The sequence below is a fragment of the Elgaria multicarinata genome, chromosome 13 (genome assembly GCF_023053635.1).
Source record: "Elgaria multicarinata webbii isolate HBS135686 ecotype San Diego chromosome 13, rElgMul1.1.pri, whole genome shotgun sequence".
NCBI classification, from domain to species: domain Eukaryota; kingdom Metazoa; phylum Chordata; class Lepidosauria; order Squamata; family Anguidae; genus Elgaria; species Elgaria multicarinata.
The window spans coordinates 32,634,108-32,688,972 of NC_086183.1; the positions used below are offsets into that span (position 1 = coordinate 32,634,108).

Below are 54,865 nucleotides of genomic sequence, written 5' to 3' on the forward strand. Positions count from 1 at the left end.
TCCTGGAGTTCCATAAGTAGCATACAGCAAAGGATTGTGCCAGCTTGCTTGCTTCTGGACTGCTTTTAATAGTGGCTCAGCTGGACCAACCAAGGGCGGAATTCACTGGAGCTACTAGAGATCATAGAATCATAGAATAGCAGAGTTGGAAGGGGCCTACAAGGCCATCAAGTCCAACCCCCTGCTCAATGCAGGAATCTACCCTAAAGCATCCCTGACAGATGCTTGTCCAGCTGCCTCTTGAAGGCCTCTAGGGTGGGAGAGCCCACAATCTCCCAAGGTCACTGGTTCCATTGTCGTACTGCTCTAACAGTCAGGAAGTTTTTCCTGATGTCCATCTGGAATCTGGCTTCCTGTCACTTGAGCCCATGATTCCGTGTCCTGCACTCTGGGAGGATCGAGAAGAGATCCTGGGCCTCCGCTGTGTGACAACCTTTTAAGTATTTGAAGAGTGATTTCACACACACACACACACACACACACACACACACCTTGACCCCTGAAACATGGGTGCTGATTATTATTTTTTACAAAATAAAATAAAATAAAATAAAGTTAACATGACATCTGTAACAGCTACAGACCACCAAAAGGGCAAATTTAGTTGGTATTGTATTTTAAATCTTAGAATGGTGATAGCTACTATTTGGTTATTATTTTTATTATTTTTATACTGTCGTTTTAAACTTGCAAACATTTATATTGCATTTTATCATCTTGTATTTTATGGTTTTAATGGTTGTGAACTGCCCAGAGAGCTTCAGCTATTGGGCAGTATAGATATATAATAGTTAATTAATATTACTTTTAAAATATATATTGTAGAAAACAGGTAAGAAGAGAGGGAATTGCTTACCTGAGCAAATTTGGCTTGATACTCTGGCATGAATAGGATTTTATTCATTGGATTGTTTCTCTCTAAGGCAGGGGAAATAAATAATCATAATCTGCTGGTTGAGAAGAGTGTCAGTTGGTTACCACACCTTAATCCTTAATCCTTCCCTTTTTCTGAGATGCAATTTTGGCAGTGAAAGAAGGGACACCTAAAGAAAAAGGAAGTAAGGAAGATAGTGCCTCTGAGCATATGCAAAAGAAACCTGTCCTTCAATGGTCCAAAAACCCAAACCAAAAACGAACTATTCCAGTGCTTTAAAACAAATTTAAACAAATTTTTTGATAAGATCAAATATTTCCATTAAAAAGTAAGGATTTTATTCCACGTGAATTACTCTAATTGTGGGTTTATTAAGTTGCAATGGCTTTAAAATTGTTTGTTCACTTCCTATTTTTTGTGGAAGGCAGAGAAAACAGAGTTGCAAGATAAGTTCTTCTTTTCTGTCTTTTCAACAAAGAGGAAGTAAAAGAAAATTGAAAAACCTGCACTTTAAATCTGTTTGGACCTTGTCCAACGCGCATAAAAAATATACACAGATATGTTTGGGGAACTTTTTATGACCCCCTGAAGTGGTAAAATATTCCATAACCAGAAATATGTCTATGGTGTCAGAAGAAAAAAAAGCCTGTTTTAAACTCAGATATTAGGAAAGCATCATGATTGTCAAGGTAAAACTTTAGGGAAAATGATGATGATGATCTAACATTTTTGATCTTCTGGGATAGTTGTCCAATTCCATATGAAATTTGTCTCCAGTGGGGTGTCAATTGAAGAGGGTAAAATTCCCTCTTCATCACAACAGTTCAAGCTACACTAGCTATAGTAGAGTGGCCAGATACAAAAGAGGGCAGGGCTTCTGCAGTTTTAACGGTTGTGATGAAGAGGGAATTTCACCCTCTTCAATTGACACCTGCTGAAATTCCCTTTGCTACATTACTGTTAAAGGTACAGGAGCCCTGTCCTCCTTTTCATAGGGTCACCCTACCTCCATCTTGTCTGGAGAGAGTCTCCGTTTGTTGGTCCTCACCCAGCCCATCGCCAAGGCCAAGCTCAGGTTCAGGATAGTCAGTGCTTCCTTCATTTGATGAAAAGGAGAGATAGAGCTGAAGGACATTCGTGTGCTCCTTACGCTCATGACACCTCAACCCATCCCTCCCAACAACCTGCCCCTGTGGTTTCACTGTGGGCATGTTGATGGGCTTCAGAGCCCCAGGGGCTGCAACCTTGCTGCTACTGCACGTCACCAAAATTCAGTGGCAGCAGCAAAATAGTCAGCAGTAATGCAAGGCAGCAGTGAACACACTTGAGGCTAGGAGGTGCATGCAGCCTGCGATTATTTTAGATACAGGGGGGAGGCAGTAGGTGTGATAGTCGGTGTCATGTAATGGACCCATTAACTTCTGTGGGTGGCTAATTATGAGCGTGCAATAAATCGCTCATGCAGAGAAGCTCAGTGACATTGTATTTATAATTAATGGTGATTTATTGTACAGTTGTCGTCAGGATAGTTAGATTTGTCATTTAGTTAATGTTGTTCTACGCTGAAAATCTTTAAGCTAGGTCAATAGCTTCATACAACTCTTGAGCGATTGAAAATCGGCCCCTCCTCACCCGGACAATAAAACGTTGAGCTATTATACCGCATGACAAGTTCTCCAAATAATACTAGTGTGTCTCAAGGCTGAAATGGTTGCTCTGAAAGCCTTGTAAATTTTACAGCTGCTCCCCGTGAATAATTTCACTGAAGTTTTACTGCTCTCGGGCGGGTGGGAATGCAGGTCACTGCTCATTATTACACTGGCAAAGGAGCATGGTAGAGGCAAAGCACGGGAGAACGTCTGGCTGATGTTGAAACCATGGAGTCAGCATTTTGCCACAGTCGCAAGATGCAGTATAGGAAGGTGACCCTCTGAAAAGGAGGACCGGGCTCTTGTATCCTTAACAGTTGTGATGAAGAGGGAATTTGAACAGGTCTCATTTGTAGGCAGGAGCCCTGCCCTCTTTTGTATCTGGGCACTCTAGTATAGCTCCTGCAGCTTTAACTGTTGCGATGAAGAGGGAATTTCACCAGGTGCTGCATGCATACAAATGACACCTTGCTGAAATTCCCTCTTCATCACAACTGTTAAAGATACAGGAGCCCGGTCCTTCTTTTCATAGGGTCGCCTTACAATATGGGAAGGGGTTGCAGACATTCAAATCAGGCTCTTCCAGGCGTTGTGATGGTCTTAGGTTGCACCTAGGACTAGCTGTAGGACTGCTTGGATGAAGAACACTAACAAAGACTGGTTGATCCCCCCATTCCTGGAAAGATAAGATCCGGCTGTTACTTGGGTGGAAATCCATTTCCTCTTCGCTATTTCCCCACTTATTGGTTTTATCCCTCCCAAATCCAGCCAGCTGAGCTTTCCCAGAAGCCCTTTCTCCTGGCCCTTTCCCAAAACCACCTTCACCCTTTGGTGATTTCCCAGGTTTTGTGCAGTTCCCTTCCCCCACTATGAAACCTCGAAATGCTTCTCCGAGGGCTTTAGCCACTGGCAGGAAGAACTTTAAATTAAATTAAGTCGGTGTTTTTGGCATTTTTATTTTATTTTTGGGAACCCGCCCCTTCTGCCTTAGCCCCGCCCATCACTGGAATATGGTTTCCAGGAAATTCTCCAAAACGTTCTGCACCCCTGGATGAAATAGACAGCATTTTATGCGAAGTACACGCAAATAAATCACACGCGCGATCTGGGGCTTGTTGGCTTAGAGGCGTTTCCAAGGTGTCTTTTGAGGAGCAGCAGAATTGCTCATGCTTCATTTTGAGAGGTTGAGACCTCACCGCATCCGTCTCCATTACTGGACTGAATCCACCACTGGAAGAAATATATATATATATATATATATTAAGGCAGCAAGTCCAGTTCTTGCTTCATGTTCTCTTAACCATTCCAACGGATCTCTCCAGCGCTGCTGGTTTATCTGTGAAGATTTTCCTTGGAAATGTTCATTGACAACCTGCTTCCTCTCGGCGTGTTCTCCTGCAGGCCTAACCAATTCTTCTCAGCGAAGATGGGTGCTGGGAATGCTGTGGAGGGGAAGGAGCCCTGCGGGGGCACAGATCCGAGGAAATACGTGCTGAAGTTCATCCATTCCCCAAGGCTCATGCCAAGGGCGTCCTTGATTTCACTTCTGTTGCTGTAGACCAGGGCCCGTCCGTCCAAATTGTGCTCCCGCAACCTCTCTGTGTAGCGCTGGGCGTTCTCCTCTTTCAAACCGAGTTTGACCATCTGCAAAAGAGAAAACAGCAAGACCCATCCCATCATGGCTCTCACCCAATGGAGAGCCAGCCACCTGTAGCCCCAGCGAGGCGGTGAACGGAGTATTTTTATGACCTCAGCATGACTCAGTCACTAATCCAGGGGCAGCGTCCAACAACGCCATTCCGTTAGGGCGAATGATGTTACGCTAGTGGCAACTAGATCCTCGACTACGCAGAAGAGGATAATCCAATGACAGTTGCGGCTGTGTGTAACCTGACGTGCAATCAGTTGGCATAACTTTTGTGCAACCCATTGGTCAGCCCTGCTGCACATTCCGCTCATGCAACCAGTTGTGCAACGGTCAATTTGGCAGTGATCCTGTCATAAAAGCCACCATAAGTGAACGCGGAAGATTCCATGCCAGGCCGAGAGCCCCGGACATTGAATCGAACGACAAACCAATAAAAAGCTCTGTTCACCTACATCTGGGGGTGTGGTGGGGCCATGGCCAACAGGCCACATGCAGCTCTTACCCCACTCCCACTATGCCACACACACACACACACACACACACACACACACACACACACAGCTACCATGCGACACAAAAAAAATTGGCTTAAAAATTGCTAAAAGGCTTAAAACAGCCAGTCTGGTGTAGTGGTTAGAGTGCTGGACTGGGACTCAAGAGATCTGGGTTCTAGTCCCCACTCGGCCATGAAGCTCACCGTGTGTCTTTGGCCCAGTCACTGACTCTCACCCTAACCTACGTCACAGGGTTGTTGTGAGGATACAATGGAGAGGAAGAGGGGCACTATATAAGCCGAGTTGAGTTCCTTGCAAGAGGAATAAAGATGCGGCATAAATGAAATAATAAATAAGTTCGTTCTGAGGTAAATTTGAACCTTGCAGTGCACCGTAGCAGTTTGCTGTCGAGGTTGGGCAGGAAAACGGCGCTGTTTTCTGTGGGCACCCCGCGGAGCGCAGCGCCCAACGGGGACTCGCGCGAGGAAAACGGTCCCCGGACTCCCTGCAGTTGCCCTGCTGTGGCGTTACACCCCACAAGTCAGTTCCCAAATGTATGTCTGCAGTGTGTAAGTCTGTGGTTTTTAGAATGCTGGCCTGAATGGGTAGAGTTAGAATGTCTTGGGAGCGGGGAAGAGTGATATATAAGGGAAGGACAGAGGGGATTGTGGGGGACTTTTAGGTACTCTTAGAGTCTTTAGTGCTCTCTGTGTTTAGGGTACTTAAGTTCTGGGAAATTGGAGGGTCAGTGTAGTGAGTGGTGTCTTTGGAGTGTGGTGTGCACGTAGTGGATGTATATTAATCAATACTGAGAATAAAGAAAGTTCAAGATTGACTGTGTGAGAAAAAGGAAAGCGCGAATGTGAAGGAGTGACTGGATTGTATGAAAGGTTTCAAAAAGGTTTTTAAATGTTGTTATTGGAAACAAAGCTTGTGTACTTTTGAAAATAAATTTTGATTGTTTTGTTTTCAAACTACCACAAAAATCCCACGTGTCTGTTTGGCATTTATCATCTAAAGTTTACTTATTTAACACCCACTCTGACAATCATTCACCTCAGCACATATAACTCACAGTGTTTTATTTTATATATAGTAAAATCCATTCTCCATTTTAAACCCCTTTCTCCACATAGTTTGGAGGAAGGTGGGTTTTTATCCCTCGCCTCAGGCGTATCAAGCGGTGGTGCTTGGCTTGAGCAGGGAGTAGCCTCGGCCGGGTCTGGTGTTCAGAGCCTGGGTCGCCCCATAAGAAGTGGTGGCGGACGTGAGGCCTGGTGTTCAGAGCCTGGGTCGTGGCAGCCCCCCCCCCCCGACCTTACCTCACTGCAGACCTCGTCCACTGACATTCCCAGCAGGAGGCTCTTGGAGAGGCCGTGGACCTTCTTGGGCCGCTTCAGCCGGCGGCTGCCCCGCAGCAGCTCCATGTGCCTCTTCAAGGAGGAGTCCAAGTTGACGGTGTAGGGCAGGAAGAAGTTGGCGTCCTCCACCTGGAACCGTTGAGAAAGGAAGCTGTGGAAGAGCTCGGGGTCCCCGTCCAGCTCCAACAGCTTCTCCAGCTGAGGCCTGATCATGTCGAGCTCCTCCGCGTACTTGTCGTACACCTCCCACAGGAACTGGTCGGGAGCGAGCCGGCACCCTCGGCACATGCCCAGGCGGCCCATCTGCTCGTCGTCCTCGATGCACTGCAGGATCCAGCTCAGCCGGCAAGGCCACTGGTTGGCCAGCAGCACCCAGGCCGTCACCTTCCGTGGGCAAAGTTTGCCTCGCGGGACCTCCGTCGCCATGAGCCTGACGGTGACGGCGATGGTGTTGATGACGCGTTTCATTTGCACCATGTTGCCCGTCATGTACTCCTTCATGCTGTCATCCAAGAGGAATTCAAAAGCCTCCTGGATCAGGTCTTTGGCCTTGAAGCCTTTCCCGCATCTTCTTCTCAACGGCTCTTCCTTCCTAGGACTTACGACGACCAACGGCACCTGGGAAACATCTCCAGCTCTGTCGAGTGTGCTCTGATCAGCAGAATTTGGGCAAAGGCACCGACTTGCCTGGTTCTCCTGCTGGGCACCCCCTCCCACCCTCTCCTCCTCTTCGAGACTTTTCTCCTGCTCCTCCTGGCAGTCTACGAGGCACCTTATCAGCTGCAGCTTGGTGTAACTGTCCATCTTGGGGACTGAAAAAGGAAGAGTGATGATACGGTTCAAGAATTCGTAGCCGTTGTTGGCCATGCCTTTCATGTACAGGGAGCTCTCCACGCAGTCCACGATTACGCTCGGGTCAGCCACGAGGATGGAGATGAAAGGTGCCTCATCGTCTGAGAGGAGGATGTTCATGGCATCCAGGACACCCACCACTTTGTCAGGACTACAGTGGTCCAAGCTGGTGATCTCCAACACCACCCGGAGTTTCCTCCGTTGGAAGATCTCCATGAACTGGAGAAACTTGGTGATGATCTTGACCTCCCTCTTCACGTTGCTCATGAAGCCCAGCTGGGCACTGAGGTCCGTCCGGTTCATCTGCCTCTCCAGCTGGGCCTTCTGGGTGACGACGACGTTCCGAGCCACCATGATGCCCATCCTGATGGCCGCTGCTGCAGTGATTCCGACGGCCGTCGCCCCGAGGCCCTCGACAATTGCAATGGCATCCCCAGAAGCGTTGCCGATGGGGATGCCGAAAAGAAAGATGAGGACAGCAACCCCAATGGCCGCCACAGTCACCAGAAGGGCAGCGGCCCACAAGGGCAGGCAGAGGTATTTCTTGCTGATCCATTCCTTACGGAGAGGGGCTTCAACAATGCCACATTTCCTGCCCACGGCTCGGTAGACGCTCATTGGGACAAGGCCGAAGTGGCTCTCAATGCCTTCGCACAGGGCAGTGATGAGGCCTGCCCAGAGCTGGTCGCTTCCAGCATATTCCCAGGCGCTGAAATGGATGAAGATGTGCTGCACGTTCTTTCTCTGCCTGTGTTGGGGCGTCAGGACAGGCCGGTAGAAGATCATGAGGAGGACGACAGAAACCAGGTCCCAACCGGAAGCCCCTCGCTGTTTCAAGCCGGTCTGCTGGAATTCCTGTTGGTCTTTTTTCCACGACTGGAGACGCATGTAGTCTGCGATGGAGAGGAGAAGAATTAGACCAGAGAATCTAGGCAGGGCCTGTCTTGATTTCTGTCTATTGTACAATGCTTGGCTCTCCTCCAACTTGTGTGGTGTAGTGGTTAGAGGGTTGGACTGGGAGTCGGGAGAGCAGGGTTCTAGTCCCCATTCGGCCATGAAGCTCACTGGGTGACTTTGGGCCAGTCACTGACTCTAAGCCTAGTCTACCTCACAGGGCTGTTGGGAGGATAAAATGGAGAGAAGGATCATGTCAGCCACCTTAAAGGAAAGGCAGGACATAAATGTTACAAATAAATCAATAATTTAAAAAAATGATTTTCTTTTGTAGACGTTTTAATAAAATATTATTAGACCAGGCTGTTAAATTGGATGTCAAGGTTCTGGGGCGGATCAAAAGAGGAGGACGTTTGTCCCGTTTCCCTCATCCTTCTCCAGGAAAAATAAATGAAGAGATGAGATAAAGGATGAAAATGCACCACACTGCTGATATCACAGTTCGAAAGTTGTGCGTTGGGGCCGTAAGAATATCAAAGGAGCAGACCAAAGGCTCATCTAATCCAGCGTCCTGTTTCGCATGTGGATTGATTGGGCGCCTCTGGGAATTATGGGAGCTGCAGTCAACACATCCAGAGGGTGCCAAGTTGGGCTAAGTCAAGTTGGGAGTCCTGTTTTGTGAAGGCCTCGTGTTTCATTTGCTTTCCTGTCTAGCGGCGCTCACGGGCAGGGCTGGCGCTGCCATAGAGGCCAGTTAGGCGGCCGCCTAGAGCGCCAAGGTAAGGGGGCCCCAAACAGCGCACCTGGAAGTCGCCCTCCCACTCCCAGAGCCACTCTGGCCGAGTGAGGGCAGCTTCTGGGTGCGCCGTTCCAAAGCCTTCCGCCCCCACACCCAGCGTCCCTGGCTTGGCTTCAACTGGGTGCCTGCCCAACAGCCGAAGCCAACCAGGGACACTGGGGGGCGGGGGCGGGCGGCTCCACGTTCTGACTTCCAGTGCACGCCGGACGTCAGAACATGGAGCCATCTGACCGCCCTCCCCCAGCTTCCCGGCTTGGCTTTGGCTGGGCGCTCCCAGCCGAAGCCAAGCCGGGATGCTGTGGGGGGCGGCAACGAATGGATGGAAATGGAGCAGCCCGCCCACCCCACCGCAGCGTCCCACCAAGCCAGGAGGACTTCGGGCGAGGGACAGGTAACCTGTCTCCGCCTACCTGGGGTGTGTGGGGATACGGTGGGGTGGGGGGTAGGGGTGAAAGCAGCTCACCTTGCCTAGGGCGCAAAAAAGCCTGGCACCGGCCCTGCTCACGGGTGAAGGGTTAGACTGGAGAAACCAAAGCCCAAATTCTTGATCAGTCATGAAGCTAATTAGGCAGCTTTGAGCAAATCATTATCCCTCAGCTCTGTCCACCTCACGGGGTGGCTGTGGTGCTAAAAGGCAGCTCCTTGGAGGAAGGGTGGCAGACGAAGGCGGGGAAGACAAAGGGTGTGGCAAATAAAGGAGCCCACATGTTGCAACCGTGAAACTCAAGTTCTGTGCCAAGGAAACGCAGAATAAATGGTGCAAATCGGTGAATTCACGTTTATTTTACATAAGCATTTCTGGAAATTTTTGCCGTCCCGGCCCATAGTTTCCAGGCTGCCAATTAGTTTCCGGGTGAAGTATAAAGTGTTGGTTATCACCTTTAAAGCCCTACATGCTTTGGGTCCAGGCTACCTGCGCGATCGCCTTCTCCCGTACAATCCGCCCCGCACACTCAGGTCCTCAGGGAAGGATTTCCTCCAGCCAGCAAAAACAAGGCTGACAACTATTACCCAGAGGACCTTTTCTTCTGCCGCTCCCACTTTGTGGAATGGTTTGCCGGGAGAGATTCGTCAACTTACCAGTCTTCCAGAATTTAAGAAAGCCATAAAGACTTTCTTTATGGGCATTCTGGGAGTTGTAGTCCAACACATCTGGAGCGCCCCAGGTTGAGGAAGGCTGCCTTAGATGGAGTGTGCATTGCGTGACGGACCACAGTCCTTCCACCAGCCATCACGATAAAGGAGGAGCGCTCACCTTGGATCCGGCGCAAGAGGAAGTTTTTGCAGTGTCCCCACGGTGCGTAAAACCCAACCGTCACGGGAGTGGAGACACAGTAAAGGGCCTTCGCTAAGGAAAAGCAGTAGGCGTCATCCTTGTTCTGGAATTCTGCAACAGGAATGGCATTGGCAGAAAGGAAAGAGAAATCTCACATCAGACCAGTTGGAGGCACGTAGCGCCGGAATGCCACAAGGTTTTCTCCATTTAGTTCAGGAGAGAATTTGCAAATATGCACTAGTATTCACACTGGTTACTTCTCTGTGGTACACATACTACCTACAATTCTTTAAGGAACTACATACCCCAGATTCCACCTCCTTACCTGCCCTGTGTTTTTTTTTCCTTATCCAGAATTCTGGACAGCTGCCATGCACTCTCTAGGACAATCTTTCCCAACCTGGCGCCCTCCAGATGTATTGGACTACATCTCCCATCATTCTCAGCCAGCACGGCCTTTTGGGAGGTGTGGTCCCAAAAGATGATGATGATGATGATGATGATGATGATAATGATGATTTACATTTATATACCACCCCACAGCCGAAGCTCTCTGGGCTGTTTACAAAAGTTAAAAGCCATGAATATTAAAAAGAAATATACAAAATTTAAAACCATAAAAAGCTGAAATACAAACAAAAACAGACAATATCCAAAAGATGAGATGTGTAGTTCAAGACATTTGGAGGGTGCCAGGTTTGAAGGGACTCCTCTAGGAAAACAGGGGCAGTGGAGATCAGAAAGGGGCACTCTAGCCGTACATCTATGATCAGGACTTAGAGTGGCCACCTATGTGCTTGGTTGTGTTTCTATGTGGACACAGAATAGTGTGCCTCTCTCCCTGGTACCATTATGATGGGCTTCTTCAACCAGGGGACGCCAGGAATTCCAACACAGGTGAGGCGAAGAAACCTTCCTCGTCTCCCTAGCAAGATAAAACTGTAAAGCAAACACAGGAAATTAGGCAGCTGTGTAACATGAGGATTGCACCCTTATCGGTGTCAGACAGCTAGCAATTGTTAGCATATGGATTGGTGCCTGCTTGGTAATATAAGGACCCGTGGACGTCCTTGTCTATGTAATCAGAGGTTACCTTCTTGGGCTGCAGCCCTAAGATAATAACCACTGAACCTTTACGGTACGTCCCCGTCTTCCTCAATCTGGTGCCCTCCAGATGTTTAGACTACAGCTCCCATCAGCTTCATTCCAGATGTTCACCATATTGGCTAGGGATTACAGGGGTGGTAGTACAGCATGGATCGGGGATGGCTGATGCACCCTCTAAAGCAGCCTTCCTCAACCTGGGGCGCTCCAGATGTGTTGGCCTGCTGACTGGGGCATTCTGGGAGTTGTAGTCCAACACATCTGGAGCGCCCCAGGTTGAGGAAGGCTGCTCTAAAGCAAAGTTATGCTGGTTACCTCTGGTCAAGGACAGCATGGTGGCTGCGAGCCACAAAGTAGTAACAGGTTGAAGATCCACAGATGCTGGTAACTGAGGAGAGAAAGAGAACAGGGATGTGCCCCAGGAAAAATCCTGAACATTCAGAGCTAGGAACATCCGTAGTAAAGTGCCAGACGCAAGGAGGATGGCTGGTTTGAAAACGTGTAGGAAGTTCAGGATCCAGCTGAGGCCTGCTTGATATTTAAAATATATATTTAAAAACCAATGGCATATAGGTTTAAGTCACAGGTGTTGAACCTTTTTCAGCCCAAGTCTGGATTCTTCTTTGGAGAAATTCTCCGGGGACGGGGTGGGCAGAATCCAGTGGTAGGAAGGGCAAAAGGCACGGAGCCAAAAGACCAGCTTATTTCAGCTACTACAGCTAGTAACTCAGCCTTAGCAGAAGGTGCATTTTGAGCAAGCCAAATACCAATGGAGAAGAAGAAAATGCTGCCGCTACTCTCAGCTGCCTGCCTCTCGGCCTCCCAGCACTGTGCAGCTTTAGTCAGAGAATTGTGGGATGATTTTATTAAAACACACACACACAAATTAGCTTGTGCGACCCCTGCAACACCCGTTCAGCAGAAGAAAAGGATGGGGGATCGTTCTCCGTGATTCCTCTTGCTTACAGCCAGGGAGCAGACCAGGGTTTCCTGAGGACCATTGTGATAGATACCGGAGCATTGGACAGGATCCCCTGCGGAGGAACCATTCTGAGTGGCTACCATTCCACCGGGGAGGGGGCTTCCAGGCAAGGTTTCTACAGTGCCAGAGCCCTGCCTCATCCATAGAATTTTGCAAGGGGGCTCAGACATCCTTGTCTTCCATTCAGAATCTTCCTGTGTTTCCCTGCAGCTCCTGTTATTTTCTTACTGTGAAAATTTTCTTACTGAGAAAAAGACAGTATAGCTGTACGATGCCTTTCAATCGTTAATGCCAGTCATTAGCAAGCTTCATCCCACGTACCTGCTTCCCTCAGATTATCCCCGTAGCGCTAAGCTTTCACGGTTGTTGTCGTTTTTCCTACCAGGCGACAGCAGTCCTTTGCATACCAGGAAGCGAGTTTAAGGGGGGAAATGTAAAAAAACATTAAAAAATCAACGGATGACCCAATTCAATTCAAATTTGGTATGCTTAAAGCGCTCCCTAATATCTATTACTGTGCCAATTTTGGTGTCTTTATCTTTAAAGCTTACACAGATGTAAGCATTTCTTTAAAATCCTGCTCCTGCGTCCCAGCGGTGGCTCAAAAGAGACGCTCAAAAAGTAGGGGCTAAATACAGCGAATCTTTTTGCTTTACTGCACAATTAAGGCAGGATGCATGGGAGTGCTTGACAATCAAAGCAGACTATAAGGTGGAAAACTTCTGAGTCCTTTGCATGCAATTGCTCTCTTTTTTTTTAATGGACCCCAGAACTGTTGTTTTTTAAATGGATACTCGTTTTTATACTGTTGTTTTTGTTTCTGATGGTTTTTAAATTTTGTGTACTTATTTATTTATTTTATTTATTTATTACATTTTTATACCGCCCAATAGCTGAAGCTCTCTGGGCGGTTCACTTTTTAATGTTTACTGTTTTAATTTTTGTGAACCGCCCCGAGAGCTTCAGCTGTGGAGCGGTATATAAATGTAATAAATAAATATTTCTCTGCTGTGGCACCCCGGCTGTGGAATGAGCTCCCTAAGGAGGTTCGCTTGGCACCTACATTCTATGCTTTTAGACGCCAGGTGAAGACCTTTTTATTCTCCCAGCATTTTAACAGTCTATAAATAAATTTTAACTTGGTGTTTTAAATTTGTAATTTTGCATTGCTGTTTTTATCCGGTTGAGCTTCTATATTGTATGTTATATTATGGTTTTATACTGTTGTTTTACACTTTGAATAGTTTTAATTTCTGTGAACCGCCCAGAGAGCTCCGGCTATTGGGCGGTATAGAAATGTAATAAATAAATAAATAAATTCACAGAGATTGCACAGTATAACGCTAGTGTGATAAACCTCATTGTGGCCGTCAAATATTATGTACGAATCAGTCCCTTGAGTTTGCTTTTTATTCCATCTTCTCTCACGTCCCTTTTCCTTTTTGTATCATTTCTAAAACACGGTTGCGTGCCCTTATTTTAACTCTGCAAACTTTCTCGAGCGCGTTGGCGGAAAGGTGACACAAAGCGTGGTTGGTGAGCGAGCAAATCAGTAACAGAGGGCTGCAAAGTTCGTAGCGCAAACATCAAACTTACACGGGCCAGGAGGCCCATTAGCGAAGCCTGCTCTTCCGCGTCGGCCACGATCACGCCGTTTGCTTCAGAAAGGCTCCAAGGTGACTCGAGTCTCATGTGAAATTATGAAATGAGAGCCGGAAGGAGGTGAACCCAAGAGCCCTGCTGGACAGCCCGAAATGTCCCTCAAGTTTAGCATTCGCTGGTACCTACCTGATGTCCCATGGCTGCAATGTGCACTTACTTGGGAGTAAGTCCCAATGATTTCTGATGCTTCTTGAGTAAAGAAGCATCAGATTGACCGAGAAATGAGCCCCACTGGATTCAATCAGCCTTACTTCCCAATAAATATTCCTCGGTGTGCTGGCCACCCTTATGCACCTTCAAACCATATGTTAACTTGACCATTTACCAATGGAGCGAGGCTGGTGGCTACGCAGCCGAAGAGGTAATTAATTACCAACGCGATTATCGACGGAAACGGCTTCAAAGTGCTTGGTTTAATGAATGACGCCTTCTCCCCCTCAAATCGGGAGTGACCTGGGTCATGCAAGGTCAGGCGGTCTACTTACGTGCAGAGAGGCATAGGTATGGCAGCAGGGCATTCCGGTTGGGGCACTCTCCCCGCTTACTCCAGCGTCAGCACGAACTTCGTCTTCTTCCTTCCCAGATAAGGCTCTCAATTCCCATTACGCCTTTATAGATTTAAGGTGGGGAATTCCTCAGGCCAGGCAGAGCGAGCAGGCCCGGTCTGCAACTTTTAAGGGACTTGGCAGTGTCGTGGGTGCTGCATAAAGCACAATCTCCCGTCCCATTGTTCAGACGTACAAGGAGGATCCGGACAATAACGTTGCAGAAATAGGGAATCAGGGCTGGAGCTTATGAAAAATCAGAGATTGAGGAACCGAACAGAGAATTCATCCTAGACCCCTTTACCCTGCAGGGTCCTATTGGTGCTACACAAAATAGCACCAAAAGTGGTGTAGTTTTTTTCTTTTATTTTAACTGTTCCATCTCCCCGACTTATCTTTTTCTGGAAAAAATAAGTGTGTGTGGGGGGGGGGTCTACTGGGGGCAGGAGGGACTAAGAAACCTTCCTGCCATTAACATCTTTAAGTTACGTTATCTTGGGGTCTAAACCCAATTTGGGGTGATTTCTCTCCCCACCCTGTCATCTAGAGAGACTTGGGGGAAGGACAAAAAGTGAAGCTTTTCTTACGTGAACTTCCTTAAGTTAACTTCTCTTCGAATCTATGCCTTACAATGCGATCAAAGTAAGCACAGGGCTTACTCCCAGGAAACTGTGTAGAGGGTTGCAGGCAGAGTCTTGAAGGCACCACAGGATTCTATCCCACTGACTACACAAATACGTTAAGTAAACAAAAATACATACACGATATGCAAGGCAATTTTATTTCCGCCGCTGTTATCAACAGGAGTGTTTTTACGGTGCTTAGAAACAAACGTTTTTATAGAACAGCCTTTGTCTCTCTTGCCTTGGTTGTGAAGGGAGGGGGCTTATCCCAACTTTCCTTCATCTATCACAGAGGCAGGCAACCTGGCGCCTTCCAGGTGTCCTGGAAAACTCTGATAATCATTGGCCATGTTGGCTGGGGCTGACGGGAGTTGTAGTCCAAACCATCCAGAGGAAACCGGGTGGCCTACCCTTGATCTACCAGACACAACAAGTTCTCAGATGTGGCATTTAAGGATGTGTCCCCACAAACAGTGATAAATAGTATCAAGTCCTTCGTCCCGGAACTGTTCAAACGGCCAGGGGTTACGTGCATTCACGAATAAATGAAGAGGGAGAGGGTTTTGCCCTTCTCTTTCAAGGATGGCATTCTACCCATGGGTATAAGCTGACATGGTTAATATTAAGCAGGAGGAAACGGACCTCAACCTGCCAAAGGATTCTGCGTAAAAGTGCAGATTGCTTGCTATCAGTGTGCCCGGCTGTTTGCACCACTGTTACAGAAGTGAGGCCCTCTGTATCGCCTCTACAAAACCATCCAAAGCTAAAACCAAACATTTGCGCAATGAAGGACTCCAAAAAAGGACATTCCCAGCACCCACGCAGAACAGCGGTTCCAAAATTGATCAGGGCGAGCCGCGTCAAAGGAGCTTTAAATCCATCAAAAAGACCTGCTCTTCGTTCGCTTCCGAAAAGAACGACGAATGAAGCAGAGTGACACAAAGAGAAATGGAAAAAATGGATCTCAACGTTGCTCTCCGGTGGCTGTGGTGGGTTTTGCAGCGAGCATTCAGTCTGTATGTGCCAGATACAGCCATGTTTACTCCGCTTTGCTGCGCTTATGTCCTAAAAGTCAGCAGCTAGGAGAAATGGTTCAGCCTATAGAACAGCCTTCCTCAACCTTGCGCGCTCCAGATGTGTTGGACTGCATCTCCCAGAATGCCCCAGAGCTGGCTGGGGCATTCTGGGAGTTGCAGTCCAACACATCTGGAGCGCCCCAGGTTGAGGAAGGCTGCTATAGAAGCTCTTCTTCTTTCGTTTTGACGAAGGCTCCCATCTGTTTGGTGTGGACGTCCCGGAGTTGCTCCAGTTGCCTTTCTCCGCGGCGGACGAGGTATTCGATCAGCATGACGTCCGTCCGGGGTATCTGGCCGTTCTTCCGGAACTCGGCCCGTATCTGAGGCAGGAAGCCCGGCTTATCCTTGCCGGCCCTTAAGAAGTTTCGGTACAAGCTGAGCACTTGCTTCTGGAGTTTGCTGTGGCGAGCCATGAAGCAAAGTTCTCCTCCCTCCCAGTCAACTAGGAAGGATCCGTGCAGCACAGCAGGAGCTGAGAAACCAGGAAAACATATGTCAGAATAAAGGCTGGGGGTAAAGTCCAAAGTTTTCACAAGCGAAAGAATCCACAGCCCAAATAAATCCGTTTTAATTGAATAATCAACTGCGCTTTAGTTGATTAACTGATGGATCGAGCAATTCACAATCTGCAGGTGTTTTTTTTTAAACAAGGATATATATATGCCACTGCAGAGGCCACCATGAGGGAGGAAGCAGCAGCCAGGCACCTCTCCACCGTGCCTGGGTCCAGCTCCAGCTGAGAGCCCCCTCCCTCCTGCTACCAACTGTCTCTGCAGAGGCCACCATGAGGGAGGAAGCAGCAGCCAGGCACCTCTCCACCGTGCCTGGGTCCAGCTCCAGCTGAGAGCCCCCCTCCCTCCTGCTACCAACTGTCTCTGCAGAGGCCATCAGTGAGGGAGGAAGCAGCAGCCAGGCACCTCTCCATTGTGCCTGGGTCCAGCTCCAGCTGAGAGCCCCCTCCCTCCTGCTACCAACTGTCTCTGCAGAGGCCACCATGAGGGAGGAAGCAGCAGCCAGGCATTTCTCCACCGTGCCTGGGTCCAGCTCCAGCTGAGAGCCCCCTCCCTCCTGCTACCAACTGTCTTTGCAGAGGCCACCAGCGAGGGAGGAAGCAGCAGCCAGGCATTTCTCCACCGTGCCTGGGTCCAGCTCCAGCTGAGAGCCCCCTCCCTCCTGCTGTCCCCTGTAACTGCTGAACTTTCCAACTAAGATTGTAGTGCCTGAATTTGCTTTCCTTTTCCCCCTCCTCCTCCTCCCTCCCAATCCCCTTTCCTTTTGTGTCATGTCTTTTAGATTGTAAGCCTGTGGGCAGGGACTGTCAAGAAATACTTTTGTAAGCCGCCGTGAGAGCCTTTTTTGGCTGAATGGCGGCATAAAAAAATACTTAAATAAATATATATATATATATATATATATATATATATATATCTTTGTAAATATTTGCTGCTTGGTTAATTGGGAGGGGGGACCTTTTTAGTCCATTAAAAGCTTTTAAGTTAACTAATCTAAGCAATAAAGTGATTATGGCTGCAATCCTACAGTCCCTGGGATAGCGTCATGTGGGCCATAAGATATATCAGCTCTCCCCCTCCAAGGTCAGAGACGGAGCTCCAATCTCAGAGGGGGATATCCAATCATGGGGGGGCAGGGGGACGGACAAACCCCTCCATAGAAAGATCTGCAGCTCTTACCTTCCCAACAGCGGGAAAGGTAAAAAGTGGCCTGATTGGGGGCATGATGTGGGCGGAGTCAGGCAGGGTCTGGATATGTAGTATCCAAAGCTCTCTACAATGCGCTCAAAGTGGGAGAGCTGGTCTAAATGTTTCAGGTTTAAAAAACCCCAAAACAAAACAGGAAGAAAGGAGCGGCAAGATTTACAGATCAATATTTGGGCCAAAACTACTGCTACTACTACTACTATTATTATTATTATTATTATTATTATTTATTGCATTTTTATACCGCCCAATAGCCGAAGCTCCCTGGGCGGTTCACAAAAACTAAAACAATTCAAAGTATAAAACAAACAGTATAAAAACATAATATAAAATACACATTAAAATGGATTAAAACATACCATACATGATTAAAACATCTTTAAAACATGCTGAAAACACTCTAAATTTTCACTGGATAGGCCTGCCGGAATAGATCAGTCTTTATTGCTTTTTTAAATTCTAAAAGACTGTTAAGTTGACGAGTCTCCTCTGGCAGGCCATTCCACAGTCTGGGAGCAGCAAAAGAAAAGGTCCTCTGGGTAACAGTTGTTAATCTAGTTTTTGCTAGCTGAAGTGGATTCTTCCCAGAGGACCTGAGTGTGCAGGGCGGATTGTACGGGAGAAGGCGATCCCGCAGGTAGCCTGGACCCAAACCATGTAGGGCTTTAAAGGTGATAACCAACACTTTGTACTTCGCCCGGAAACTAATCGGCAGCCAGTGAAGAGATTTTAAGACTGGTGTGATGTGGTCACCCCTAGGTGTACCAGTGACCATCCTGGCTGCCATATTTTGGACTAATTGAAGTTTCCGGACTAGGCACAAAGGTAGCCCTTTGTAGAGCGCATTGCAGAAGTCGAGCCTCGAAGTTACCAGTGTGTGCACTACTGTCTTTAGATCTTCCGACTCTAGGAAGGGGCACAGCTGGCGTATCAGCCGAAGCTGATAGTAGGCATCTTGGCCGTCGCATCTATCTGGGCAGTCATTTGGAGCGACGGATCCAGGAGCACCCCCTAGCTGCAAACACAGTCTTTCAGGGGGAGTGTAACCCCCATCCAGAACTGGTTGACACACTTCCAAACCCAGGTTGTGGCCTTTGACAGCGAGCACCTCCGTCTTGTCTGGATTCAGCTTCAGTTTGCTTTTCCTCATCCACCCCATTACCGCCTCCAAGCATTCATTCGTTTGCTTTCGAGCTAGACTTCCTCATTATTGTTATTTTTTCACCCTCAGTTCCCCGTCAATAAATGTAGGGGCTGCAGCCCAATCATAGGAGTTTTAGTCGTTCAATCATGCACTTCCCATATGAGATCGTCCCTGAATTCCATCACTAACAAGAGTAGTTGCCCGGGACACGACAACGGGGTCTTTTCAGTGGTGGCTCCCCCACCCCCGATCATGGAACTCTTCCCAAGGGAGGTTAGGTTGGCCTCTTCTTTGCTGTCTTTTAGGCAGGCAATAGAGGCCTGTCTGGTTTGCTGATCTTTCCGTGCATTTCCAACTTTCCTCTTGAGGACTCATTTCCTAGCTGCTTTTATTTTGACTTCTTTTAATGCTCCCTGGTTTTCACTATGAGATTTTAAATTATTATAAATCATCTGGCGGGCTTTATTAATACATTAATATTTGTATACATTAGTTAATCCGTTGCTTAAATTTACTTAAAGTTGCATATGGGTAAATACAATATTCCCGAAGTAAGAAGCGTGCATCCTTTGTTTTTAGATGATGTGCACAGATCTTGCAGCAGGAGACATTTCCTCCTGCATGTGAGAGACGGTGCTTGCTATGTGCAACTCTTACAAGGGCTTGCATGATTCTTATGATCTATTATTAATTTTATGTACCGCCTTATTTGATAAAAAGCCATCAAGGTGGCACTGCAACAATTTAAAACAATAAAAACACAACATGATTTTTTTTTAAAAAATTAAAAACTGTAAAACAAAACTACATAATTTAAAAGCCTAAATTAAAAAAAAAGAAGAAGATATGTCTTCACACCCCTTCTAAAAGTTGAGAGAGTGAGGGCCTATCACATTCTTAAAAACATTATTAAATGTATGCATATGTGTGTATACACACATACATACACACACACTACTGTCAAATTAGTTCGGGGGTGGGGGCAGGCAACTTCAGCCAATTGCTTTTAATCGGTTATTTATACTTAAGCAAATATTTCTGAGTCACCTTTCAGCCCAGGAGGGCACCCTAGGCGACTTGAAATTTGGAACAGCCTCCCCCAATCTGGTGGCCTCTAACTGTGCGGGACTGCAATTTCCATCATGGCCCATGGCTGGGAATGATGGGAATTGCAGTCCCACACATCTGATTCAGAACCTGAGTAATTGACTAAACTACAACTCCCATAACCCCCCCCACACCTTGGCCACTGGAGGTACACATCTGGAGGGCAGCAGTTTGTGCGAAAACTGGATTAAACCCTGCAGCCCTGGGAAAACGGGAAGCACAGTGTCCCTGGTCTACCTGACAGGGTCGTCGTGAGGCGATTGGAGAGAGGAAGCAGCAGCAGCCAGGCACCTCTCCATCCTGCCTGGGTCCAGCTCCAGCTGAGTGCCCCCCTCCCTCCTCCTACCAACTGTCACTGCTGAACTTTGCAACTAAGATTGTAGTGCCTGAATTTGCTTTCCTTTCCCCCCTCCTCCTCCTCCCTCCCAATCCCCTTTCCTTTTGTGTCATGTCTTTTAGATTGTAAGCCTGTGGGCAGGGACTGCCAAGAAATACTTTTGTAAGCCGCCGTGAGAGCCTTTTTTGGCTGAATGGCGGCATAAAAAATCCTCAAATAAATAAAAAAATTGTAAAAACAGCAGCAACCTCTCCAGTAAAGGAGAAGCGAGGCGTCTCTCAAGCAGCCTCTTCCACCACCACGCACAACCATATCTGCGCCCCAGATGTGTTGGACTGCAACTCCCATCAACGTCCATGCAGGCTGGGAATGATGGGACTTGCAGGAGGCCGGCAGCCTCCGTCGTTTCACCCCGAACCTCAGTGAGGCTGGCTGGTCGGGGTCTCCACACACGCGCCCCGGGGGGAACCCGAGAAGACCCCCACCCCGGGGCCTGGATCCCTGGCAGCTGATGTACGCCCCCGGGAGGGAGGAGCCGGGCAGGGGCTAGCGGACTCCTCTAGCCACCGGAGGGAGTTGGGCAAAGCCACGCTCACCCGCCTCCAGCAAGAACTCCGCGGCGGCGGCGGCAGAACGTTGAGACCCAGCCGTAGAACGTTGGGACACTGTCGCAACGTTCTACTCGCGCCGGATTGGCTCGCCCGACGCAAAGGGGCGTTCCCAGGAAGGTCCTGACGACCACGTGGGGCAGGAGCTTCAGGATCAGAAAGGAGCTTCCCCGCGTCCAACCCCGCCCCGGTTGCGGTCAAGGGAGGCTGTGCATTTGCCCCGCGCTTCCGACCCCGCGCCCCGACCTCCGGTGTCGAGCAGTGCTGGGGAAGAAAAAGGGCTCGTTTAGGCCGCCGCGCCTTGGCAGCAAGTCGGGTCTTGCACAACACCCAGCCTATGGCAAAAGTGATCCACCACCGGTGCATCTGTGCATGCACAGTCTGGCTTCTTCACTGCCAACGTAGCCAGTCTGGGCTGAGTAAAAACGATGGAATTCGCCACCCACAAGATGTACTGACGGCCAAAGGCGATTAGATCAAATTCAGAGAGGATACTGCTACCGAGGGACACTAGTCTGTGGCTGTATGCCAAAGGGGTGCAGAAACTCAGCGACGGCTGTGTGTGTAAATCCAGTCTAGCCCCAATGCAGCCCTGCAAGGTTCTCCAAATGCCCCCCCCCCCCGTTGTTCGGTGGCTTCCCAGCTGTTGTGCATTTCCCCCATTCTAAAAGTCTGAAATGCCTCTTCTAGGCCTTAAGTTATTGGCAGTAGGTGCCTTGTCTTCATCATCCCTCCCCCAGCCCTGCCCAGAGCTTCTCCAAAATGGGATCCGGGCCTTGGGCTCAAAGACATTCAAGACCTGTCCTATACGGTATCAGAGGCAGCATGGGAGGGTGCTGCTGCACTCACGTCTTCCTTGTGGGCTTTCTGTTGCGGCAATTTGGTTGACCTCCGTGAGAACAGAATGCTTGACTAGACAGGCCTTTGGTCTAATCAGCAGGGCTATGTTGTGGGCTCTCCCACGCTAGAGGCCTTCAAGAGGCAGCTGGACAACCATCTGTCAGGGATGCTAAGGTGGATTCCTGCATTGAGCAGAGGGTTGGACTCGATGGCCTCGTAGGCCCCTTCCAACTCTACGATTCCTTCATTAAAATGATCTTGATAGCAAAGCCTCTGCCCAAAGGCCTGGAGAGCAGCCACCATGGTAGGCAAAACTAGGCTAGATAGATCAATGGCCAATGAAAGGCAGCTTTTCTTAAACCAGCCAATTCTCAGGATCACCTGGAATTTAGGATGCGAAATAGAAGCTCACACACAAATACTCTTGTCTGGAATGTATTTCCACCCCACCTGCCCCCACAGAATTTAATTTGTAACTATTACATAGCATCAGTTAGCAGCACAAAAAAATGTCCACAATGAGGGAAAAAATGCACGGCCATAGAAATATTTTACATTTTTTTGTGTTTTGTTTTTAAAAGCCGGAAGGATCTCGTCCCAATCTGCTCTGAGGTCCTCCTTTCAACGCATTCTGCTTCTGAAACCAGCAGGCTGTACCGGGGGGGGGGGGGGGGGAAGGGGAGGTATCTTGCTGCCCCCTCCCCCAGCCCCAGCTCCCCTCCCCCAAAGGATTGCTACTATAATGCAAAGACACTCCAATATCCTCTATGTTATCAAACTGGCACAGAAGGGTGCGTATGTGAGAAAAATCAAAGGGATGTGGCATCTTCACTGAACAAGACAACCAGGGAAAAGAAAAACCAGCAACACAGGTCGAAGAACACACAGCAGCTTTCGGGTCTTCTTCTGGCTTGCCCAAGTAACCTCCGGCAGGGAACCAGAATGTAGCAGTGCACCGCAGAAACCGGGACAGTTGCACTAACGGAGACCATTGTGATCTTCTCCACTTCCTTCAGCCACCCCGCGTCTCTTTCGATCCCCATCACATTTCATCGTCCAGCCCATAGTCGTCTTCCGGAAAATCCCCCACCGTGACATACTGAGGCTTCACGAAGGCTCCATATTTGGGCTGGCACTCAAAGTACTGCTTTCCACTTACGCTGTCGAGGAAAAGGAGAACAGAACCAACGCCGTCAAACCAGAGCTGCCCTTTCCCAGGGAGCGCTTTGAAGAGAGGCCTGACTGGTTGAAGGGCGGTATGAAAACAACGCTGCCTCTTAGGATGAAGTAAGACGTGCACAGAACAGTGTGTAGACCAGCCTTTCTCAACCTGGGGCGCTCCAGATGTGTTGGACTACAACTCCCAGAATGCCCCAGCCAGCTCTGCTGGCTGGGGCATTCTGGGAGATGCAGTCCAACACATCTGGAGCGCCCCAGGTTGAGAAAGGCTGGTAGACTGTGGGGTGGTTTTTAATAAAGAAAACAAGAGTTCTGCATCCAGACAACCTGTACTCTGTGCCCTCTACAAATTACAGGAGTTTCCATGTTTTGCATAACGTTCTGCTTTGCATCGGTTATTTTTCCTTTTTATGATTTTGCATAAAGAAAACTTATCCTTGTTTTGCTTTGCAATTAGGAAGACGCGAAGAACTGGAAATAGTATTCAGCTGCCTCTCTAGATCTCAGCACAAAATAACTCTTCAAGAATATCTATACGATACTAAGGGCTAGAAACTTGCTTTGCTTTTTCAAATAAATGTTGATATTCTCAGGAAGCTGAATTCTGAAAATGCCACATTCTGCCCTCTCAGTCACTGCTCACTCACAGAACACTGGGCATACATATACGCTGACTCGCCTTGTTCCTCTCCACAGAAAAGCCATATACTTAACCCACCCTGAATATTCTGAATTGTGGAAATATAATGTATCAAAACGTTAGCAGTAATGCCACGAAGGAAGGTCTGGAGCAAACTCCACTGGGCTCATTTTCATCTTTCTGAGGCAGTACAGAGTGAATCTATGAACGCCATCAACCATTTTAGATCTTTAGTGACCTTACAATATTTCTATTCATAAACGATGGGGCTGCTTTTAGACATCGAACTGACCATTGCAGGTTGTATGCCACAAGTTCAGATGGTCTTACTTTGATGCGCCCTACTGTGAAGGCATGAGACTATCACAGCCACGGTGGGCCAGTTTAGTAGACCAAGTCAGTGGTAGGTGCCAGACAGAGGCAGAGATTTACCTGCCATCGTGTTTCCCCAAAGGCTCGTCATACTTGATGCCAATCCAGTAGCCAGGCTTGAACTCGGTTAGGCCTATGAAGAAGAAAGCGAAGGCATCTTAAAGGTCTGAGCATACTCACTTAGAAACAAGTCCAACAGTCCTTACTTTAGACCTGCAGCACTATGACTTGTAGCAGCTGACATATTCTGGTAATGACACACACACACACACACACACACACACACACAGAGTGTCCTAATCCTTGGTCAAGCCCTGACAGTCACAACGTAATTTGCTATCAGATTCTGCCAAAATTGTGCTTCAAGGCCGTTCCGTTTGAAGAGCAGGGTAAAGAGGAGAAGAAGTTCAAAGTGCTCCTCTCACCGGTTTCTCGGCTCAGTTTTTAATGTCCCTCTTGAAATAATTCTCCAAGAGCCATGGAGGGTGGGGATCTCCGGTGTACTCACCAACATACATCACAGTCCCCCGTTTGCTGGGCTGCCCCGATGACCGCACTTCACATCTCGCCCCCACAGAAATGGTCTCCGCCAGGGCCTTCTCCTCCACTAATTTCTGCTCGTGCTCGGCTTCCTTTTTCTGCATTTCTTCCTTGTTGTACTGCCCCAGCTTACTGCGTTTCATGAAGGAACGTGCTGTATCTGCAGGACAGAAAATGAGGGCAGCCCTCGCTCTAGGCAGCGTTGCTTAAAAGACACGTGATGAGACATCTTCCTCCCCACAAGCCCATGCTAACCTTAATTGTCAAATCATTCTACATAGATGAAACAAATTTAAGCGTTCAAACAACGTTCTACAGCGTCTAGTACTTTTTTTTTAAAAAAAAAAAATGCAATAGCCATAAAATTTAAAACACACACACGGCATTTATTTAATTATTGCATTTATTTGGAACTCGTATTTGTAAATACCAATTTTATGTTTTTGAGATTTGATCTATTCATAAGGTCTAGAAAGTTAAAAACTGGAACATAAGAACGTAGTATAAGAAGAGCCATGCTGGATCCGACCCTGGGTCCGTCTCTATCCGTTCATAAGGCCTTAGCTGAGAAAGTGTTTGGGGCGGGGGGGGGGGTGTTTGTGTGTGTAAAATTCCAAGATGGAGTAAACTAGCTTCTCTTGAAGTAAAAAGCAATATACTAGGTTCCCTTAAGACAGCCTTCCTCCACCTGGGGCGCTCCAGATGTGTTGGACTGCATCTCCCAGAATGCCCCAGCCAGCAGAGCTGGCTGGGGCATTCTGGGAAATGCAGTCCAACACATCTGGAGCGCCCCAGGTGGAGGAAGGCTGCCTTAAGAGATTGGCAGATTGAAACAAAGCCATCTAGCTGGTGATACTGACCCCTCTATAAATTGATTTACTTAAGAAAATACACCAAGAATGTGAGCATTTTCACTACACATCAGGCATATGTCTAACTGTTTGGTTTTAAAGAACAACATTCCCCTCTCATTGTTTTCAATGAGAGAGAAATACCCCAGCTCCAGGGCTGATCCAGTCCCCCGCCCCCAACCAGTATTTACGGATTGCGTCCCAGGGACTGCAGGGTTGCAGCGTTAATATACCACTGCTGAGATAAGACAGGTTTGGCCCTTCAAACACCGCCTCCTTTTGAATGCTAACATCCGTTCCTCACCTGTTCTTTTCTCATACTCAGAATCGGGTAACTTGAATTTCTCTACCCTTGACACATCTTCGTATTCCCCAATTGTTGCTCCGCTTCTGTCAATAACCTGGTGGGGCCACAAAGGAAACAGGCGCTTCACGTTACTGCCAGTGGCAACTTTTATTTTAAATCCAGACGCAGAGTGGCGCTTGGCTTACACTTCGAAGGCACGGCCAAGCTGAAACCAGTTGTGAAGGGGCCCCTGAATTCTATTTCATAGCTGGACTCATTTGCAATATGACTGATTCCAATGCTAAGGATTACATTTATTTATAGAATACCCTGACACATTTACCGCTAGGAGCCAACCCAGCTATTAAATGCACACTGAAATTAAAAGGTCACATTATTACTATCCTCATTCGTCATTATTTATTGCAGCCTGGTGCCCTCCAGCTAAGTTGGACTACAACTCCCATAATCCTCCAACCAGCATAAGCCAGGATGACAGGTCCCTAGCCCCAAAGAAATAACTGCTTATTCTTCCCATCAACCCCTACCACCACTTCCCTTCTCTTATGTCTGTTTCTAGATTGTAAGACCCTTGGCACAGGGGCCTGATCGCACATTCTTTGTAAAGTGCCACAAAAATACATGAAGCTATACAGATAAAAGTGGGAGAAGAGAGAGAGATCTGTAGCAATCACATCCAGAGGATCGCTCGTACTCTGGAGAATGCCAGTGGAGTGAAAAGAGGAAGCTTCCTTCTACTGAGTCAGACCCTTGGTCCATCTAGCCCAGTATTGTCGACACTGACTGGCAGCAGCGGCTTTCCAGGATTCCAGGCAGGGTTCTTTTCCTCATCCTACCCGGAGAAGCCGGGGAGTGAACATTTCCCAAAGTCTAATTTTGGTCAGTATTGGACAGGTGCTTTGAGCATCGCTCTCTCTTAAGCTTGGAGGCGCCCATACAGCCCACACCCCTGGGCCGCTTACCACTATTGGGACCAGGATACCTGAGAGAGCGCCTTCTCCCCTACCAACCTGCCTGGTCACTGAGGTCATCCGAGGGTCTGCTCCTGGTGGTTCCACCTAGATCCATCCTCCGATTGGAATCCACCAGGGGAAGAGCCTTCAGCGTGGTGGCCCCCCTCCTGTGGAATTCCCTGCCTCTGGAGGTCAGGCAGGCGCCAACCTTGTACTCCTTTCGGCACCTCCTGAAAACATCTTTATTCCAAGAAGCCTTTCTTTAACATGCAGCCTTGGATTTCTGTTTTTGATTCTTTTTAAATGTTGTTTTAACTGTTTTATTCTGTTTTTATTTTCATTTTACCTTGTACACCGCTCCGAAATTTTTCAATGGGGAGCGGTATATAAATATTCTAAATAAATAAATAAATAAATAAAATATTTCTTCCGATAACTGAAGAAGCTCTCTTATATAAGGAGAGCCTCGGTTAGCCGCCTCCTGCCCAACAGAAGTACCGGCTCAACACTCACATGGATCCGGCACCCGTCATCAATGGGGTAGGACCCCAGCAAAGATTCATCGCTGTCCAGCTTCATCACAAACTTGTCTTCCGAAGTATAGAGTTCGAGGTCCATGCATGATGCTGGGCTTCCAACCACCAGTTCCAACTTACACTGTTGGACAGAGACAGAGACAGTCAGAATGGGGAGGACTATTTCTCACAGACAAACAGCGATGTAAACTTCCCCTGCCCTCGCCTGACCCACATAACCTACCCTGGCCATGTTTCATCCCTACAGCAATTTGGGAGGTCCAGCAAAGGCACCTTTAGTGGTGACTGTGAGTTAGGGCCAGCAGCAAAGAATTCCTTCGGGTCTGATCTGGCTATAAGGTTTGAGGCCCTCCACGGCTGCCAACCGAAATTCAAGAGGGTGGGATGGGGAAACCAGCCCAAATACCCATTCACCTGCCTCACAAAATGGGCCTCTATTACTAGTTGCTAACCAGGGATCTAAATCCTCTGAGCATAAAAGCAGGCCATTCCCGCGATGTGGTCTACGTAGCTTATAGCAAACGATGGAGTTAAGGAGAAGTTAAGCAGTATCGGTCACAAAGGCGGAACTGAAAACAGCACATGAAAGGGGAGAGTATCCTCAGGCCCCATCCTTAAAACGGCACGTTAATTTCCCACTGCCAGAACAGAAAAAGATGCTGGTGCGAAACAAAAGCCAGCGTTTGGCACAAGGCCACAGGCTGCAGCCACCAAGGGAGGGGGGACACACAGCGCAGGAAAGCAGGTTGCCTGGGCACTGGCCGCCAGCTGCCTAGCCGCAGTTAATCCCAGTTTGGATACGCGGCACACAAAAGGATTTTCTGTTGACAGACGCCCGTTTGTTGGGGACTGCGGCTCAAAATGGGGAGCTGCGCTGTTCCACCAAGCGCTGGGGGCAGGGGGAGGGGAATGCACACATGACCAAGAAAATCCGGAGACACCCCCACCCTCCAAAGCCGGAAACAGAGACAAGCAAGTTTGGGATTTGGAGCAAGCGCAAAATGAGCGGGAGATGGATGGGTGGCAGAGAACAGCAGCTTTGCAAGCAACCCCAGGTCATGAGACAAACAGTGCCATCTGCAGAGGAATTGTGTGTGTGTGTGTGTGTGTGTGTGTAAAAATCTGCCCGATGGGGCGCACACTGCACAGCTCAAAATCTAGTTGTGAAGCAGAAGCCTGGATTATCCTCCAAAGTCAAAGCAAGGGGATCATTTTATTTTTCTGCAAGGGATCTCTCTTGTGTAATGCTAGGTGAGCAGTGCGGGAGCATCCCTGCATGGACGGGCCCTCAGAAAGCAGCAATGGCAGAAAACACAGCAGTTGCTTTGCATTCTAGGGACACTGCGGTCCTTGGGTGGACCAAAAGCACCCGCAGTGGCCTGGCCACTGCTCCAAACCATGGGGGGGGGGGGTGCGCGCAAAGGGGCCGTGGCACTGTCAACAGCGTAGGAACGGCCTTCCCGGCACAGGGCACCGCCACATGCCAGCACCCCCCCCCTTGCAGCCTGCACATGGCAGAGCAGAGCAGCCCAGTAAAGAGGCCAGATGCTCTCGGCAGCCGCCGCGGAGTCATCGCTGAGCCAAACTGCCTTCTGGTGGCAAAGGCAGGTGTGCATGGAAGGGGTCTGAGCCCACTTGAAAGCAGTGGAGCTTTAGGGCTTCTCTTCATGAGCAGAAGAGACGTTTGGTTCAGTTCCCCCTTATTCGCAGGGGGGCATTTGGTGAATATTAGGGGCGGGGAGGGGGGAGAAGAGCAAGGGAGCATTTGGAGCATGAAGGAAAAGCTACGTCTATCAAGACTGAGTCTGTGGGTGGGAACAGGTTTGACCCACTTCCCTTGCAGGGAAGATGTCACCTTTCTTTGGGGGGGGCAGGGGGGTCTCTTTGAAGGAGAGGGTGCCTCTCTTAAAGTCAGCCTTAAAACAATTTAAAATAAAAAGGAGGGAGACAGGACACAATTGTGTGTGTACACATGGGGCGGAATCCAGTTCCTTGGAGCGGGGGAAGAGACTCCAAATTCCATCTCTTTTGGGGAGGGGAAAAATATTTACATATTTATTTATAACCCCCCCAAAAAGGTACCATAATGGGGGTGGAGGAATGACTGGGGGAGTAAGCTGGAACAGTAGGGGGGTGGGTAGGCTTATTTTTAAGGTCAGAGCCCACCTATTTTGATTTCCTTTTACTTTGGGGGGGGATGAAGTCTCCCTGCCCCTACCCCATATAAATAGTACACAAAGGAACGGGGAGGCAGTCAGGCAGGTTCTGTTGGGCTGAGGGGGGGGGTCGGAATCTCTAGAGGGGTGTTGGGGGGTCTCTCTTGGGGGGATGAAGGTCGGGAATCTCTGGGGGCAGTTGGGTTTCTAGGGGGGCATTGAAGGTAGCTCAGGGGTCTCTACAGGGGAGGGGTCCCTGGGTTTCTCCGGGGGGGGGGGCTGAGGGAGGTCCGGGGCCTCACTCGGGGAGGGGGCTGAGAGGGTCCCTGGGTTTCTCTCGGGATGGAGGGGTGAGGGGGCGGGGTCTCTCTCTCTGGGGGAGGGGCTGAGGGAGGCCCGGGGGTTTCTCTCTGGGGGGGATCCTGAGTGAGATCGGGGGTCTCTCCAAGGGGGGTCTGGGGGTGCTGAGGATCTCTTTTGGGGGGCTGAGAGGGGTCCCTGGGTTTCTCTCTCTGGGGGGCCTGAGGGAGATCGGGGTCTCTCCAGGGGTCTCTCTCTGGGGGGGGGCTGAGGGGGATCGGGGTCTCTCCAAGGGGGGTCTGGGGGTGCTGAGGATCTCTTTTGGGGGGCTGAGAGGGGTCCCCGGGTTTCTCTCTCTAGGGGGCCTGAGGGAGATCGGGGTCTCTCCAGGGGTCTCTCTCTGGGGGGGGCTGAGGGGGATCGGGGTCTCTCCAAGGGGGGTCTGGGGGTGCTGAGGATCTCTTTCGGGGGGCTGAGAGGGGTCCCCGGGTTTCTCTCTCTAGGGGGCCTGAGGGAGATCGGGGTCTCTCCAGGGGTCTCTCTCTGGGGGGGGGCTGAGGGGGATCGGGGTCTCTCCAAGGGGGGTCTGGGGGTGCTGAGGATCTCTTTCGGGGGCTGAGAGGGGTCCCTGGGTTTCTCTCTCTGGGGGGGGATCCTGAGGGAGATCGGGGTCTCTCCAAGGGGGGTCTGGGGGTGCTGAGGATCTCTTTTGGGGGGCTGAGAGGGGTCCCCGGGTTTCTCTCTCTAGGGGGCCTGAGGGAGATCGGGGTCTCTCCAGGGGTCTCTCTCTGGGGGGGGGGCTGAGGGGGATCGGGGTCTCTCCAAGGGGGGTCTGGGGGTGCTGAGGATCTCTTTCGGGGGGCTGAGAGGGGTCCCTGGGTTTCTCTCTCTGGGGGGGGATCCTGAGGGAGATCGGGGTCTCTCCAAGGGGGGTCTGGGGGTGCTGAGGATCTCTTTCGGGGGGTGCTGAGAGGGGTCCCCGGGTTTCTCTCTCTGGGGGCGGGGCCTGAGGGGGATCGGGGTCTCTCCAAGGGGGGTCTGGGGGTGCTGAGGATCTCTTTCGGGGGGCTGAGAGGGGTCCCTGGGTTTCTCTCTCTGGGGGGGGATCCTGAGGGAGATCGGGGTCTCTCCAAGGGGGGTCTGGGGGTGCTGAGGATCTCTTTTGGGGGGCTGAGAGGGGTCCCCGGGTTTCTCTCTCTAGGGGGCCTGAGGGAGATCGGGGTCTCTCCAGGGGTCTCTCTCTGGGGGGGGATCCTGAGGGAGATCGGGGTCTCTCCAAGGGGGGTCTGGGGGTGCTGAGGATCTCTTTTGGGGGGCTGAGAGGGGTCCCCGGGTTTCTCTCTCTAGGGGGCCTGAGGGAGATCGGGGTCTCTCCAGGGGTCTCTCTCTGGGGGGGGGGCTGAGGGGGATCGGGGTCTCTCCAAGGGGGGTCTGGGGGTGCTGAGGATCTCTTTCGGGGGGCTGAGAGGGGTCCCTGGGTTTCTCTCTCTGGGGGGGGATCCTGAGGGAGATCGGGGTCTCTCCAAGGGGGGTCTGGGGGTGCTGAGGATCTCTTTCGGGGGGTGCTGAGAGGGGTCCCCGGGTTTCTCTCTCTGGGGGCGGGGCCTGAGGGGGATCGGGGTCTCTCCAAGGGGGGTCTGGGGGTGCTGAGGATCTCTTTCGGGGGGCTGAGAGGGGTCCCTGGGTTTCTCTCTCTGGGGGGGGATCCTGAGGGAGATCGGGGTCTCTCCAAGGGGGGTCTGGGGGTGCTGAGGATCTCTTTTGGGGGGCTGAGAGGGGTCCCCGGGTTTCTCTCTCTAGGGGGCCTGAGGGAGATTGGGGTCTCTCCAGGGGTCTCTCTCTGGGGGGGGATCCTGAGGGAGATCGGGGTCTCTCCAAGGGGGGTCTGGGGGTGCTGAGGATCTCTTTTGGGGGGCTGAGAGGGGTCCCCGGGTTTCTCTCTCTAGGGGGCCTGAGGGAGATCGGGGTCTCTCCAGGGGTCTCTCTCTGGGGGGGGATCCTGAGGGAGATCGGGGTCTCTCCAAGGGGGGTCTGGGGGTGCTGAGGATCTCTTTTGGGGGGCTGAGAGGGGTCCCCGGGTTTCTCTCTCTAGGGGGCCTGAGGGAGATCGGGGTCTCTCCAGGGGTCTCTCTCTGGGGGGGGATCCTGAGGGAGATCGGGGTCTCTCCAAGGGGGGTCTGGGGGTGCTGAGGATCTCTTTTGGGGGGCTGAGAGGGGTCCCCGGGTTTCTCTCTCTAGGGGGCCTGAGGGAGATCGGGGTCTCTCCAGGGGTCTCTCTCTGGGGGGGGGATCCTGAGGGAGATCGGGGTCTCTCCAAGGGGGGTCTGGGGGTGCTGAGGATCTCTTTCGGGGGGCTGAGAGGGGTCCCTGGGTTTCTCTCTCTGGGGGGGGATCCTGAGGGAGATCGGGGTCTCTCCAAGGGGGGTCTGGGGGTGCTGACGATCTCTTTCGGGGGGCTGAGAGGGGTCCCCGGGCTTCTCTCTCTGGGGGCGGGGCCTGAGGGAGATCGGGGTCTCTCCAGGGGTCTCTCTTTTAGGGGAGAGGGGGGGCTGAGGGGGAGGGGCAGGGCGGGGGGGCTCCGCCTACCTTGAACTCGGCGATGGTGAGCCCGCGGGCGTAGCGCTTCAGGGCCCGGAAGGAGTTGAGGCTGCTGCTGATGGACACCGACACCACCGCGGGTGTCCCCGTCACGCTCATCCCGACCGACCCGCTTCCCCAACCGCAGCGACCGCGGCTGCCTCCCTTCGCCTCAGAGTCCCCTCACGGGCCGCTCCCGGCGCCCAGCCAATCGGCCGCCAGCCGCTCCCTCGACCAGCCAATCGCCATGCGCCTCGCCCGGCGCTGGTCCCGCCCCATGACCCTTTCTCGCCAATCAGCGCCCAGGCTCACAGCAACGCGGCGGGCGAGACGTATTTTCCCCCTTGCCCGCTTCGTCGTTCGGCTTCTTCCTCGCGACTCCTCCTCCCTTCAGCCAGCCGCGAAGCCCGCACGGGATGTGCACCAATAGAAAGCCGGGATATATCAAGTCTAAGGAGTCGCGGCCAATGGCGACGCGTGATGTAGGGGAGCGCGACAGGATGAAGCCGAGCTAAAGAAAGGGCAACGGTTTGTTGCGCAGGCGGCTGTGCGTATGGAGGGGCGCGGAGAGAAATGGGTTGAGCGGCGCCTTCTGGCACTGAGATGGGACACATGCGCTAGCCACGCTAGTAGTACTAATAATTTATTTATTTATTTATTTATTTAATTACATTTATATACCGCCCCACAGCCGAAGCTCTCTGGGCGGTTTACAACATGAAATAGCAATAATAATAACAACAATAATAGCTGTAATACTTGTTGTTTCTATAGATTATATTGCTATAAAATATAGTATAGTATATAATAATATAGTTTATTTGTGCAACAGAAGCCATTAAAAACAAAGGAGTAAAATGCATTGTTCAGTTAGATGATAATAATAATAATAATAATAATAATAATAATAATAATAATAATAATAATAATACCAACCACAACAACACTAACAGACCGCCCCACTGCACAACAGACTCCCCTGTCTGAGCTCTTGGGTGTATAGTTGAGATCCCCTAGACCAGCCTTCCTCAACCTGGGGCGCTCCAGTCCAACACATCTGGAGCGCCCCAGGTTGAGGAAGGCTGCCCTAGACTGTTGGTTCTGGGGGGTGTCCCCTTATCCCCTATGCTGTTTAACATATACATCAGTGGTTCTCAACCTGGGGCACTCCAGATGTGTTGGACTGCATCTCCCAGAATGCCCCAGCCAGCAGAGCTGGCTGGGGCATTCTGGGAGTTGTAGTCCAACACATCTGGAGCGCCCCAGGTTGAGAAAGGCTGATATACATGAAGCAGCTGGGGGAGGTTATCCGGAGATGTGGACTGAGGTGTCATCAATATGCAGATGATACCCAGCTCTACCTTTCCTTTTCATCAAACCCAGGTGAGGCAGTGGCTGTTCTGAACCAGTGCCTGGGCACGGTAATGGACTGGATGAGGGCTAACAAACTGAGACTCAATCCAGACAAGACGGAGGTACTGTTAGCGGGTGGTTCATTTGTCCGGCGAGGTGATGTTTGCCCTGTCCTGGACGGGGTTGCACTCTCCCTAAAGGATCGGGTCCGTAGTTTGGGGGTGCTCTTGGATCCAGAACTGTCACTTGAGGCACAGGTGAACTCAGTGGCAAAGAGCACCTTTTATCGGCTTAGGTTGATATACCAACTGCACCCTTATCTGGACAGAGATAGCCTAGCTACAGTTATCCGTGCTCTGATAACCTCTCGTTTGGATTACTGCAATGCGTTATATGTGGGGCTGCATTTCAAAACGGTCTGGAAGCTTCAGCTGGTACAAAACAGGGCAGCCCGTTTACTAACAGGGACTGGCCGACGAGATCATATTACATCAGTCCTTCTACAGCTTCATTGGCTGCCAGTCCAGGTCCTGTTAATGCATTTAAATTTATTGCCCTTTTAATTGCAGGTGCTGGAGAGAGGAGGTTGCCCTGAGTTTTGTTTTCCTCTTTCCATGTGCCAAAATGCCCTGGGGCTAACCAAACTGGAAGATCCCAGTTATGCCATTCCTAAGGAATATTCCAAAAGTTTTTTTTCTTCTCTAATCCACGTGCCTCAATAACTAAATAATGACCTCAGGAGGACCCATCAGATTTGGGATTTGCCACCTTTGGGTACAAAGGTAGGATCTGCAGAACTTGTGCCGGTACAAAAACACACCTGCCACTAGAGGGAGCAAGAGCGCCACCGGCACTCCAGTTAGATTCATTGGATAGATGCATTGATTAAAACATGTTGATGACTCCGATTAATCAGACAGCTGAGTTTTACCCTTTTGACATTATTTTTTAAATGTTTTTACAAGATCCTGCCACAGGTGTGCACATCACCTACCTACAAAAAATAATGCTATTGTGGTTCTTTAGAACTCTGGGGATTCTCTGCACTCAGCATATGCAAACGTAAGCAGACATAATGGCCCTGTTCAGAAGACACCTTAAACCATGGCATTAATCTTGGTGAATAAGGCAAAAAGCCTTATTCGCCATGGTGTAAGGTGTGTTCTGAACCGGGCCAATGAGCTGATCAGCTAAATCTCATCTGATTAATTGACTCAAGGTGTTTCCAGAAAACGCCTTCTTGAACAATCTCTCTGTTTCAAGTGTGGGATTTCACAGCAGAGCTATTTCGATTTGTAGCCCTCCCATGTTTTCCCACCATTTCTTCTGTCTTTTTTTTCTTCCACAGAAAAACTGTGAAGGAGGAAAAGATGGAATAACTACTCCATGCCTTTCCATTGATAGTGCTAGAAACCCTCAGTCCGGAAGCATCTTAAGGGGCGTTTGGGGAGTTGTGGGACTTCTTCTTTTTCTACCTAAACATGTGTAGGATCGCAACCTGAGAGTTCTTTAATCTACCTTTAATCTAGCTCTAAATTTTCTTTACCTTCTGTACCATCTGCACATCGAACAACCATTTGTTTTGTGTGGGTAAAGGATTTGAGCCGGGTGGATCACAGTTACAAGATGGGGGATACTTGGCTCAGCAATACTACAAACGAGAAGGATCTTGGAATTGTTGTAGATCGCAAGCTGAATATGAGCCAACAGTGCGATATGGCTGCAAGAAAGGCAAATGCTCTTTTGGGCTGCATTAATAGAAGTATAGCTTCCAAATCGCGTGAGGTACTGGTTCCTCTCTATTCGGCCCTGGTTAGGCTTCATCTAGAGTATTGCGTCCAGTTCTGGGCTCCACAATTCAAGAAGGATGCAGACAAGCTAGAGCGTGTTCAGAGGAGGGCAACCAGGATGATCAGGGGTCTGGAAACAAAGCCCTATGAAGAGAGACTGAAAGAACTGGGCATGTTTAGCCTGGAGAAGAGAAGATTGAGGGGAGACAGGATAGCACTCTTCAAATACGTGAAAGGTTGTCACACAGAGGAGGGCCAGGATCTCTTCTCGATCCTCCCAGAGTGCAGGACACGGAATAACGGGCTCAAGTTAAAGGAAGCCAGATTCCAGCTGGACATCAGGAAAAACTTTCTGACTGTTAGAGCAGTACGACAATGGAACCAGTTACCTAGGGAGGTTGTGGCCTCTCCCACGCTAGAGGCCTTCAAGAGGCAGTTGGACAACCATCTGTCAGGGATGCTTGAAGGTGGATTCCTGCATTGAGCCAGGGGTTGGACTCGATGGCCCCTTCCAACTCTACTATTCTATCATTCCTTTTCACCTATTACCTCTGCCTCACTTCTTTCCCACCCATTAAATCCTACCACACCCAACTTGGGAGGCATCTATGTGACGCTGCTTTGCTTGCTGCCAAACCCCGCAGTATCGCTGTTGCAAGCTGACATCAATAGGCTTACATGCAGGAGAGAATTCAGGCTATCTGACCAGGAAAATACACAACACTGTTGTCAGACAACGGGAATGGGGAGGAAATAGGGGGGCCAGAAAATGATGAAAAACTTTATTTGGCAACTCCGCACAACTTTAAAAGCCTGAAGCAACGCAGATACGCTGTTATGTTTCATTTAATTTCTTCATTATTTCCCTTACTTTCTTCATTACTGCCCTTATTTTCCCAGGAGTTGTACATCGCCATGGCAGCCATTCCTCCAGGGAGGATTCTACACGTCGTACTGAGGGCGCTTCCATGCGCCCCCAGTGCGCCCCCAAAGCGATCGTGTAGCTTGCCTGTTCGGACCTCCGCCGAGCTCTCCGACCCGGCCGGCGAGGAGGTAGGTGGGTGGCGGTGGCAAGGACACCTCTTCCTCGTCTCTTCAAAGGCAAGCTACACGATCGCTTTGGGGGCGCACTGGGGGCGCATGGAAGCGCCCTCAGTACGACGTGTAGAATCCCCCCAGGCCTGTCAAGCCCGCCACCCTGCCCTGCATTCCTCTGCCTACCCTGGGGGTGGGATCTGCCCCTGGTACGCCCACTTTCTAAACCCCAACGGAAGCCACTACTGACAGACGAAGAAACAACAGTGGTGACATCGGAGCAATAGTGAATCGACACTTAGGAAAACCGCAGTTTTGCGGGGAAAAGTCCAACGTGGCTGCTAGTTGACGGCTGTATCATATAAATGACGGGGCGCAACTGCGCAGCCAGGATGGGGTATTTCGAGCGTACAGACAAGCCCCTGGAAGAGGAGGTGATGCTTCTGGTCGATACTGATGACAGCTGAAGCGCTGACCCTTCCTGCTTGCCCCTTGCACCCCTCCCTCCCAGTGGATGACTTTATCCACTATTTTATCTCTGGGTTGGTTACCCGAGGCAGAGCAACGAAGGTCCCAATACTGCAAGACGTGCCTTGACTCCATGACCGTCTGAAGGAAACGAAAAGAAATAGATGTGTCTAAACCTTTTAGGCTGTTGTCTCAACGTTCGGAGTCTGGGAGTCTATCAGACTCATTCATCATCACCATCATTTTCATTAATCTCATCTAGATTTAGTTTTAGAACAGTGTCAGTAGTCCTCCTCAGAGAAGGAACAAGACTGGACTGTGCGGGAGTGGTGGTGGTGGTGGTGGTGGTGGTGGTGGGAAGAACCAATCTACCATGCCTTCCTGCTTCATAAGGATTTGTCCACCTTGTATGTCCGCTTCACACGGGCGAATGGACCGATCTCCTCTTTGAAAATGAAGTCCCGAAGGACGAGGATCCAGGAATTGTGGTAGGGAAGATTGTCATAATATTCAGGGGCAATCTTCTTCACCTAGAGGGGGAGAGATGCCACAGCAAAGTCAGGCAAGACAGGAAGAAGAGAAAGAAGCCCAACGCTGGTAACAGGGAGTGACTACAGCACGCTTCTCAGGAGCAGAGAGAGACCAGTGCAACTGAAAGTACCCTTCCAATATGTATGGGGGCAACAGGGGACTTGAGGTACTCTGAAATAGTAACCCATTCATTCTCAAACCAGGTACATTATTGTCCAATAAATAAATAAATAAATAAAATATTTAGAGAGTTTTGTGTGTGACCCCACAGAGTTAAAATTATTGGTTCCTTTCATTATTATTATTATTATTATTATTATTATTATTATTATTATTATTTTATATTATTTCTAATCTAGGTAGCACCCTTCTCCAACCTGATGTCCTCCAGATGTGCCCAGCGTGCCTCAACCAGAAGTCTTGTATCTTCTACCCAAAATGCACAAACCCTGGATGTTCCATTGACCCGGGCATTGGTGCCATTGCAGTTGGGGTGTCTGGCTACATTTCTGGACTCCATTCTCAGACTATATGCCACCAATACACAAAGCTACATATGGGACACCAATGATTTCCAGGAAGGGACTATGGCTCGGTGCCAGAGCACCTGTTTTGCATTCAGAAGGAGCCAGGTTCAGTCTCTGGGATCTCCAGGCAGGGTTACCTGCCTCAAACCCTGCACAGCCTTTGCTGCCGGTCAGTGTCAACAGTACTGAGCTAGATAGACCAAGGGTCTGACTCAGTGTAAGGCAACTTCCTATGTGCTTCAAACACCATCCGCCACAATTACTTCAGTTTGGAGAGAACCTATTGCCATAGTTAGAGGGGACGAAATTCCGGCGAGATCCCCGGGATCATCCCTGTGCGTCCACATGATGCACAGGGGATCCCGGGAGCAGGGATGGATGATTCCTCCCTTGCCCCAGGATCATGCCCTCCCCATCAAGCCTGCTCTTTCCACGGTCTCGGGATGATCCTGTGATCGCGGAACATGTGTGCAGGCATTGGGGTTTGTCCTGGTTCTTCACAAGGAGCTGGGACCCGCGTACAGGATGAAGAGCTGCTCAGGAGCTCTGCGCCCATCAGGGGTGGAGGAGCGGGGAAATTAATTTTAAATTAAAAAACCCTTACCTTTTGTGCACGAGCGCTCGTCTCCTTTAAGAAAAAAAATGGCGGCTGCGATGTCCTCTCCCCCTGAGGTCGTCGCGCCCCGCATGTAAATAGAAGGGGAGATCTTGCGATAAAAATATAGCGAGATCCTCACCCTTCTGTCGCGCTAAACCCGTAGGTCTAGCTGAGGCCTCTGTCTTCATATCACCAGGACTCCCATGGGGACTCCCATGGCCTCACATGGTATGCCAGCATTCTCATGGCTGAAACGGAACAATGCTTTTGCAGTTCCTGTCCCTGTGCCAAAGGATCTTCTTTGTCTGAGATTCATTGATGACATCTGTCCTCTGCCCAAAAGCCTCTTCTCTACCTAGGATTTGCTGGTGATGGCATCCTTTTTATCTGGACTCATGGACAGGAGGTCTTCATGAAGTTCCACCAGAACTTCAATAACTTCCATCCTAACAACAGCCAGAGCCTAGAACAGTCCACACAATAGGTTCACTTTCTGAATACAACAGTGCAATTACATACTGAACATATAAGCACCACTCAGACCATGACACGTACCTACGTGCTTCCTGCTCCCACCCAGAACACCTCACAAAACCCATAATCAATAGCTAAGCCCCATGATACTGCTGCATCTGATAAGACTAATCAGACAGAGACTCACAGTTTCCTAGTCCGGAAACTTCAACTAGTTCAAAATATGGCAGCCAAGTTGGTCACCAGTACACCTAGGGGGGACCATATCACACCAGTCTTAAAATCCCTTCACTGGCTGCCAATTAGTTTCCGGGCAAAGTATAAAGTGTTGGTTATCACCTTTAAAGCCCTACACGGTTTGGGTCCAGGCTACCTGCGATATCACCTCCTCCCGTACAATCCGCCCCACACACTCAGGTCCTCAGGGAAGGATTTACTCCAGCCAACAAAAACAAGGCTGACAACTATTCCCCAGAGGACCTTTTCTTCTGCCACTCCCAGTTTGTGGGAATGGCTTGCTGGGAGAGATTCGTCAACTTATTAGTCTTCCATAATTTAAGAAAGCCATAAAGACTGATCTCTTCCGGCAAGCCTACCCAGTTGAATTTTAAGATGCCCTTTTTAATGGTGTGCTGCTTTTAATGATGCACTGGTTTTAAACGTTTGAATTAGTTGTATGTATTTTATGGTGTTTTTATTTGTGTTGTACCCTGCCTCAATCCAGAGGGAGAGGCGGGTAACAAATAAATATATTATTATTATTATTATTATTATTATTATTATTATTATTATTATTGATCTAAACTGGGCATTTCTCAGAATGCAATACTCACCCACCAGTGGGAAAACAGATGGATAGGGCCGGGCCAGTACCCAGATATATTCTATATAGGACAAACCCAGGAGATAAAGCTACGGAACACTACTTGCTGCCATCTATAGTTCCCACCTACGACCACTCAGATGTATCTTCAGTGATCTACAACCCATCCTGAACAATGCCTCCCTCTCACAGGGCCTGGGTAGTAGGCCTGTCCAGGCTCACCGACAGCCATGGCCAACCCCACCAGTTCCAACAGACCTCTCAACAGAGATACCACCACAGGAAGCAGACTCTGGGGAGACCCAGCTGCCAACTCTGCCTCCATATCTATTCTGGCAACACTATTGCAGACCTAATAATGTCATCCACAACATCGGGGGATGCATATACCTTCTCACCTTACAACGTGAGACAAGGGGAAAGCTGGCTCTTACCAGTGGTAGCCTGCTCCCTGGAATGCTGGGGAAATCGTGATGTTCCATGTGGTAGCCCACATTGAAAGTGATCCAGTTCAAGGGCCCATAGTAGGACACAGTGTCGTGACCTTTGGCAAACATGTAGTGTTCAGCAATGAAGTGTCCCGAGAAGGGGTGAAGCCCCATGGCCAAGAAGGATCCGGCAACCATATAGAATATCGGCTTGACACCCCAGAGGTTGTAAATGAGAAGGTCATAGGCCAGCTGAACCACAATGTTGATGAGTTCCATTTGGGAGAAGGGCTTGGGGTTGATGCACAGGGGCCGGAAGACGTAGAAGACGGGTTGAAAAATGAGCCAGATGACCTTTCGCACGGGGGAGTTGAAGAAATGTCCCTCAAACTCCGAGGGGATGTCAACGTCCAATCCGTCCCCAGCCAGGTAGCGGTGATGGTCGACATGGTACTTCTTGAAGGAGGTGGAGTACGGTAATCCAATGGGCAGGTTGGCAAACATGCCAAAATACCGGTTCCACTTGGCCATTTTGTTGCCGAACGCCACGTTGTGGGAGATGTCATGGATGGCCAAAGTCATTGAATGGTTGATGCAGCCCCCAAAGGCATAGGCCCAGAAGAAGACCCACTTCCAAGGCAAGTCCTTCACCAGGTAGCAGGCCACCACCTGAATTAGAACCATGAGGGACACCACCCACTTCATGTTGGGATCGATACCCATCAGTTTCTTTATCTCAGGATATTTGGCTGTGTTGGGAGGAAACAGGAAAGAGATGTTAACTGGAATGGCAGTGAAGATCACCTCAATGGGCGTGACAAGAGGCTGCAGTCCCACACAGAGTTACCTAGGAGTAACCCCACTAAATAGAGTGGAATTTACTAATAGGTGAATGTGCATAGGATTGCTCTGAGAGGATCGGTTCTGATGAGCCATTTTTCTCTTGGTCTACTGGTGCAGTGGTCACGTACAAAGTTTGGGGGTGACCATGGGTCAGGCTTTCTCTAAGCTTTATCACACCAGCGTTATACTGTGCAATCACTGCAAATTGCATGCAAAGGACTCAGAAGTTTTCCACCTTATAATCTGCTTTGACTGTGAAGTAGGGATGTGCTCCGCTTCTCTTCGGTTCAGAGAAGCAGGAGCGAGGTGGCCTAATTCGCCTCCGGAAAAGGCGGAGGCGAAGAGAGTCAGGGGGGCTGTGGATCGAGGCGAAGAGGATTGCCTCAATCCGGAGCTTTGCCTTCAGGTAAGTAGGGGGGAGGGGGACTCATCTGGCGCTGCCGGCACCGCCATCCATGCAGTGGCGGCGGCGGTGCCAGGTAAGGGAGCAGGGAGGAGGGACGCTTACCTGCCTCCGTAGCAGGCTTCAATTGAGGCCCCAGTTGAAGGTGGAAGTGAAGGCTGAGGCCTCTTCTGGCTTCAACCGGGGCTTCAATTGAAGCCCGTGATGGATGCAGGTAAGGGGGCGGGGGTGGGGGGCTGGCCTACCTGGCGCCGCCGGCGCCACCATCCATGCAGCACCGGCGGCAGCGCCAGGTAAGGGAGCAGGGAGGAGGGACGCTTACCTGCCTCCATTTCAGGCTTCAATTGAGGCCCCTGTTGAAGGTGGAAGTGAAGGCTGAGGCCTCTTCCGGCTTCTACCGGGGCTTCAATTGAAGCCCATGATGGATGCAGGTAAGGGGGCAGGGGGGTTGGCATATTTTGTGCTGCTGCCGCTGCCGCCGTCCATGTAGCGACGGCGACGAAGCCAGATCTCGCTCCACGGAGCAGAGCGGGAGACGGGCGGAGCGGCGCGAAGAGGATCGGGCCCGATCCGGATTTTCTGGATCGGGCCACAAAGCGGATTGGGGGGTCCATGCACACCCCTACTGTGAAGTACTCCCATGCATTCGGCCTTAATTGTGCTTCAAAGCCAAAAGATTTGCCATATTTAGCCCCTATTTTCTCAGCGTATCAGGAGCAGGATTTTAAACAAATGCTTACATCTGCATAAGCTTTAAAGATAAAGACACCAAAATTGGCACAGTGATAGATATTAGGAAGAGCTTTAAGCATACCAAATTTGAATTGAATTGGGTCATCCATTGATTTTTTTTAATGATTTTTTACATTTCCCCCCTCAACCATGGTTGAGCTTTTATATTGTATTTTATATTATGGTTTTATACTGTTGTTTTATACTTTGAATGTTTTAAATTTTTGTGAACCACCCAGAGATCTCCGGTTATTATTATTATTATTATTATTATTATTATTGTTTATTTATTTATATAGCACCATCAATGTACATGGTGCTGTACAGAGTAAAACAGAAAATCGCAAGACCCTGCCGCATAGGCTTACAATCTAATAAAATCATAGTAAAGCAATAAGGAGGGGAAGAGAATGCAAACAAGCACTGGGTAGGGTAAACAGGCACAGGGTAGGGTAAAACTAACAGTATAAAGTCCAGGCAGCATCAAGTTTTAAAAGCTTTAGGAAAAAGAAAAGTTTTTAGGGCAGTATAGAAATGTAATAAATAAATAAATAAATAAATAAATAATAAATAATAAACTCATTTCCTGGTATGCAAAGGATCGCTGTCGCCTGGTAGCAAAAACAACAACAACCGTGTAAGCTTAGCGCTACGGGGATAATCCGAGGGAAGCAGGTACGTGGGGTGAAGCTATCTCTCTCTCTCACCCTAAACAATTTCACAGGATTGTTGGGAGGATAAAAGTGGGGGCACCAAGCATACTGCTCTCAGATCCTCAGAGGAAGGTTGTGATGAAAATGCATCACGTCTCACTGAAGCAACTTACAGACACAATACAGAAACCCATGATGGTTATAACATGGGGGGTGGGGTGGGGGTGGAAACTATCCAAAACAGCCCACAACAACTGGGCCGTAACCAATGCCCCAAAGCCTGGGAAAATAAGAACGTCTTGGCTTGGTGCCGAAAAGAGGACAGTGTTGGCGGCAGGTGAGCTTCCTTGGGGAAAGCGTTCTATAAACATGGGGCTATCACAGAAAAGGCTCATTCCTGATCTGACCCCCTCCCCAAAAATCTCTCGGAGGGGGCACATGGAGAAGAGACTCATATGTTATGATACAGGGGCAAATGGCAGGGGAGTATTGCACTTTAGTTAATATTTATGCCTCTAATGAGAATCAAAGTGATTTCTATAGGGAAGTATTTAGAGAAATGGAAGAAATAAAAAAGGGCATGTAATATTGGCTGGAGATTTTAATATGGTAATGGATAACATTCTAGATAAGCCAAACCCCACTGCCTGAGAAAGAAGGAATAATATTACAAGTTTAAATAAAATGATCAAGGAAAAGGATTTCATAGAATCATAGAATCATAGAATAGCAGAGTTGGAAGGGGCCTACAAGGCCATCGATTCCAATCCCCTGCTCAGTGCAGGAATCCACCCTAAAGCATCCCTGACAGATGGTTGTCCAGCTGCCTCTTGAAGGCCTCTAGTGTGGGAGAGCCCACAACCTCACCAGGCAACTGATTCCATTGTCGTACTACTCTAACAGTCAGGAAGTTTTTCCTGATGTCCAGCTGGAATCTGGCTTCCTTTAACTTGAGCCCGTTATTCCGTGTCCTGCACTCAGGGAGGATCGAGAAGAGATCCTGGCCCTCCTCTATGTGACAACCTTTCACGTATTTGAAGACTGCTCTCATGTCTCCCCTCAATCTTCTCTTCTCCAGGCTAAACTTGCCCAGTTCTTTTAGTCTCTCTTCATAGGGCTTTGTTTCCAGACCCCTGATCATCCTGGTTGCCCAAAAGAGTGGAGTGTAGAGGAATTACGAAGTTTGAGGAGCTGATTTTAAAAAAAAGAAAACGAGAAAAGAGAAAACAAATCAATAAAAGGTGTAACAAGTGAAATATATAGAATGTTAGTGGAAAAGGGAGAGATGGAAAGTGTAGGTAAGATGTTATGGGAAACTGACTTGAAGGAACAAATAGGGCAACAGAGTTGGGAAGGGATATGGAAACAACGAGTGTTGAGAAACATGTCCGTGAGGATAAAATAAAATTATTACAAGCTTGTTTGGAGGTGGTACCTAACCCCTGTGAAATAAAATAAAATAAATAAGATGAATTCAGCAATATGTTGGAGAGGTTTCTCGCCTGCCCAAGGGCCTCTACTTTCCTTGCTCGGCTTCGTCCATTTTCGTCTGCTGCCCCTTACGCCTGGAACGCTCTTCCAGAACATTTGAGAACTACAAGTTCAACCACAGCTTTTAAAGCTCAACTAAAAACTTTTCTTTTTCCTAAAGCTTTTAAAACTTGATGTTGTGCAGACTTCTACTGTTACTTTCTACTGTTAGTTTTCCCTACCCTGTGCCTGCTTACCCTACCCTGTACCTGTTTGCATTCTCTTCCCCTCCTTATTGTTTTACTATGATTTTATTAGATTGTAAGCCTATGCGGCAGGGTCTTGCTATTTACTGTTTTACTCTGTACAGCACCATGTACATTGATGGTGCTATATAAATAAATAAATAAATAAATATAATAATAATAATAATAATAATAATAATAATAATAATAATAAGAGGTTGTCAAGAGAAAGGAACGTATTTACATATGTGGTGGGAATGTGAATATGTACAAAAATTATGGAAAATGGTGTTTAAAGAGATAAAAGAAATTTTAGGAATGGAGATTGAAGAGACACCTATTGTGGCATTATTATCAGTTTACGGAGAACTGAATTGTAATCAAGAGAGAAAAGAATTGATAACGAATTTGTTGACAGCAGCAAGACTAATGATATCTAGGAATTGGAAGATTCAAGGGGATTATCACATAGAAGATTGGTATAAAGAAATATGGGATATTGCTATTAATGATAAATTAACATGTAACATGAAAGTTAGAAGAAGTATGATAAAAACGAATGATTTTGAAGGAATATGGAAACAGTTTTTAGAATTTGTACTATTAAAGGGGAGAGGGAAAACACCTCCAGAGGAAGTAATGAGATTTTGGAAATATGATTAAGATCCCGGGGTTGGAGGGAGCACACTTATGTTAATTATGTTATGTTAAATGGAATTAAGTTAGGACATATGTTATTAAATTGTTTATTTTATATTATTGTGTATTATGGGGCATTGTTTCATAGTGTATTGTTGTATTGTTTGGATTTTTTTAAAAAAAGAATTTGGCCTGGAAACAAATTGGCAACCAGGGCATAGAATCATAGAATAGCAGAGTTGGAAGGGGCCTACAAGGCCATCGAGTCCAACCCCCTGCTCATTGCAGGTGAGCTAAAACTGGGCTCTTACCCAGTCAGCAACCGGGCCTCCAGATTCTGCACTAGCTGCCATTTCTGAGCCATCTTCAAGCACAGCCCAATGTATAGCGCATTGCAGTAATCTAACCCAGAGTTCTCCAGAGCTTAGACTACTGATGCTAGGCTATCCCCATCCAGCTAAGGTTATAGCTGTGGCAGCTATCATGGTTGGGGATGATTGGAGTGGTAGTCCAACTCATCCGGAGCACATCAGGTTTGGGAATCCCCTTTCTAACTTCCAGACTGCCGGACGGCAGGCAATTGTAGGGTGGATGAGTGCAGCATAGTGCAGAAACTTCCACAGTGTGCAATGCGAGGGGAATGAGGTCCAGGCAGTAGAAGAACTGGGATGTTATCAGCATCTACAAAAAGCTGGAGGGTGTGTAGGATCATGTAACCGGATGTTGCCTTGACCTACCAAGGTCAGGTCTAGACCACCTTAACCTTAACTCTTGACGAAACGCCTTGCGCAACCAATTTTGAAGGAGGAAGGGGAGCAAACTATGTCAAAACCAGAGTGAATCTGGACTTGGAGGGTGTTTCCCCCAGCTCTGTATCCCCAGGGCCAGCGGATGGTATCTAGGGCTGAGATTCAGCAGGCAGAAAGTCCTGCTTGGTAGACCAGGCAAAGAGCATCATCAGACGAGCGTTTTATAGCATGGCCGTTACTGGGCACTCACGGATTTTCACGGGTCCTTTTCACAATGCCATCCACCTCCTGCTCCTTCTGCTTGTTCTCATGCCGCAAAAAAAGACCTGGAAAATCCGGCTTTTCTGCTGCCATTTCCTGCTGTGTGCAGGAGAAGCAGCAGGATAAAAACACCCACTGAATAAACCATTGTTTGCTTCCTCTTTCCTCCCTGTGTGAAGAAAGAGGAAGCTGCTGTTCCCTATAGTGGAACAGAAAAGTGATGACAGAAGGAAGTTCCCTCCTTGTATTTAGAGCAGGCCTGGCCAACCCAGTGGCCTCCTCTGTCCCTGCCAACCAAAGGCCTGATCCTGCACACCCCTATCCCCTGCTTGCCTGAAGTGGGGTCCCAGGACTCATCTCATCCGGAGTCCCTGACCAGGAGGCTGCCTGCCTGCACATAACCAGGAAGCATCCTGGGTGACTTTCGGCCAATCACTATCCTGCAGCCTAACCTACCTCACAGGGTTGTTGTGAGGATAAAATGGTGAGAGGGCCATGTACGCTTCCCTGAGGAAGGGTAGCATATATAAAGACATGAATAAGCTGGTGCCAGGGAACTCTCTGATCCTGGGATCCCCAACACAGCATCCATGGGCACAACCACCCATAGACTAGGGTGACCATATTTGGGAAACCAAAAAAGAGGACACCTAGTGTGTGTGGGGGGGGGGGGAAGCAGCTTTCTGAGTCCTGCAGAAAGTATGTTATTCCCCCACCACCTTAAAGAACCCGATTGGAGTGGAGGAGGGGAAAGGATTTCATTCTGCACCACCACCATCCACTCCAATTGGGGCCTTTTCTATAATGTCCACGAATGACCCACTTTCCCCTTTAAGACCTCAATTGGAGCTCGGGGTGGGAGAATGATGTGCCTCAAGAAAGCATGTCATTCCCTCCTGCCATGCTAATGGCAGCCTTAAAGGGGAAGGTGTGTCATCCCAGGACATTATTGAAAATTATAGAAAATCCCCCCTGACACCATGGGAAGAACAAAAACCAGGACAAATCCAGGGAAATCCTGACAGTTGGTCACCCTACCATAGACACTTCTCTTGGCCCCTGCTGAGGGCTCTGCCCTGGCCAATTGATAGTTACCAGCATCAAGGGTAGGCAGGGCCCACTGACAAGAGTCTCCTGGACCTGTTCCATCTTCCGGATAGACACCACTTCTCATATTTATTTATTTATTTATTTATTTATTACATTTCTATACCGCCCAATAGCCAAAGCTCTCTGGGCGGTTCACAAAAATTAAAACCACAATAAAACAACCATCAGGTTAAAAGCACAATTACAAAATACAGTATAAAAGGCACAACCAGGATAAAACCACACAGCAAAATTGATATAAGATTAAAATACAGAGTTAAAACAGTAAGATTTAAATTTAAGTTAAAATTAAGTGTTAAAATATTGAGAGAATAAAAAGGTCTTCAGCTGGCGACGAAAGCTGAATGGCAGCCATCTTGTGACAGTGCCCGAAACACTTTCTCAAAATCCCAAATGTGCCCACTGGCGCAAGAGGGCTGGGGACCCCTGGCCTGGTGAATAGAGGTAAAACTAGTGAGCTGTTGTCAGGCGTGCATTCTGGACATACTGGACTGCTAGCCCAGGTAGCCTCGGTGGAATGTAAAGCTGCTCAACCACATCCCTACCTTGAGGCCACTACCAGCACGGGGGAACTCCGAGGTCAGGCCACTGTGCATTTTTTTCCATGATCAGAAGAAAGGCGGTAATTGGGCCACTAAGAATTACAGGGGAGATTGAATCTGCTCCAGTTATCAGTCAAAACTCTAAAGAAGCTTTTGCAAGATGCTTTGTAGGGATGCTGACATCATCCCAGGACAGGCTGGTGACTCAGATGCAATGTTCCTTGGAGAACACCTTTATTTATTTGTTTGTTTGTTTGTTTATTTATTTATAATTGCATAATTGCAGGACAAAGCAAAGGCAATTCCACTATAATCAGAAAGGAAAAAAGAAAGCAGAAATAGACAATATGGATGGAAAGGAGTCCTTAGAGGTGGTGACCTGCAAAGGGTGTGCAATGTTCGTGTTTCTGCCTGAGCTCAACATGGCGTACACCTGCAACAAGTGCAAGCTGGTGGTACTTTTGGAAGAAAAAGTGAGAGGACTTGAGCGGCGAGTGTCCACCCTCCAAGGAATAAGAGAAGACGAGGAGTTCTTAGACCGAATGGTGGAACTGCAACAGCAACAAGAAGCATATGAGATTGAAGAGCAACAGCCAGCTGAAGCAGAAGTGGAGTATGCTGAGGGGAGGAAAGCCAATGAAGAGGAAACTCTCTGGAAAAGAGTGACAGTTAGGAGCAGAAGAACTAGAAGGCATTCTGCACCGGTGGAACCATTAGTGTTAAGCAACCGCTTTCAGCTACTGGAGGATGAGACTGAAGGAAAGTTTGCAGAGGAAGAAGTACAGGAGACACCGTGCAACAATGAACAAGAGACAGAAGGTAGGTCAACCAAGAAGAAGAGAAGAGTAGTCGTTGTGGGAGACTCCCTGCTGCGTGGGATTGAAACCCAAGTATGTCATGAAGACCCATGGACTCGCCAGGTGTGCTGTCTCCCTGGAGCACAGATTAGAGATGTGACTGAAGAGTTACCAAAGCTCATAAAGCCCACGGACACATACTCCTTTCTTCTCATCCATGTAGTAACAAATGATGTCGCCAAGCAGAGCTACAAAGAAATCATTTCAGACTTTGAAGCTCTGGGAAGGAAACTGAAGAACTTTGGGGCCCAGGAAGTTTTCTCATCCATCCTCCCGGTTCTTGGAAGAGGATTAGAAAGGGAAAGAAAAATACTCTGGATGAATGACTGGCTACGAAGGTGGTGCCGACGTGAGAGTTTTGGATTCTGGACCACGGGCTACGCTGCTTGGAACATGGACTGCTGGCAAGGGATGGGTTGCACCTCACAAGGGCTGGAAAGAATGTGTTCGGCCACAGCATGAAGAACTTGATCAGGAGGGCTTTAAACTGAATCTTACGGGGGCGGGAGACGTAAACCTTGAGGCAACAATGGATGAAGGCCAAGGCACCACAGTACAGAGAACAGCTCCAATAGTGCCCAAAATAGTGTCCGCAACAATGTAGGAACAAAGCCAGACTATAAAACACATGGTCTTCAATGTCTATATACTAATGCCCAGAGCATGGGAAACAAACACAATGAACTTGAACTCTTATTACATGAAGGCAAATACGACTTGACAGGTATAACTGAAACTTGGTGGGATGACTCTCATGACTGGAATATAGCAATTGAAGGATATAACTTGTTCAAAAAGAACAGAAGAAATAGAAAGAGAGGTGGAGTTGCACTATATGTTAAAAATACCTATCCCTGCACAGAAATACAGGCGGATCAGACTGGGAGCCCCGTCGAGAGCGTCTGGATTAAAATAAATGGGGCAAGGAATAAAAAGAACGTGATAATCTGAGTTTACTACCAACCACCCAATCAAGGAGAAGACGAGGATGAAACTTTTGAGAAACAAATTGCCAGTGTTTCAAGGAAGTGTGATGTAGTAGTGACGGGGGACTTCAATTATCCTGATATCTGTTGGGAGACAAATTTTGCCAAAAGCGGCCCTTCCAAGAAATTCCTGACATGTGTGGGTGATAACTTTCTCCTACAGAAAGTGGAGGAAGGAACTAGAGGATCGGCAATCCTTGACTTGATATTGACCAATAGGGATGACTTAGTGGATAAAGTGGCAGTTACGGGAACTCTGGGGGAAAGTGACCGCGTCATACTTGAATTCTTGATTATGAAGGAGACAAAAGTTGAGTGTAGCCATACACATACTCTGGATTTTAGGGAAGCTGATTTTAATAAACTCAGAACTATGATAAGTAAGGTCCCGTGGCAAATGAGCCTAATGAGAAAAGGAGTGCAGGATGGGTGGGAGTATTTAAAAAAGGAAATTTTAAAGGCACAGTTACAAACCATTCCAACAAGGAGAAAAGTTAGAAGACAACAGAGGAAACCAATGCGGCTCCACAAAAAGATTAGAGATGACCTGAAAACAAAAAAAGATACATATAGGAAGTGGAAGGAAGGCCAGGCTACAAAAGAAGAGTACACACAGGTGGCACAGAAGTGCCGAAATGGCGTCAGGAAGGCTAAAGCTGAGAATGAGCTGAAATTAGCGAGGGATGCTAAAAGCAATAAAAAGGCTTTCTTCAGATACGTGAGTAGTAAAAGACAGAGGAAAGAAATGGTGGTTCAACTGCTTAATGAGGATGGCAAATTGATATCAGATTACAAAGAAAAGGCTGAAGTGCTCAATTCCTACTTTGCCTCAGTCTTCTCCTAAAAGCGGGTCTATGACCCCCCCTGGAGAAAGTGAAGCAGAAGTTGAGGTGTTAGCATAATTGTCTAATGTTAGCATAACCACCTCCATTTTTAACAGGAAACTGTAAAATCTCCATTGCACACCAAGCGAAATGTCACGTACCCGAGGGTGTCTTCAAGGATGTCTCCTGTGTAACTGTCTTATCTATCCAAAACAATAGCTTCATTGCTCCAGGAAGAAAGTTAACTTGGAGCAACTTACTGTTGCAAAGGAATGTTTTGCAGAAGATAAGGGGGGGCTCTGGTGTTACATTCTGATTGGTTAATGCTGCTACTGGGCCCTGCCCCTTGAAAGCTTTAATACTGTACCATATTCCCTATGTCTTTTGTCTGATTGCTCCCTTTGAAGAGACCAGGCCTTGATTACTAATCAATAAAGCGCTTTTGAACCCTCTGTCGCTGGAATGGTGAAGTCGTGCTTAAGGGCTGTTTGGATCTCGTCCTTGGGTGAAAAGAACATTGATCTAACAGAGGGGGCAGGATTGCGGTTTGAGATTGATAAACAAATGGTCAAAGAACACCTAATTTCCTTGAATCAGTTCAAATCACCAGGGCCCGATGAACTGCATCCTGGAGTAATGAAGGAGCTAGCAGAAGAACTCTCAGAACCTTTGTCTATTATCTTTGCAAAATCATGGAAGACGGGTGAGGTGCCGGACAACTGGAGGAGAGCTAACGTTGTCCCTATCTTCAAAAAGGGCAAAAAGGAGACCAGTCAGTCTGACATCCATCCCTGGGAAAATTCTGGAGCAGATTATAAAGAAGTCAATTTGTAAACACCTTGAAATCAATGCGGTGATTACTAGAAGCCAACATGGATTTGTCAGGAACAAGTCCTGTCAGACTAATTTGATCTCATTTTTTGATCGGGTAACCTCCCTTGTGGACGTCACATATCTTGACTTCAGCAAAGCTTTCAACAAAGTGCCCCATGATATTCTGATTAACAAACTAGCTAAAAGTGGGCTAGATGGAACAACTATTAGGTGGATTCACAGTTGGCTACAGAATCGGACTCAAAGAGTACTTATCAATGGAACCTTCTCAAACTGGGGAGAGGCAATGAGTGGGGTACCGCAGGGCTCAGTCCTGGGCCCAGGGCTCTTCAACATTTTTATTAATCATTTGGACAAGGAGGTGCAGGGAACGCTGATCAAATTTGCAGATGACACAAAATTGGGTGGGTGGGAGAGCTAATACCCTGGAAGACAGAAACAAACTTCAAAGTGATCTTGATAGGTTGGAGTGCTGGGCTGAAAACAAAAAAATGAAATTTAAGAGGGATAAATGCCAAGTTCTACATTTAGGAAATAGAAACCAAAGGCACAGTTACAAGATGGGGGATACTTGGCTCAGCAATACTGCAAACGAGAAGGATCTTGGAATGGTTGTAGATCGCAAGCTGAATATGAGCCAACAGTGCGATATGGCTGCAAGAAAGGCAAATGCTAGAGCTTCCAAATCACGTGAGGTACTGGTTCCTCTCTATTCGGCCCTGGTTAGGCCTCATCTAGAGTATTGCGTCCAGTTCTGGGCTCCACAATTCAAGAAGGACGCAGACAAGCTGGACTGAAAGAACTGGGCATGTTTAGCCTGGAGAAGAGAAGATTGAGGGGAGACATGATAGCACTCTTCAAAGACTTAAAAGGTTGTCACACAGAGGAGGGCCAGGATCTCTTCTCGATCCTCCCAGAGTGCAGGACACGGAATAACGAGCTTGAGTTAAAGGAAGCCAGATTCCAGCTGGACATCAGGAAAAACTTCCTGACTGTTAGAGCAGTACGACAATGAAATCAGTTGACTAGTGAGGTTGTGGGCTCTCTCACACTAGAGGCCTTTAAGAGGAAGCTGGACATCCATCTGCCAGGGATGCTTTAGGGTGGATTCCTGCATTGAGCAGGGGTTGGACTCGATGGCCTTGTAGGCCCCTTCCAACTCTGCTATTCTATGATTCTATGGAATTAGATTTTCTTGCAATTCGCCCAAATTCACACTTGCAAAAATGCAAAACAAAACAAAACCCACAACCACACACACAAAACGACTCCCGCCCATCCCAATTGCACAGCACTCCTCCAACATGTTTGTTGCCTGTTTAAATGTCCCACCCTGGAACATGCCATGTACAATCCCTGAATCATAGGCTGCCTTTGTAATCACCTCATTTCCCAATCAAACTAGATGCAAGATACGGTCACGTTGATTGCATTGTTATGCAAGGCAGGGATGGAGGTAAACTACATTTTAAAAAAAGGTTCTACGTGGCTCCCCATGAACGTGTTTTAAACAAAGCTATTATCACAGGATCAGTACATCTGATTCCTGGAATGTTTATGGTTGGCACCGACCTCAAGATCGGATTACTGCAACGCACTCTTTGTAGGACTGCTCTGGAAGCCGGAGCTAGTGCAGAACGCTGCAGCTCGGCTGTTGTCCAGGGCTGCCCCTTTCCAGCATGGAACTCCTCTGCTGAGGGAACCGCACTGGCTGCCTATTCGCTACCGGTAGGGTGACCCTATGAAAAGGAGAACAGGGCTCCTGTATCTTTAACAGTTGTATAGAAAAAGGAATTTCAGCAGGTGTCATTGGTATATATGGAGAACCTGATGGAATTCCCTCTTCATCACCGCAGTTAAAAGTGCAGGAGCTATACTAGAGTGACCAGATTTAAAAGAGGGCAGGGTGCCTGCAGCTTTAACTGTTGTTCCTTCGCCTTCTCTGTGAGCCCCTGCCAAAGGAAGTGAGGCAGGTGGCTACTAGGAGGAGGGCCTTCTCCGCTGTGGCACCCCGGTTGTGGAACGAGCTCCCCAGAGAGGTCCGCCTGGCGCCTACACTGTACTGCTTTCGTCGCCAGCTGAAGACCTTTTTATTCACTCAGTATTTTAACACTTAATTTTAACTTAAATTTAAATTTTACTGTTTTAACTCTGTATTTTAATCTTATAATCAACTTTGCTGTGTGGTTTTATCCTGGTTGCAGTTTTTATACTGTATTTTGTAATTGTGTTTTTAACCTGTTGGATGGGCTTCAGTTAGAACTCTAAAGGAGCTATCCAGGGGTCAAAGGTTCTGGCTGAAATCTGGAGCCACCCCGCTGATTTCTCAGCCACCAGCCTCCGTCGGTCATACCACCAACATCTTGTGCAGTGCAGCAAAAAGATCTTTCTGATCTGGGGCGCGCCTCGAGCGTCAGCGTCCTGCGCCTCCCAACCCTCTCTGCATTGTCTGCCTTTCTGCAAGTTACCGTTCCGTAGCCTCAGTTCTTCCCCCCTTACAAAATGAGAATAACGCATTGGAACCCACTTCAGAAGGCTGCAAGAATTCTAGGACCCTTTGTACAACTGTGCAAAGCTAGCAAATTTGAGGGGGGAAACATTCCTACAATAAATGACTTTCCTGGTGGTCAGGTTCTCTCCTCCTGCTTCTGCCAATGGAGCTTTCCCAGATCCTGTTTCACCTGCTCCTGTTATGGGGGGGGATCTGCACTACTGCTTTAAAATGCTTTAAAGTGCTTTATAACAGTTTTGACAACAGTTGGGACCCAGGACACACTACATATACAGTTTTCAAAACATTTTCAAAGTGCTTTAAAGCTCTTTAAAAGCAGTAGTGTAGATCCCCTTGTGCCATCATTTTTCCACCTTGCTGTCCTCATCTGACTCTGGGCCAGTTTTATATTGTTTTGACCCAGGCTGGCTCACTTCTAGTGCTTCGTTCAATCCTTGTTCCTTGTATTTTCAAAACCTGGATGCCTCTGCTTCTCCCAGCTCTGGTTCTGACCTGTTTTGTCCCCACAATTTCAGTCCGGTTCACCCTTTCTCCTCCTCCCTCCACCTTGCCCAAATCCATCATCTTCCTTCTCCCTAATCCTCTCATACCAACCCATTGCCTTTCCCCAAAGACCCCCTGGCAGAACCAACCTGCCGCAAACTCACCCAAGATCTCCTTTCTCCTCTGTGTGTGTGGCTGATCAGTGTAGACCCATTCAAAATCATCCCTGCTTCCAGGCTTTCTCATACTGAACCTTCCAAAGAGTCCCTCTGCTGGTACTGCCTTCCACTGCCCTCGGTTATTTGGCTGTACCTCTAAGAAACACCCTCATGGAGAGACTAAGTCCCATCCCACCTGCTATGCAAAAGCCACCTGCTCAACCAGTTTGTCTTTCTTCCATCATGGATGGAACACTTACACCAGTTCAAGGATGAAACAGCTAAGACTGGAGCGACAGCTAATCCATACAGTCCATGGACACTTCAAGAGCATGCAATTAACATCAGGGACTTAACTTAACTTTCTTTATTGCGATCTATAGATCCATAAAAAGAAAAGAAACAGACAACAAACAACCAAACACAAGAATCAGACATGAAATCATACAGTTAGAGCTATTATCAACTTTAGTCTAATACACAAAGAGCTCTAATCTTGGCCGCCACTGTAAGAAATTTAGCAACAGCCAAAG

At 48.5% G+C, this 54,865-nt stretch overlaps 4 protein-coding genes across 4 annotated transcripts; all 4 read right to left on the reverse strand.

Moving 5' to 3' along the window:
* Positions 1–3,855: 3,855 nt before the first annotated feature.
* LOC134408185 (NTPase KAP family P-loop domain-containing protein 1-like) lies at positions 3,856–11,285 on the reverse strand. Its single transcript, XM_063140335.1, has 4 exons — positions 11,267–11,285; positions 9,827–9,958; positions 5,988–7,771; positions 3,856–4,167 (listed from the first exon to the last, which is right to left on the reverse strand). The coding sequence occupies exons 1-4, from the start codon at positions 11,283–11,285 to the stop codon at positions 3,856–3,858; spliced, it is 2,247 nt and encodes a 748-aa protein (XP_062996405.1).
* Positions 11,286–15,997: 4,712 nt separating this feature from the next.
* SDHAF1 (succinate dehydrogenase complex assembly factor 1) lies at positions 15,998–20,778 on the reverse strand. The gene is made up of 2 exons (XM_063140221.1): positions 20,742–20,778; positions 15,998–16,311 (listed from the first exon to the last, which is right to left on the reverse strand). Exon 2 carries the CDS (start codon positions 16,250–16,252, stop codon positions 15,998–16,000), a length of 255 nt encoding a protein of 84 aa, XP_062996291.1. The 5' UTR covers positions 16,253–16,311; positions 20,742–20,778.
* A 1,234-nt stretch (positions 20,779–22,012) lies between these two features.
* Positions 22,013–32,215, reverse strand: TBCB (tubulin folding cofactor B). The gene is made up of 6 exons (XM_063140184.1): positions 32,014–32,215; positions 26,949–27,092; positions 25,480–25,576; positions 24,293–24,484; positions 23,845–23,917; positions 22,013–22,753 (listed from the first exon to the last, which is right to left on the reverse strand). Exons 1-6 carry the CDS (start codon positions 32,122–32,124, stop codon positions 22,636–22,638), a joined length of 735 nt encoding a protein of 244 aa, XP_062996254.1. The 5' UTR covers positions 32,125–32,215; the 3' UTR covers positions 22,013–22,635.
* Positions 32,216–37,036: 4,821 nt separating this feature from the next.
* Positions 37,037–40,772, reverse strand: LOC134407975 (sphingolipid delta(4)-desaturase/C4-monooxygenase DES2-like). The gene is made up of 2 exons (XM_063140013.1): positions 40,038–40,772; positions 37,037–37,180 (listed from the first exon to the last, which is right to left on the reverse strand). The coding sequence occupies exons 1-2, from the start codon at positions 40,752–40,754 to the stop codon at positions 37,037–37,039; spliced, it is 861 nt and encodes a 286-aa protein (XP_062996083.1). The 5' UTR covers positions 40,755–40,772.
* Positions 40,773–54,865: the final 14,093 nt, after the last annotated feature.

Excerpts from the sequence above, each read along its gene's own strand:
- LOC134407975 (XM_063140013.1), bottom strand. The coding sequence starts at position 40,754 with ATGGGTATCGATCCCAACATGAAGTGGGTGGTGTCCCTCATGGTTCTA. Across the intron at positions 37,181-40,037 it reads CAGGGAGCAGGCTACCACTG|GTGAAGAAGATTGCCCCTGA; the intron begins GTAAGAGCCAGC and ends CTCCCCCTCTAG.
- SDHAF1 (XM_063140221.1), bottom strand. The coding sequence starts at position 16,252 with ATGGCTCGCCACAGCAAACTCCAGAAGCAAGTGCTCAGCTTGTACCGA.
- LOC134408185 (XM_063140335.1), bottom strand. Across the intron at positions 7,772-9,826 it reads CCTCTTGCGCCGGATCCAAG|ACTACATGCGTCTCCAGTCG; the intron begins GTGAGCGCTCCT and ends TCTCCATCGCAG. Across the intron at positions 4,168-5,987 it reads TGGACGAGGTCTGCAGTGAG|ATGGTCAAACTCGGTTTGAA; the intron begins GTAAGGTCGGGG and ends TCTCTTTTGCAG.
- TBCB (XM_063140184.1), bottom strand. The coding sequence starts at position 32,124 with ATGAGCGTGACGGGGACACCCGCGGTGGTGTCGGTGTCCATCAGCAGC. Across the intron at positions 25,577-26,948 it reads ATGACGGGTGCCGGATCCAT|GTTATTGACAGAAGCGGAGC; the intron begins GTGAGTGTTGAG and ends TGGCCCCACCAG. Across the intron at positions 23,918-24,292 it reads GGGGACTGTGATGTATGTTG|GCCTAACCGAGTTCAAGCCT; the intron begins GTGAGTACACCG and ends TCTTCTTCATAG.